The 62500-nt window shown below is 37.9% G+C and overlaps 3 protein-coding genes, 2 long non-coding RNA genes and 2 pseudogenes across 5 annotated transcripts; all 7 read left to right on the forward strand.

The window, feature by feature from the left end:
• The first annotated feature begins 778 nt into the window (after positions 1 to 778).
• LOC122332682 lies at positions 779 to 21979 on the forward strand (annotated as a pseudogene).
• Positions 21980 to 22933: 954 nt separating this feature from the next.
• On the forward strand, positions 22934 to 25907 carry LOC122332683 (sulfotransferase 2B1-like). Its single transcript, XM_043230061.1, has 6 exons — positions 22934 to 23069; positions 24304 to 24428; positions 24506 to 24632; positions 24977 to 25071; positions 25513 to 25552; positions 25798 to 25907. Exons 1-6 carry the CDS (start codon positions 22934 to 22936, stop codon positions 25905 to 25907), a joined length of 633 nt encoding a protein of 210 aa, XP_043085996.1.
• On the forward strand, positions 25651 to 32702 carry LOC122332687 (annotated as a pseudogene).
• Positions 32703 to 32871: 169 nt separating this feature from the next.
• Positions 32872 to 33671, forward strand: LOC122332681. Its single transcript, XR_006248512.1, has 3 exons — positions 32872 to 33186; positions 33267 to 33432; positions 33629 to 33671. It is a non-coding gene; the product is annotated as an uncharacterized LOC122332681 (long non-coding RNA).
• A 2339-nt stretch (positions 33672 to 36010) lies between these two features.
• On the forward strand, positions 36011 to 36891 carry LOC122332686. Its single transcript, XR_006248513.1, has 3 exons — positions 36011 to 36142; positions 36380 to 36618; positions 36710 to 36891. It is a non-coding gene; the product is annotated as an uncharacterized LOC122332686 (long non-coding RNA).
• A 297-nt stretch (positions 36892 to 37188) lies between these two features.
• Positions 37189 to 38235, forward strand: LOC122332684. Its single transcript, XM_043230062.1, has 4 exons — positions 37189 to 37268; positions 37372 to 37783; positions 37873 to 38001; positions 38095 to 38235. Exons 1-4 carry the CDS (start codon positions 37189 to 37191, stop codon positions 38233 to 38235), a joined length of 762 nt encoding a protein of 253 aa, XP_043085997.1.
• Positions 38236 to 41872: 3637 nt separating this feature from the next.
• LOC122332685 lies at positions 41873 to 45411 on the forward strand. Its single transcript, XM_043230063.1, has 5 exons — positions 41873 to 42076; positions 43030 to 43196; positions 43271 to 43399; positions 43944 to 44119; positions 45119 to 45411. The coding sequence occupies exons 1-5, from the start codon at positions 42061 to 42063 to the stop codon at positions 45303 to 45305; spliced, it is 675 nt and encodes a 224-aa protein (XP_043085998.1). The 5' UTR covers positions 41873 to 42060; the 3' UTR covers positions 45306 to 45411.
• Positions 45412 to 62500: the final 17089 nt, after the last annotated feature.

Here is a 62500-nt window from a genome sequence, read left to right on the forward strand (position 1 = left end):
CTTGGATAGATGCATGGATGAATAGACAGAAACATGGATACATAGATGGATATATTGATGAATCCATGGATGGATAGATATTGATGAATAGATGGATCCATGGATGCATGGATGGATGGATGAGTGGATGGATGGATGGATAAATGGATACTTGAATGCTTGGTTGGATGGATGGATAGGCAGAATGTATACATGAATAGATGAAAGATAGATGGACCAATGGATGACAGTGTTAAGGTATAAAATTTGATAATGCATTGTTTTCAATTTGAGTTACACTGGTATTAGTTTCAGTAGTAAACACCCTGGTCACCATGGTTTTTAGATGGTATTTTACAGTACATCACGGTATGTTGGGATGGTACTTTTTGTTTTACTGATTTATTGAGTCAAGCTTAAATAAAACTTTTAAAACACACACACACGAACACTTTTTCAGTATACTGAGGATCCTCCCTTCAGCGCACCAGCAGCTTTACGTATGTGGTTGTCTCAGTGTCAGTAACTGTCGTATCGACAACATTTGTAAGTATCTGATCACGCGCGGCATTTATAGAGCCGGCTCAGGAACGCGCCCGTGATGCCCACGAGCGCTGCCCACGTAGACAGTTCAAAGCGCGTTTCTTCGGCGACTTTTCTTCTGCATGTCATTCTGCGCGCAGCCTCGATGTCGGACGCTTCTTGGCGGGTGATATGCACGCGCTCATGTGAACGGACCCGTTACCCGTTACGACGCGAGCTCCGGTCAGCTTCGCGGGAACGATGATCGGTAACGAAGAGCGGAGCTCACAGACGATCCAAGCCGCCTCAAGCAGCCTCACCTGCGGCTTTCCGCTCAGCGCGTCCGCAGGAGATTTTCCCGGGTCAGGGAGGAAACACAGCAATGGATCCGTCCAGTGAGTTCACTTCTATACAAAATCAATCACGAGCGCTATCCTATTGATAATTCTATTATGAATTGAGTTGGCGTGAGTGAATTGACTTTTAAACTCTCTTTTATGCAACATTAAGTGAAATAAAAACATATAAACTTACCTATTATGGTTTTACGTTGGTCTAAAGACTTTTCAGAACAAAAAGTATAAGAACGTTTTGGTAATGACTGACCAGAAAAGAGGCGTGCATATCTACTTACAGACTTTATTGAAAAAACATGGTGCAAACACATACAAAGTTCAGACAATAGCAAAGAGAATGATCGAAACAAAGCGGAATCAAACAGAATCCAGAGGTTTGACAAAGGGGTGATCGAGAGATGAGCAATAATCCAAACCATGTACAAACATTTGCAAAGTGTTCCTCAAAAATCAGTGCAATCGGTCGCCAAGGGCTGATGGGAAATGCAGTCCAGGGTGAAGTGCAACATTCAGTGTGCTGTGAGAATAAAGGTGAGTAAATGAAAGTCAGTTGGTTGAAAATGCTTTGCTTCTGAATGTTCTCTTGGTGTTCAAAATGCCCTGTTTGTTGTCTGTTATTTTCTCAGTTATGTGAGCGTTGAGGAACATTCCTTTTTATCGTTGTGTAAAAATTTTGAATGTTCCCACTTGCGTTCAGAAACAAGCAGTCACGTCGAGAAGAAAAGCATGATAGTGTTTTTGAGCAAGCGTTTGAGAACATTTTAGGACCAATAACTCTGAATGCATGTCCAAAAGTTCTGAATATGTTACCTGACAACAGGGATATCCTCTAAACAAGGTGTGAAATAAACAGATTATTTAGATATGTGTTGCGTGAATGCTATTGATATCAATTGCATGAGCTTCAATAATTCTCGTTGTTTAATCAGAACTTGTTAACCAAAGGAGATAACAAAGTAATTAAAGAACATAAGTTATGCATAATAATATACATTATATAAAGGTTCTTTATTACGTTGATAGTTGCTTTACCTGCAGTACTTTTAACATGCATGAAAAGTTTCCATAGTTTTATTCTTTATATTTGAACCTGATCACTGCACTGCGCTGGTCTTTGGAAAAGCAAAAAAAATTCTGTGACACCTTTATTATTTACATAAAAAAAATGCATTCTTTTTTTTGCATGCTCGGATAGTAAGATTTTATTAGCTTAAAAAACACGCGCACAGTAATACTGGCGCAACCAGTGAGGCTAAAGGGAACTTTTGTGCCACTGCTCCTGAAATAAACTGATTACCGGATTGGCCAAAATCCTCCAAGTAATTAAGCAGAGCTTTTTTTAAATCTCTTTGTTCGTTTTGTGTTCGTTCACTGGGTGCAATTAGTTGAGCCGCGTAGAGTGGCGCCTGCCGTCGGTGGAGAGCGGGCAATCATTCGCTTCCTCTTCCAGGTCCAGCTCATCCAGCGGCACGGCCAGGTCGGCGGAGGCGTGGGAATCCGGCAGCGGCGAAGAGCAAGATCGGCGTCACCAGCACCGTCTGTCGGCGGTGTTGACGCTGGGCCAGAGGAGCTTCTGGAGAGATGACGCCGCGGGAGGGCGCTGGCGCGAGCGACCCCTCGAACTGTCCAATCACGTCCACGGCTCCAGGCGTTCTGAAGATTTTGTACGGAGATCTGTGAAGGAGCCAACTACAAGAGCGTGCTGCTGCCTGACGCTCAGCGCCAGAGAGCTGGTTAAAGAGGCTCTCGCCAGGTGAGGCGATCACATAAACCTGCTAACCTTTTTTGAGCTTAGACATGAAAATGCATGGTAACAATGCTTGATAGTCCCGCTTCAGACATAACAGTAAGTAACTTTGCATCTACATGCAGTCATTAAAGTATTAGATCACTGTCTGCTTAACATCTTCTAATACTTGATGGGTCCACAACATACCAACTAACCATGTATATATTCCACTAACCTTAAACCTAGTCTCACAGTCTGTTCTGAGGGTTAATAGACATGTAGTTGCAAACTGATGAGAATGAATTGGTGCGTTGTTATCTAAAGTGTAAACCAAAATTCAATTGTTGTATTTTGTGACTGCTTTGAAAAGCGCTGTCAATCAAATGCGCTGCACTTTACATTTCACGTTTAGATGCACAAAAAGTATATTTTACAAAATAGTATGGACTGTTACAAATCCGAAGAGCATATATCAAACCAAGCTGTATTCGAATTTCTCACAAAAATGAGGTTCCTGTACGTTTTGTGTAGCTGTCTAACCGCCGATTTGATGAAGTGTCACAACGTTTCCAGCTCATAGCTTTTTTAAAAAATGTTACGTAATTCTTGGTTACACTATATTTTGATAGTCAACTTTAGACTAATTACAACTACATGTCAACTACATTTCAGCTAATTCTCATTCATTTTGCAATTAAACGCCTACTCGTCTCAGAGTAGAGTGTTAGATTAGGTTTAGGGCTAGTAAAATAAGTTTTGGCTAGTCGGTATGTATTCTACTGACTGCTAGTTGACATGTAGTTACTTACGGTTTGTAGAATGTCTACTATCAGTGTTTCCGATTTTTTTGAGCATTCTTATTGCTTTACACACTAGAAAGCATTCAGAGATCAACATTCTGTTTTTCTTGTTGAACATCAAATAAAGTTCAGACAAAAGTTACTGTAATGATTTAAGAAACATTTCAGTAACTATAAAAACATTATGATCGCCACAAGAAAAGCGCCTGCTAAGAGGAAAAGTATGGTTTTCACGGTAATGCATTGTCTAAGTTCAAAAAGATCACAGTATTTAAACTTTCAAAAGATACCTAATTTATGATGATTACTAAAATATGTAACAAGGAAAAGGCACCAAGTGTCCTAACACCCGCTCTTAACAAGCGTCTGTAGATGTTAGTAAATGTGGTTCGAATATATTCAGGGTCATGATATTTAAATTGAAATAATATTACAAAAAATTCCTATAAAGATTCATAATGTGGTTGCAAATGATTTTCCAATGGGTTTGGATTGAAGTAACTGCACAAAACGGCCTTTGTGCACATTGGTTAAAGTCCATTGTAGCGGCATGAGAGGTTTTCATACCAAATGTCTCGGTTGGTTTGAAATTCAAGGCAAAATGGATTCCTTGGTGAAGCCACTTTGGATCGAGCGCTGTGTCAGCACTCAGATACTGAATCTCTCTGTTCTTTCACAGTTCTGCAGCTAGAGAGTGTGCCTGCTTTTTCTTAGTTTGTAATGTTTTAACAGTTTTGAGCACATCAGAAATGTTTCTCGGGCAGCAGATCAGCCTATTAAAATGATTTCTGAAGGATCATGTGACACTGATCTGGATTAGTGATGCTGAAAATCCACAGCAATAACATAGAATTTTTAAATTGTGAATATATTCAACATTTTTGATTAAATAAAGAGGTAGAGTGCTTTGAAAAACATTAAGGCGTCGATCTTTTGCACAGTGGTATGAATATATATCTTATTATTTCATGCATATCAGTGGTTCACGCTGTTTGTATTTGTCTCAGATACTCCTGAGCAAAGAAGGCGCTTGAAGACTATGTGTTATGTGGCGTGATCGGCTGTATTGGAAACCAGTGCTGGAGGACCGAATGCGTTCGTGTGGTGGGAGACAATGAGAAGCCGCTGCTGCTGCAGTCGCTCTGGAAACCCAAAGAAGGATTCGCGCGGCGCTTTGAGATCCAGCGCAAAGCCACCATAGAAGAAAACAACTCTAAAGACCAGGACACCGTGACCGCTGGTATCCCTCGACACGCATAGATCACATTTGCATTATTAAGTTGTATTTAACCCTCGATCATTTTGGTTCCCTGAACTTGAAAACCTCCTATTGACTATTGATTTAATGTTCAGCATTTAAAATTGAACCCAAATCAATTTAATTTTGGTGTTGTGTTTGCATACTGAATCGCTATTTGCGTATAAACTGTGTTTGGTGTTGTACATAGATAAGGATTAGTTGACTCAAATTCTATCAGATTTTGAGAAATGTAGCATTGCATCACTTGCATACCAATGAATGCTCTGTAGTGAATGGGTGCCGTCAGAATGACAATTATAGACTTGTTTCTTACAAACACACTGCTTTTTAATTCACAAGAGTGGTGTGGATTACTTGTGGATTGGATCAGCTGTTTGGACTCTCATTCTGCAGAGCATCCATTGGTGAGCAAGTGATGCAATGCTACATTTCTCAAAGCCGTTGAAGAAACAAACTCGTCTGCATCCTGAAAGGCCGAGGTGAGTAAATTCGTGGCTGACCTATTCCTTGAACACCTTCTTCAGGTATAAGCGCACAGCGCGTAAGCTGCAGAAGGCAGCGCTGCAGAGGGAAGTCCGTGCGCTGGACTTATGCGTGAGTGAATGACGGCAGACTCAATCTGTTGAAGAGTCTCAGTGACACGGATCTGACGGCTGAAGCTCATAGCACCTGTCTGCGAGCAAGCGCAGGAGGAGGACCCAGAGGCCGAGGGCCGACAAAGCAACACAGTGTCCTGCTAATGAGCGTGAGGAGGCGGAGCAGCGATGACAGCGCCACACAGTATTCCATTCACCCGCCTCTGGACTTCCCATACTTCCTGCTCCTGCAGGGCTTCAGTTACAGACAGGTAGGACAAACTCACACTATATCTCTGGCTCACCTCGCCTGTCTTTCCTCCAGCCCATCAAACACATGCCACAATGTTTCTGGAATTCATTGGCATTAAGTTGTTATCAGTGGTTTCAGTTGGTTAAGATGGTTTATGCTGCATGTGCTGGCAAAGGACCAGCATAAACCAGCAAAGGACCAGCATAAAATAGCAAAGGACCAGCTTAAACCAGCAAATAACCAGTATAAACCAGCAAAGGACCAGCATAAAATAGCAAAAGGACCAGCAAACCAGCAAAAGGACCAGCATAAACTAGCAAATAACCAGTATAAACCAGCAAAGGGACCAGCATAAACCAGCAAAGGACCAGCATAAAATAGCAAAAGGACCAGCATAAACCAGCAAGGGACCAGCGCAAAATAGCAAAAGACCAGCTTAAACCAGCAAATAACCAGTATAAACCAGCAAAAGGACCAGCTTAAACCAGCAAATGACTAGTTTAAACCAGCAAATGACCAGCATAAACCAGCAAAGCACCAGCTTAAACCTAAAGGACCAGCCTAAACCATCTTAAACCAGCATCCCAGCTTCAAAATATACCTAACCAGCACTTAAGTAAAGTGGTTAAACTGATAAATCATGCTAGCAACATATTAAAACATGCTGCTGTTAGCAATGTGCTAATCATGCGAAAACATTCTAGCGACATATTAGTTATGTTAAAACATTCCAGCATGCTAATACTTTTTAAGACATGCTAGCAACATGTTAATCATGTTTAAATCATTCTAGCAACGTTATAACTTTCTAATAAAATGCAGTATTCAGTAAAAACCTCATTGTTTGCTAGAAACATGCTAGCAACGTTAATCATGTTTCTAGCATGCTAATCATGCTAGAAACATGATAGCAACATGCTAACAACATGCTAATCATGCCACAATCATGTTCACAGCCTGCTCTAACATGCTATATCATTACTAGCATATTGGCTCTTAATTAGTCCTTAAAGGTAAATACCACCATACTGTGATAAGTTGCAAACTTAACGTGGAACTTAAGTGACTTAAAGAGAGACTTTTCTTTATGATTGCTTCTAAATACACTGAAGCAGAGTTTTAATAATGATTTGTTGTGCTTTGAAGAAGAACACTTTGTTGGATGTACTGATTAACATAATAAATCTCATGTAAAATAACTGATTACAATTAAAACTAGTCAATATGATTTTATATCTATTTAAATGTACTAGATTACAAGTTATCAAATACATCATAAATTACAAATAAATTGTAATTAAAAATATTTCAATTCACTACATGAAAGTTCCAATAGAAAGTACATTAAAGTATATTTTAGTTTATCGTTAATTCTTCGAAATACAGCAGTAAATTACATATAAATATGCATTATTTATTAAAGACACTTACGTTCAACTATAGCATTTAATATTAATTTAAACTATTATTTATTTTCGTTTAGTTATAAAACCTGTTCTTGTGAAGACTGGAGTCTGTGGAACAACTGGAGACTTTAGCATGATGCTTTATGTTTTTAGACATTAACCAGTAACGTTAAACTACAGAATAACAGGGGTTTTCACTAACTTTGTTTGTTTTTGGAAAAAATAATTCAGTGCGTGATCAGAACCGACAATCTTACAATCACAAAGATTCACTGCCTCTACACGGAATAATACAACACAGGTGACGTCAATGAACCATTGGAAAAAACCACCCCACATCCCTTCGATTCCACTGGAAAATAACAGAATGTGCCAAACAGAGGAAAAAATGGCATGAAAAATGAACACGTATGCAAAAACAGGCTTAGTGTTCACTCCGGACAGGAAGTGGAGTGTCCAAAGCGACGCGTCCCGAAGGGTGGACACACTTCCTGTCAGATTAGCTGTGTGCGATGACGACCGTGAATGATCAAACACACGCGTGAACACAGACAGTACATGTGCATTATTTGGTGATGGATTGTGCCGTGCTCTGCTTTTCAAGAAACAGGAACATTCAGACTGTAGATATTACTAGTAATCGTTTAAAAAGTTCAAATATTATCATATATAAATAAATCAGTAAAACCATTTTTTTATTACCGCATTAAATTGTACACTGTAAAAAAGTTTTAATTATTATTTATAATGCATTATTATTATTGATTATAGCGATTATTTTAAAATGGAAATACTAATATTCTAAATGTTTTTCTACTTCATACCAATATGTGTAATACTGAATACAATGATTCACTTATTTATTATTACCATTATTTTTATATATGTAACCATGGACCACAAAACCCATAAGTGTTTCAAAATTGAGATTTGTTAATCACATGAAAGCTGAATAAATAAGCTCTCCATTGACATATATATATATATATATATATATATATATATATATATATTTGTCAGTTTTTGAGATGCAACTATTTGAAAATCTGGAGTCGGAGGATGCAAAAATCCCAAAAGACTCATACAATGTATTCTGGCCATTTCCAAATCTGTCAATCGCTTAATTTAAGATCCAAAATAAAACATTTTGTTGACGTAATATATGCGTGAATACTGTGTATGTTTTTAATGTATATATATTTATGCATACAAACACACGCATGTATAAATTTGAGAAAAATATGTATATTTATATATAAATGTATATACATGGAAAATTCTCAAAACATATATAGTATGAGTGTGCATTTATATATACATAATAAATATACACAGCACACGTACATATATTATGACTTAAGACATAATAAGGGTCACATATTTGCATTTATCTAGCATTTAACTTCGATTTTCAATTACAAAGCGAATCAGCTCACAGTTTTACTGCATGCTATAACTTTATTATTTATTTGTTAGCAGATTATTTAGATCTCCGTTCCCTCCTCAGGACTTTGTCATCTATGCTCTGATCAATAGCTGCTCAGTATTCGGACGGCGCGTTGAAGAACCTCGCGCAGCGAGATTGAGAGCGATGCGAACCGCGTGAATCTCTGGGCCCCCGATCTCCTGCCCGATCACTGCAGCGTCCGGCGTCTGGAGACCGGGACCCGACTGAAGCCCCTCCACGCGGCTAAGGTCAAGCGCAACGGAGCCGTCATCCAGCACGAGGCGGAGCTGCAATCAGGAGACCTCGTCGCTCTGGGAGATCATTACCTCTTCATGTATAAAGACCCGGGCGTCCGAAGGCGGCGGTCAGTCAGGCGAACAGGCGGCCTGCTCTCTGTAGGTCGCGGCGCGTGAGCGAGGGCCTGCTTCAGAGGCGCGGACGGAGCGGAGCTGCTTCTGCCGTATGAGCTGGAGCACGAGTCAGGGTGCTGAAGAGATCTTCAGCGCGGTGGAGGCGGGATCGCCGCACACAAACTGACCGCCGCCTTCCTGCTGTGTCTGTGTCTCAGCAGTCCGCCAGCCGCTTCTCAATGCCGGATCTCCGGCGGCTGCTGCTCAAGACGGCCGACCAGCTGCAGACCGTCGTATGGGTGAGTCCGCCGAGTCAAACCAGTGTTTGTCTTTCGGTCGGTCACCAAGAGCGCAACCATGCGCTATAGCCAGTATATGATTAAAGGACGGCTCGCGCAAAAAGTTGAATGCAAAAAGATGACCGTAACCAATTCCACTTCCACAATACGGACAAAAACCTCTCTGCTGAATATATTTTTAGACAAACAGGTCTGTTAATGATTGCTCAAGGTAGTTGATTCGGTAGTTTTTCAATAGCTGAATATGTAGAAGCGTGAAAATTAGTAATGTTTTACTCACCCTCAAGGCATCCTAGGTGTGTATGACTTTCTGGTTACGCTTTATATCGTACTAACGTACATCAAAAAATAAGTACAGTGTGCTTATTGTGTTCATATAGTATTGCAAAACACTTTTGCTGCTATTGAGGTGGAAGCGGGTAAGGTTAGTATCAGGTTGGGAGGTATGGGTAGGTTTAAGGGTGTAAGGGATGGGTTAAGAGTGTAATTATAAATCTAGACACAAAAATATGTAACTACGTCGATATTTTAGAAAAGTACAATGTAAAAACATGTATGTACACAATAAGTGCATTGAGTCAAATGATTAATTTAAATGTAAGTACATAGTAGTTCAAGCCATTTAATATAAAGTGGGGCCGACTTTATATTTTTAGACGTATCCAACCCGAGTTATTAGTTTAACAGTGAAAAGAAGATCCATCTGTAATAAAACGTGCCTCCTGGAGTGATTTAATGCGTTTTTGTAAGAAAAATATCCATATTTAAAATGCTATATACACTTTTCTCTAACGTCTGTTGATTTTCTTTTGTGCCGTTTATGTACAAGAGCGAAAAAAAAAACAAGTTTCCTTACTTTAGCAAAGAAAAATCTCTTTGCTTTTGGCTGATATCGAAATCCTCCGTCGTTTTTCTTTACAAACTCTGGTTTTGTGCTTCTAATTCACGACTGTTTTAGTATGGATTATTTTTTGAATGCAGTCGTGATTGCGCGTCGGTGCGATGAAAAGCGAATCAGTTCAGTAAATGATTCAATGGCTCACTCATAAAGACAGCCATTGGTTCATTCCTGACTGAATCAGTGTTTTTGAACGAATCAGTTGAGTTGACTAATGATGCATACAGGAGTCCAGTCTATTAAAGTGATAGCGCTGCCAAAAATTATGAGAATGAAAATCATTGACTTTCTCTCTCGTTATTCCAAACCTGAGTTTTTCTTCTGTGAAATGAATCAGAGAGCGTTTCATTTCTCGTGGTATGGACATAAAATACAACAGAAGTCAATAGGAAATTAAGCTAATTCCTTACAGCCCCAAAAAACCCTTGTATATTCTTCTGGGTTCTGCAAAAGAAATAAAGTCGTATGATCTTTGAATGACTTGAGGGTGAGCAAATTATATATATATATATATATATATATATATATATATATATATATATATATATATATGAACTATTTTTGATGAACTATTACTCTAATAGTGTAACTTGTTATATATTGCATGAGTCAAGTGTAATAACAATTATGTTGCTTTTATATCCTTTTTAGAAACGTAAGTGCTTGTAACGCACAGAAAACAGGTTTCAGATGTTCTGCGTGAGATAGACAGTGAATCAGTGAATAGCTTTACTTTAGACGTGTTCAGTCATAACTGCACTGTATCTTTTATACTTTAATGCAGGAAAAGGCAAAGGAACTCGCGGCTCTGCAGCCTGAAATGTAAGATCAGGAACTCGTTTCTCATCATTTCACGAGCAGCGGAATTAAATTTCAGTTTCTTAGACACGGCGTGCATTAAAACCAGATTTTCCTCGCTCTCCTGGCGCAAGCAGAAGTGAGTCAGACTCGGCGGACCGGGCTTCTGGCGCTGACAGACTGATGCGGGGCCTGGAGCCGCTGGTCCTGTGGATGTCCAACTCCGTCCAGATCCTTCACTTCATCCATCAGGAGGTTCCTCGTCTGCTGCACGGAGTCTCTCAGGAGGAGGAGGAGGAGGAGAGGAAGACTGCATTGGTAAATCAGTCAGTGCCGATGTGGGTGACGTGATGTATGTGTTCGCTTTGAGTATTTGTGGTTATATTGCAGCGGTGCTGGAGCTGCGGCTCTCCTCGGTGCGCTCGGCCAGTGAGGAGGCCATGACGGTGCTGGAGGAGGTCCTGATGTTCACCTTCCAGCAGTGTGTCTACTATCTCACCAAGGTCAGGCCTTCTGCATGCTTCTTGACAGAAATGATCGCTCTGTCATCGCTCTTTTATTTCTTCCGTGGAAGAAAGATTTCTTTCAGTTTTAGCCATTTTAGTCCAAACATTTCAACTTAATTTGTTAATTTGTTAACTTATTAACTAGTTTTAACTAGTATTTTAGTACATCAGTTTAAAAATTTTAACTTTTTAAACGACATAATTTAAGTTAAAGTTTTGGAAATGTTTGTGTGTGTGTGTGTGTGTGTTTGACATTTTTACTAGTCTCTATTATTTGTATAATTTTTAATAAATTTAATAACTGATATATTTCTACATAAGCAGTATCAGTAGTATTTGAGTATTTTACTTCCACTTTTTATATTTTAAATTCATTTTGTTTCTTCTTAATTAATATTAGTTAAAGTTTTAATGTTTTTGTCGTATGTATTTTGGATTTTAAAAAATGTCTATAGAATTTATTGATTTATTTATTATTTTTATTTGAGTTGTTTTAGTCCATCAATTGAACTCAAATAACCTGTTTTATTTTAGATACTATTGAACTGTTTTTTTTTATTTTAATCTTTTTATATGGAATTTTTTTAGTTAAAGTTTTAGTCATTTTGTTGTGTTTTTTGTAATTTTTTAATATGTATATAATAGTATAATATAATATAATATGTATATAATAGTATAATATATTAATATGTATATAATATAATATAGTTATTTTGTTACATCATTTTAACACACAAAGAGCACAGACCAGTTTTATTTTAGTATAATTGAGATAATATTTTTCATTAATATTTAATTAGAATAAAAAATTTTGGTGGCTTTTGAGATTTTTCTGCGTACTTTATATATAACATAATAGTATTTTTATTCATTGTCATTTCAGTTCTAATGATCAGTTATCTGTTTAGCACAAAAACTATTTGAAGAAATAGCAGCGTATCAGCATTTAATTGCTGATTGGACGTTAAGATGTGGGCGTGGCTTTCAAGAGATGAGGAGTGAGAGATGAGGGCGGGGCTTAAGAGCGCTGCATTTATTCTGCATGTGCTGAAATGTGTCCAGCGTCAACGCAGTGAAATGGGCTCAGATTCTCTTCACACCGCAAAACCAACTCGATGGAAATACAGACTGCTCTTAAGAGAAGCCGGTCTGGATGATGAATGACGCAGGCTTCGTGAACTCAAGTGCTTCCAGATGTCTTTCCTGCATCTGACCTTGATGGACCTCACGAACCAATCAATCCAGCGTAGCATACAATACTTTCGCTTTCCACGCGATCGTGATTTTTTTTTTTGTTACTATTTCGGCGTTTTATTTTTAGATTCGCTCTCGTTTTAATATCCGTCGCATTTTTATTCTCGTTCTTTAATTTTTATCTCTTTTTTTAGGCGCCCGTATGGTTTTTTTTTTTTATTCGAGCGTCTTTTGGTATAAACGTTATAAGAAACGCTAAATACAACATTTACAAGTAATTAGACCCATACTTAATTAAAACAAAAGTTCGGTTTTGTTTAGTTCCATTTTTAATTTACATTCTTTTCATTTTAGCACTTTTTTTATTGTTTTAAACACAGAAACGAAAAATATCGTAAACATGGAAACACAGGGCGGACCACTATTTATCTCAATTCATTGATTAATTAATTAATAAACAAGTGCATAAATAAAATAGTTAAAATTTAGTTCCTTCAATTAGTCAATTCAATTAAATAGTTCATTAAATTCTTCAATTAGCTTTGTAAAGAAATTCGTGTAAAGACTTACTGTGTTTAAATATTTATATTTTTTTAAATGGTGAAATATTATTAAATGAACACTTTTGCTCATCAAGGCTGCATAAATAAATAAATAAATGTTTCTTTAGCAGCAAATCAGATTTCTGAAGGATCACGTGAAAACTGGAGTGATGATGAATTGCTTTACTTGTAATATTTCACAATATTTGCTGTATTTATGATTAAATGAATGCATCCTCGGTTGCGCCCATGGCTTCGAGCCTCGAAACGATCAAAAGCTTCCCTGTCATATTTCATAAGCTGCAGCGCTTCTTGGTTTCTCACAGACTTTTAATTCAGCGTTCGGTCGCTTGGCGAAGCCGGGATTTGGGATTGATTTGTATTCTGCACGGGAAAAAAATCCTCCGACGTCTCGCCCCTTTGGGAAATTATAATTCATCTTTGTTCTTGAGATTGGGAGGCCGTTTGGATGGGTGTGATTTGATTCAGTGCAACGTTTTGATGAGGTTCGAATATAAGGAAGGCGATCGTTCATTGAGTCGTTCGACCAGTTATCATTCACCGATTTCCAGCTAGAAATGTCCTTTTAGATCCCGAGAAGCGTTTTTATTGAGAGTGTAAATGATGAAGGCGGTGACACAAACCCTCCGTTCTTCAGCAAATGACCTTTTAGGCTTCGAAAGCTTGGCACGCGTCTCGTTCTGTTCTCACCAGCTCAATGCTTTCAGCAGGAAAATCGAATCAAAAACAAACACGGCCATGTTTTACGGCTACAATAACAGGCTGTGTTCTCTCTGAGAAGGAAACAGCTGCCGGACTTAAACTAATAAAACACGCTGGACACAGCTGATTGAGACGCGTTTTTACGTTCGATTCAGGTTCGTTTGAATGGCGTTCCCGTGCATGTAATGTTTCAGCTTGGCTGGGAGCAAGTGATTGATTAAAACTAAAACTGAAACTACGAAAAAAAAACTATTTGTGTTACTTGAAATAAAAACATGCGCTGAAAGGAAATATTTATTCAAAAAAATATTAGTTATTTACCAAGGGAGGGTTTATATTATTATTATTTTCTCAGTGGTGTACTAAAATAATTAAAAGTAAAACTAAGATAAAAATTAATTAAATATTAACAACATATATGGATGTATTTTTTTTGTATATATATATATATATATATATATATATATATATATATATATATATATATATATATATTTTTTTGTTAATATTTAATTCATTTTTATCTCAGTTTAGTTTTAGTATTTAATTATTATACATATATATATAATATATATATATATATATATATATAATTTATTTATTTTTTGTTAATATTTAATTCATTTTTTTAGCTTCAGTTTTTTAGTAATTTAATTATTTTGTTAATATTTAATTCATTTTTATCTATAATTATATATATATATATATATATATATATATATATATATATATATATATATTATATATATATATATATACTAAAATTAAAAACTTGAAATAAAATATAAAATATCTGTAACTTTACTGACTGGATGGAAGATATATTACAAATAAAAACACTTAACTACACTCAAATAAAATAAAACTGCAAAAAAGCTGTAATAAAAATAACTGTAAAATACCACACAAATGAAACGTCTATAAACAATTTTCATAAAACCTTTCACGTGCGTTTCTTAAAAAATTAGCTTTAGGAAATAAACCAGTTTACCATGACAGAAACACAGCAAAAATACTAAATCTTGAACTAAAATGTAAAATATAAAAATAAAACATTATACAAACTATAGTAAAATGCTAAACTAAACTTAAATTAAATTAAGCCCTGAACAGAAGATACAATACAGATAAAAATCATACTTAAAATAAAATTAGGGTTGTCAAAGGAAAAGACGGAGGTTGCAATGCAATGCAAAAAAAACAAACAAACAAAAATAAGCATAAAAAAAAAATGTAATTAATTTAAATGAAAAATGTCTGTTTTGTAGCTCTAAAATGAGATGGAAAGGAATCAGACTCATTGCTAATAAGTTACTAAGCGGACTGATAGAGAGATTTGACTGAAAGTGTTTGCGCTCGGAGGAATCTCTGTTCTTTGGTTTTGTGTGTCAGTTTTTCCTTCACGGTGAAGCGCCAGAGCGGCCGGCGGCTGCCAAGCGGGTGTCTCCCTGAGAATCCATGCATACGCCGGGACCCAGCCGTCTGCACACAATTACACAGAACAAAGCCAGCTCTGTGCTCTTGTGATGTGTGGCGCATTGAGCCAACGTCTTCAACACAGACTCTCTTTCAGGGATTCCCCACTGTAGTCCTCTCGCTTCGGGTCTGTTTTACGCTGCTAACGCTTGACAGGTTGCAGGAAGGATGTGAGATGAACGGAGGACGCTCATTCGGTCAGGAGTGACCTAATCTTATCGAAGACAACAGTTCATCCTGCTGTGTTGATGATAAGATGCAGAAAAAAAGTACAGGCGCTGCTAAAAGAGATGTGTCAGTTGCATTTATACAATTAATAAGCAATTATTACTTTAAAATATATAAAGATCTAATATAAAATATATAAATATATAAATAAATAAATAAATAAAAAATATATAAATAAATAAATATAAATAAAAATCTAAAAAATCAGTAAATAATAAAAAGAAAAAAAACTACAAAAAAGTGGCAATAATATTCAAAGTTCATTATGAGTTTATATTTACATTCATACATTGCATTTGAATGAATTCATATATATATATATATATATATATATATATATATATATATATATAAAGAAGAGATTAAATAAATTATCTGGCCTTTATTTGGCATTGTATATTAATGCAAATGCAAATTATTAAAATATTATCTGAAAACATTGACTTTAAATACAACCCAAAGAGAATCTTTAATATAAATAAGATAATTTTTTTTTCCACTATAAAAATCAGCAAAAAAAAGAAGACAGATGGGGACAAAATGTTTCAAATAAAATAAAATAAAATAAAAATAATTAAATTAAAAAAAACTTTTTATGCAATTTCTTTAGCTATTAGATTATTTAGATTATTAGAAATAGCATTAAAATCCTTTTGATCACCTTGACATGTCATCACTGTTAAGGTTCATTGCTCTTTTAGTACCATTTCACTGTTATATTTTCTATATCATTTTCAACAATAGAAATGATTAATATCTAATTTAAAGATTCAATTGCTGTTCGTTTATCGGCACCTTAAGAATGAGAAATGTCGCTTTGGGTGATTTATTTATTTCAGCTTTCGTTTTTCGTGAGCAGTCGTTCTGTATGAATGCTGTGGTGTGTGACGGAGAGCGTGTGTGTGTGTGTGTGTGTGTTCAGATGCTGTACCCTCTTCTCCCGGGCGTTCTGGACAGTCATGCGTTCTCCGACAGCGGTCAGCTGCAGGTGTCGCCTGCGGTCCGAGGCGTGCTGGACGTCTGCGCTCAGAGTCTGCGTCTGCTCCGAGCGTTCCAGGTTCATCCGGACGTGAGCGCTCAGCTCTTCTCCTACCTCTTCTTCTTCATCAACGCCCTGCTCTTCAACCTGCTGATGGAGAGAGGTGAGTGAGCTCAGGCGCTCGGGGGTTCGATCCCCTGACCTCGTGTGACCTCCGTTCTCGCGTCAAGGGTCCGGAGGCGTTTTACTGCTGGTCCCGTGGAGTCCAGGTCAGGGCCAACCTGGATCTGCTGATGGACTGGGCGGACGGGCCGGACTCGCTGACCTGGCTCACACTTACCTGCTCAAGCTCTCCTCGGCCGTCAATCTGCTGGCCACACCGAAGGAAAACCTCCTGCAGGTCCTGCTTCTGTCTCAACTAGATTCTTCTGCTCTGTTCGTGCAGAAAAAAAAAAAAAAAAAAAAAAAAAACTAAAAATGTAGAATTTAATTGAAATTTAAATTGTATGCACTTTATAATATACACTATTTATTATTATTTTTATTATATAAATATTTTCTTTCTGCATATATATATATATATATTTATTTATATTACAGTAATAAAAATCAAACATAATTATTCATTTATAAATATGTATTTATTTATTTATTTAAATATATGCTTTATTAACAGTATATATATGCACACAATATAGACATGCACTTAATATATTATAGTGCAACATTAATACAAGCACTATTTACTTCCCAAAAAAATTATTATATATGTGATTTTTTACAAATATTTGTATATATTTAATATGTTTATTTTGCGTGTTTTCAGTATTATATATTATATAAAATTATATATATATATATATATATATATATATATATATATATATATATATATATATATATATATTTAAATAAATATATTTTGAAAAACATAACATTTATTTATATTGTTTATATTTGTATTTCAATATATTTTGTTATAAATGTGACCCTGGACAGCAAAACCAGTCATAAGTGTCAATTTTTCAAAATGTATGCATCATCATTGAAAATATTAATTGAAAATCTGCAATGCAAAGTTTTTAGCAATTAAAAATATTTTTACAGTAGGAAATTTACAAAATTGTACAAAAAAAATGTACAATATCCTGACGATTGTTGGCATAAAAATACTTTTGACCCCTACAATGTATTGTGGCTATTGCTACAAGGTCCAGGATCACAGATTTTCTTTTTGTACACGTTCTTATAGGCAGGATTGAGCTCGATGAAATGGAGAGGACGTTTATTTCAATGAATTATTAAAGCGGAGCACCATTCTGATCGGTCCTCTTTTATTACACATGCATTCCTCTCTCATCACAATCTCTTCAGACATCAGGGTTCAGAAATAATTAACAGGAAGTATTAGTCATTAAAGGATAAAGCTTCATGAACACAGAGACTCTTTCATGCTCATAGATAGAGCGCTGAATAAGCCATGTCTGTAAATAATGTGTGACGTCCCGCTGAAAGAGATGCTTTAGATAAAATAAAATAAATACAATAAAATAAATTCAGAAAATCCATTTTATTATTTGATATTTAACTTTGATATAGCAAGTCTATATATATATATATATATATATATGCTCTTAAATGATTAATTATGATTAATCACATCCAAAATCATCATCCAAAAATAAAAGTTTACTTTAAAGTTTACTGTGTATATTTATTATGTATATATAAATACGCACATTTATTGTAAAAGTCTTTACATGTCTGTATATATTCATGAAATTTGTATTATATATAAATATATTTATTATATAAATGTTACATATTTATTTTCTTTTTTTCTGGAAAGAAGCAAAAGAAACATATAATATATATATATATATATATATATATATATATATATATATATATATATATAAATGATTATATACACATAATAATACATACAAAATAAAAAATTAGAATAATTAGAATAAATCAGAATAAACTTATTTTTGACCCACAATAACACAATAACATATAATATCTTTTATATCCTTTAGTATTATTATATATTTGTATCTATTTAACTAAGACATGTCTTATTTGTGATAAAGTGGGGCATTATATGCATAAAAACGTGCTTTTCTGTAAATTCATATCTTAATCATCACAAAGAATAAGAGATGCTATTGTAAAGTGTATTTGTGTTTTCTATCAGTTCCTGTGATGTGTGACAGTGTGTGTGTGTGTGTGTGTGTGTGTAGATGTCGTGGAAGGCTCTGCGGATGGAGTTCCGTCTCTGAGCGCGGCTCAGCTCCATCACATACTGAGAAATCTGAGCCGCGGCTCCTGTCCCGGCAGCGTGGACTCCGTCCGGAGACGAGAGCCGGCCCAGCGCTTCATAACGGTACACACTTCTACACACTTCTACACACTTTAACAACACAGAAAAGACACAATCCAACAGAGACATCATCCGAGTATCGGGCAGCGGTCAAAACAGGGCTAAGCGGACTCCAAAGCGTGTGTAATTCAAAGCAATCTTGTGCAAAGGAGTCACAGGAAATGAAGTTCAGGGTGGTGTGAAAGTCAATATTATAGAGAGGCGACCTCTAGTGTTGTTGCGGGCGGAAGAGCATGGAGCTGATTCGTGACAGTAAGTGATGTTTGTGGTCTCTACAGCTGATCTCTTGGAGAGCTTCGATCAGCATCCTCCTCTCGTCCTCCCGACCGACGGCTTCGTGATCCAGCTGAGAAGAGCCATCGGTGACACGCAGCTCCTCGAACAGCTGGAGCGCTTCCAGAGATTCATCACAGAGACACCATCTCCCGTACGCACCTCGCAATTCAGCTTCATTACATTTCAGATATTCTGTTTAACAATGCTGTTTTATTCTGTTACATGACAAGCGTATTCAGGAACACTTTATTGTACGGTTACACCTTTTAGTTGCTTATTAGCATGCGTATTATTAGAATATTAGGATATCTATTAGTGATGATTAAGCACATGTTAATATCTTATTCTACATGACCTTATTCTACATCTTTAATTCTACACAATACCTAAACTTAACTATTATTAAGCAGCAAATTAAAGATTTACTGAGGGAAAAGTCGTAGTTAATTTGTGTTACCTATTCTAAAGTGTTACCTAGATTGTATTATAAATTAAGTTTAATTTTGTATTTTCCCTGTTTATTTACATTTTGGTTTAATAAGTGCAAACGTTGTGTGATTTTGGAACGTTTTGTATTTTTAGTACTTTTATAAATAAAGATTTAGTATCTTTATTTATATACAGAAGTACTTCTAAACAAAACTCAAATTTAAATAAACCTAATCCAATTTACTAAAACCTTATATATATATATATAATTTTTTTTTTTAATTTTAATTAATAAAATAAAAAAAATTTCAATTTAGTTTTCATTATTTCAGTAGCAGAGTTATTTTGGTATATTTAACATAATATTTTTCTTAATCATTTTTTCAATTTTATATATATATATATATATATATATATATATATATATATATATATATATATATATATATATATATATATATTTTTTTTTTTTTATAAATATTTTTAATGAAATTTATATTTTAATGAAATTATTTTATTTTTAATTTTAACCATGTTTTTACTTTTTGTAATACATTTTTTTAAATCTAGCGTTAATTTAATATAATTACATTTAACGAATCACTACAATAATGCAATGTTTTCTTATCGTTCGATATCTTTTTAGCTGGTCTCAGCGGTGCCGATGGAGAGCCAAGCTCACTAAGATGGAGCTTCATCCCAAAGCTCATCTGGAGGTGGGTCACACAGAAATGGTGCTTCCTCGGTCAGGAAGCGACCGACCTGGGCTCATGTGAAGCTCTTTTAACCAAAAAGCTTCAGCATCTTGAGCTTCAGAGTAAAGATGGGGCCCGTCCGGCGCTGGACCCGTCGTGTTTGCTGACCCGCCCGAATCGCCGCGCAGAACCTGGAGCTGGCGGCTCCGACACGGACTCGGTCAGAGGCGGAGCAGGCTGACGGGCGCTCTGCGCTCCCGTCTCCACGGGCCGTGCGTGTCAGCGTCACGAAGCGGAGATGGCTTGAGTGCGTGTGTGCGGCGAGGCGAGAGAGAGCGAGACCGGAGAAGAAGATGTGTTCGTGCTGGAGCTGCAGAGAGCAGCGTGCGGTTTGGGTCTGATGCTGGTGGACGGAGGTGGCGAGATATTAGCAGCTGTCAGAAACTTTAAAGGGTCATATGATTCTCAAAAAAAAAAAAAAATTGTATTTGGTGTAATGCAATGTGTTTTGCCCGCCTCCTGAAGCGGTTCACCTATGCAAAGCTCATCGTTCTAAAAGAGCGAGGTGTGCTCTGATTGGCCAGCCATCCAGTGCGTGCCGATTGGCTAAATACCTCAAGTGTGCTGGAAATGTTAAACAATAAAACCCATTACAAATTAAGCACTTCATTTGCATCCAGTGGGGACATAATTACTGATTATAATGAGTTAGTGCTGTTTTCTTACAGCATCTCCAGAACATGGCGCCCTCAGCGACGCTACAGCTTCGCCTTTTTCCTTTTGCATATACATTTGGCCGGTGTTACGAAAATAAACCCACTTTGTGAAGTGTTCAAACGTGTCGTTTTAGGGGGTCGTGGCCAAGTAAAGATAAATAAAGAATATCTCTATGCTTTTGAGACTTCAGTCTTTGCAACTTTAGGGATCTTATCTATGCGCCAGCAGCTTGTAACACAATTCATGGCAGAATTCCTTTCACAAATAATTTAAAAAGATCATTCTAATAATTATGGAAGTATATATCATTCACGGCAGAAATAGAAAGGTTACGCGACATTATGTACCATAAGCTGTTGAGTTTGATTAATAAAAATGAATCTTCATTTTTTCATTTGAACCGTGTTTAACCAAACACAATATTTTAAAAGTGCAATAAAAATTCAATAACAATATACCGACTTAATAGGCCATTTCTGACTGCATTCAACTCCTTTTTCTTTAAATAATCATTTGGGGGCGTTCGAGCAAATATATGCAATTAATTGTGATAAATAATGTGAATAAGTTGCCATTTAGGTGCAATTAGAGCCCTGCTCCTGCACATTATTGGCGTAAAGAATATGGTAACACCATTAATAGTCGCCTTGCAGCTCAACAGCATCTCCTTTTGGTTGCAAATGCAATATTTTTTAGATTGCATGAAAACGAAGCGTCTTGAAGCGTTTACTGTAACACAGAGTTTCCCCACAGGAAAGCCCGTCTGATGCGAGTGGGGTTTACATCAAATCAGTGCTTCCAGACTCTCCTGCGCTTTATCCGGAGGCTGAGAGCGGCGACGCATCCTGGCCGTGAGCGGACTGAGCCTGGCAGGAGTCGACCATCACGCGTGAGGAGAATTACGGTAGGCGTGAAACACGAGCAGTAAGCCGTACTGTCTGTCGGTGCGTGCATCACGCCCGTATCAACGAAGCTAACTATGCTATCCGATTGCACTGTGCGTCGAGCGAACTACATCCCTTGTTCTTCTTTCACCTCGCATAGCGGCGCGATCTCATTCGGGCGTCTGGAGAAAGGCCTCGGCTGCTGGTCGCCAGATCTCACAGGACAAAACCGTCTGCATGAACCTTTCTGTTTCAAAACTCTGCTTTTGATCTTTATATAGAGAGACCTTGCGCGAGGGCGTGATGGACAATAATTGCAAAATCTGCTTTTTAACATCTGTTTTTATATGTACAGGTCGCCTTTTGCAATTTTTTTACATGTTTGTGAGCGTTGCTGCATTTTAAGAATAAAATATGTAAATGATTATAATAATGCACGCTATGGACTGCTTTTTAATTGATTGCGTGTCGTCAAATAAATGGTTGGCTGCATAGCTTTAGTTTGACAAAGTAAAACATTTTAAATGCCGTTCATTTCTCATCCAGAGACTGTATTTATTTGGTTGAAAAAGAAAAGTAAAAATGATGAAATTCAGATGCACGATGTCCCATAGCGCCCCTACGCTTATTAGGTTAAAATATAAGAATAATATAGAATAAATATATTTATTATTGACGATAGAAAGCAACAGCTTCATAAATTTATGACCTACAAAAGACTGAACTGATTTTGAAGCACACTTCTAAAAATATACTAATAAAACTAATGCAAATTATTTTTATATTATTATACATTTTATTATTTTATATTTTTATATATATATATATATATATATATATATATATATATATATATATAATTTATTTGCTATACTTGTTCAAATATACTTTTTAAAGTGCATTTATAGTGTAATAAAGCAGACTTTTTTTTTCTACCTGGGTTGAATGGTATGGTAGTGTTTGTTGGAAACATCTCATGATCACAATATTCTCCTTCATACAGGATTTAAAGCACAGCGTGATACGTTTCTCTGTCATCACCAATCCGTTTGAAGATACGTCCATAATGCCTGTTGCCTTATCAGGACCGTGAACTTATTGCACAAGGGGACACAAGCGATTATGACATCCGTTTGGCTCCTCTACATCTTGACAAACACTTGCGAAACGCTTCAGGTGGCGGCGCTTGAGGCAGAGCTTTTCATTCGTGGTGCGCTTCAGAAAAATGGCGGAGGCCGAGCTGTACTCGGTGTATAAAGGTGTGTGCGTGCGAAGGACCTGCATCCTCAGAAAGCCTGAAATACTGCGAGGACTTCGCTTTCCGTCAGGCAGCGTCCTGATCGTCACTTACCCCAAATCCGGTGAGTCCCGGCGGCTCGGGGATGCGGACAGCGCCAAAAATGTCACTATTGCAATTAAGACTGCTCTTTTGAAAGCCTGGTTAATTGTATTGAAAGTGCACTTGTAGATAGGAAGCGCATTTGGGTGGCTTACTTCTCAACACACCTGTGCATTTTAATATCAGATTAAAAGTTTTATTTAAAAAAAGGACAGACTGGGGATGGTTGCAACACTTTTTATGGATGGAAAAATTTTAATACATTAAACCCACATGTGCACGTATGATAATAAATGCACAATTTAAGCTTGAACAGACAAAGGTTAAAGGGATTGTCGCAACATTGATTAAAATGTAATAAAAGTGTTATATAACACCGTATTTCAATTTCTTTATTTTAAGATGTAAATTATTAAATTAGGTGAAATGGCTGAATACTGACTAAGACTAGTAAAAAGAACAAGTAACAACCACATTTTAGTTAATTATTAGCCTTGGTCTACCATAAACATGTAACATAACACATTGCGGCCTTTGAGATTATGTAGCTCACTTAAAAGGGAGGATGCCGGATGTTGAAAGGTTGACTTATTAGTCTTGAAATTACAACTGTATTATGTTAATGTGTTAATGAAGGTTTATTTGTGATAAGATAACATGCTGCTCTCTCACCCATGATGAAACTTGCTAGCTATGGCTTTAACGCTTAACAAGTATGCCAAAAAAATCACTGATTTAAATTATATTAACAAGCGATGCTTATAATTTAGGCGGTGTGAGAAATATTCTCGACATTAAAAATATAAACTTTTTTTACCGTAAAATATTTTTTTAACCAAAGGAATTGTTAAAAATGGCCGGATTTCTTTCAGATCGGGGAGGGGCCAATTGAACACGTTCAGTATTCCTGATTGGAGGAATGTTGCAATCGTCGTGTTTTAATCATCATTTGTTGCATTTTAAAAAGTGCACTTACTTTGATGTGCTGGCTAGCTAAAGCCCACGAAGTAAAAGTACGATTATAATTGTAGCTGCACTGTTACAGTAAAAGTTAATATGTAGGCTACTAAATGGCAGCGCCATCATTACAAATCTAGCCTTTAATGCATCGCCATGTTGGTTTAGCCACGTTTCTGTGTCTGTGGCGACACCGAGCTGCTCTTTGCTCTTCAGGAACAACATGGATGCAGGAGGTGGTTCCTCTGATCGTGGCGAGGTGATCTGACCCGGTGCTGACCGTGCGAACTGGGACCGAGTGCCATGGCTGGAGGAGCACCGGGCCATCCTGCTCGGTCTGGAGCAGAGACCTTCTCCGCGCGTCTTTGCGACTCACTTCCATCGCCACATGATGAGCGAGTCCTACTTCAAAACCAAGCCCAGGGTAAAAACAAAAACACACACGCGGCGAGTCTCACGCCGTTTCTGCTCCGTTAACGCGCGCTTGTCTCCGTGCTTCAGGTTCTCTATGTCATGCGTAACCCGAAAGACGTGTTCACTTCCTCGTTTCACTACTACGGAATGGCCTCGTACCTCGTGAACCCAGGGAGCCAAGACGAGTTCATGGAGAAGTTCCTCGACGGGACAAGTATGCATCTAAATATCTTCTCTGTGTGAACGTCTTCAAGACTATCCTCTATAAAACAGCTTTCCTTCAGAGTAGTTTGACCGGATGTGACACCAAAACTAAATAAAATGTGGCTAAAATATATTTTTTAAAAGCGTCTAAAAATGCGGTTTGCCCTCCATATATTTGCATTCAACGAATATCTGTCCCATTTGCTGAAAAAACTTAATTTGTTGCGTAATGAAAAATTCCATATTTGCATATGCAGATGTGATTCATGGACACAATCTTTTCCTTTTTGCTTTGCAATGCAGTTATCACAGGCTTTGTAAAACCGACTCAAGCGCGATGTCTTTTATCCGCAGTCATATTCGGCTCCTGGTTTGATCACGTCAAAGGCTGGATCGGTGCTGAAGAACAGGAATCCATACTGCACATATTCTACGAGGAGATGATCGCTGTAGCGTCGCTTTATCGATTCATTTTTTACTAGCTTAAGTTCTGCAGGAACAGCTCTTTTAAAATGACACTGGGCGAAGGACTTCTCTGTGAAATGTCCTTAAAACACCTCGGTTGATGCAAACTGGTTTTATTTTATATTAACCTACAAGTGTGATTAAACGTGAGCATTCAAGGTGTCTGGTTATCTCATGATAACAGCATGTTGTAACTTTGCCAAATAGTCCAAGGCCTTTTTCAAGGTCTCTCGGGTGTAACGTCCTTGTCCTCGAGTCCTTGTATACTTAATTGAACTTAGAGGCGTCGAAGTCCAGCAGAGCGTCCCTTTTACCGTTCCTCAAAGAGCATTTCAAACTAACAAAGGAGGCAGCATGATGCGCCTGTAGCGATAAATGTGTGTTCTTCGTTGGTTTTACGCCGCGATCATGCGACTCTTCTCCAGGACCTGAAAGGCTCCGTGGAGAAAATCGCCAAGTTTCTCGGTAAACCTCTGAGTCGGACGTGACGGAGAAGATCGCGCCGAGCACTGCGTCTTCAAGAACATGAAACAAAACAAAATGTCCAACTTTTCTCTGGTTTCGGGCAATACATGGACCAGAAAAAATCGGAGTTCATGAGGAAAGGTAAAAGACTGCTCTGTTTGATCATGCTAGAAGAAAAATACCATTTGTATCCAGTCGCGCCGTGCTCAAAGTCACCGTTTTCTTGTCTGGTTGTGTTCTCTCAGGAATCGCCGGTGACTGGAAGAACCATTTCACCGAAGCCCAACAGCAGCGATTTAATTCGGTATACAAAGACAAGATGAGAGACGTGAAATTCAAATTCACGTGGGACTGAAAAAACGCATGCATTTAATCAGATTTGCTTCTTATAAATCTTTGATGCACATTCACAACAAGACTTAAAAAAAAAAAATATTACAAGACAATTTTGCAAAGCATTTTGAGTAAAAACTATTAAATAAACAATAGTTGCATCTATACTATTAATTATTCTTGTTATGTGTATCATCCTTACGTTGCACTTGAGTTTTACGATTAAAGATATCACTGAAAATTAATAACAGTTGTACTGTTTATGTTGCTTTTATTTATTCAGGTAGTACGGAAAGAACAGTTGTCTGGAATAAATGCTTAACGTTAGTTAAAGTAACTAAATGGTCTAATAGGTAATGTTAATACGACTAAATATGACCGTTCTTGATTTTGGTGTCCAGTAAAGATCACGATCTTGTTGTCTATTCTACCGAAACCCGATCGAACTTATTGAAAGAGGGCTCCGTGAACCACGTGACCTCGCGGCGGCGAGATCAAAGAGCGGCTCCGTTTAATACACGAGCTTCACAATAAGAGTCGAATCACTTACTTTATAATTCACACAGAAGGCGGTGGCGCTCTTTTACACGAGAAGAGACCCGTTCAGGATCTCGCTGCTTTCGGTTCGCCGCTCGTTTAACCGCAAGCCGCTTCAGAAAAATGACGGAGGCTGAGCTGTACTCAGTGTATAAAGGTGTGTACGTGCCGAAGGACCTGCATCCTCAGAAAGCCTGAAATACTGCGAGGACTTCGCTTTCCGTCCAGACGACGTCCTGATCGTCACTTACCCCAAATCCGGTGAGTCCCGACGGCTCCGGGGATGCGGACGAGCGCAAAAGTAACCCTGGCTTTTTTCTCTGTTGTTTATATTTTATTCATCTTTGTTTTGTCCTTATACACTCTTCCGTCTTCGTAACTTTCCGTAATATAACTTTACATTCGACTAGCTGCTTTAGGGACCGTCTGCAAAGTTACCTCTTAGTACAAAAAGGAAGTCAATCAGTTATTGTTTACAAAACTATAGCAAACGCCTAGTGTGCAAACTGACTAAATATATTTAGCCTTTTTAGCTTTCTACATATCCTTACTGTCTGTACAGTACACGGATATTTCAGGAAGTTATTTTTGATGTTACAAAGAGTTATTAATGTTGAAAGTTTGCGATACCCGCTTTACTGGACGTACGATGCACAAACATGTTTATCAAAAACTATTGTAATTTACCAAAAAGGCTTTTTCGTGTGTTTTAAAGGTTTTAAAATTAAACTTAATATATCTAAGAATCTGTCAGTTTCTCCCGTTACTGCATGTACAGTGCGCAAATATATGCCATGTCACGTTCCCGGACTTTGTTATTGTTTTCGTCTCGTGCCATGTGTTCCCTGTGCCTGCCTTTCCTCCATGTTAATTGTATGATTGTCTGCAGCCGTGTCTCGTCAGTGTTGTCAATTACCTCGTGTATTTAAGTCCTGTGTTTTGAGTTCTGTTTGTCCCAGCGTCGAGGTCCTTACCTGATGTCTACCTGTGATTATCCTGCCTGCCTGTTCTGCCTGCCTGCCTGCCTGCCTTTATATCTTTATTTTGTCATTTTTGAGATTAAATCCATTTAAGTTTATTTTATCTCGTTGTGTGCTCTCGTGCTTACCACACAAGCGTGATGAACGCTCGGACCTACAAAGTGTAAATAGCGGCGTATTTTCCCCCTTATTTTTATTTTTTTTTTTGCCATGTTTGCCCAGTTTAAAGACCCAAACTTCCTCATCCGCCTGCTGGAGCAGAGGATTGCTCTCTCGAGGACTACACAGAACTATTCCTCGAACTGGCCAGCGACTCTCGCTACCCGGACTGCTCTCTGCTCGAAATCTATTTCCTTGGACTTAACACCTCCAGCCAAGCGCAGCTGATCCGGAAGCGGTCCTCGAGAAGCCTCGCCGCGTCACGTCAGTGGGTGCTGGTGTCCTGCAAATCTACAATGAGGTTGTGCCCGAGGACAACGACACCAGCCCCACTCCAGATCCAGAGCCCAACTCATCCCTTCACCGCATGGTGAGCCCCAGCCTGAGCCCACTGCTGACACGGGCGGGTCGGCGTGACCACGGACCCATCGTCACAGAGAGGCGACAGAGCCGTGGGGCGTAACAGGACCGAGCCGTATCGTCAGACCAGGTGCGCGAGCCAGCTGGCGGAGCTCCCGCGGTGGAGACAGCCGACTGCGAGGAGGCGCGGAGTGGAGCTCCGCCCACTACACATCGGCTGAGGATGAGCTGATCATCCACCTGGGGCTGCTGGATCTGCAAAGGAGCTGGATGATGTGAGACTTGGACTTGGACTTAGACTGGGCACCTCCCCTGTATCCTGAGTTCCTGTTCCCGTTCAGCTACCCAGTAAGCCGCTGGTTCCGCCCAGCCGTCCCGTTAGCCCGCTGGTTCCGCCCAGCCGTCCCGTTAGCTCGCTGGTTCCGCCCAGCCGTCCGTTAGCTCGCTGGTTCCGCCCAACCGTCCCGTTAGCTTCGCTGGTTCCGCCCAGCCGTCCCGTTAGCTCGCTGGTTCCGCCCAGCCGTCCCGTTAAGCTCGCTGGTTCCGCCCAGCCGTCCCGTTAGCTCGCTGGTTCCGCCCAGCCGTCCCGTTAGCTCGCTGGTTCCGCCCAGCCGTCCGTTAGCCCGCTGGTTCCGCCCAGCCGTCCCGTTAACCCGCTGGTTCCGCCCAGCCGTCCCGTTAGCCGCTGGTTCCGCCCAGCCGTCCGTTAGCCCGCTGGTTCGCGCCAGCCGTCCCGTTAACCGCTGGTTCCGCCCAGCCGTCCCGTTAACCCGCTGGTTCCGCCCAGCCGTCCCGTTAGCCCGCTGGTTCCGCCCAGCCGTCCCGTTCCTGTGCCCGCGCCACGTCGCGCTCCCTCCAGTGCCCGGCGCCGCGTGCGCTCCTCCAGTGCCCGCGCCGCGTGCGCTCCTCCAGTGCCCGCGCCCGCGCTCCCTCCAGTGCCCGCGCCCGTCGCGCTCCCTCCTGTGCCCGCGCCCGTGCGCTCCGTCCGTTCCTGTGCCCGCGCCCGTGCGCTCCGTCCCGTTCCTGTGCCCGCGCCCGTGCGCTCCGTCCCGTTCCTGTGCCCGCGCCCTGTGCGCTTCCTCCAGTGCCGCCTCAAGTTTTCCCACCCTCCCACCCTTGCCACACCACGTCGATGGATCCCAGCAGCCCCTGCGCTCATCCTCAGCTCACCATCCGGGCTCGCCGCAGGTCTGCCGGTCTCCATCGCCGTCGAGGTGAAGGATCCTCGCCTCGCCGTCCTGCCTCCGAGACCCAGACTCCTCCTCGGCTCGTGACCCGTCGGCTCCCCTGGGCTCCTAGCTCCCTCCTCTACACCGTGGTCCGTCAGTCCACCAGCTCCACCAGGCTCCATCGTCCCTCCGGCTCCGCCTTGGTCTGTCGTCGACCATCCGTCGCCTCGGGATTCCTCTCCTCGGCCGCCTCGTCCCTCCATCCCACCGGCTCTGTCAGGCTCCTCCTTCCCCTCGGCTTCACCTCAGTCCTCAGTCGCTCTGGCTCCGCGCGTCCTTCCCGTCCCCGTCTCGTGTCAGTCGCCGAAGCCTGCGGCGTCGCCCAGACCTCAGCGCCTCGGCGTCACCCTGGCTCTTCGGCTCTCCGTCTCTGCCTCAGTCTCCTCCACCACCTGCTCCGCCGCCGTCGGTCGGCCCCATGGCGTCGATGGCTGCTCCTCCTCCATGGCTCCTCCCTCCGTCGGCTCCACCTTGGACCACCATAGCTGGGCTCTGGATCTCCTCCTGCTCCGGACTCCTCCTGTCTCCTTCCTGGCTCCTCCCTCCGTCGGCCCCACCGTGGACCACCATAGCTGGGCTCTGGATCTCCTCCTGCTCCGGACTCCTCCTGTCTCCTCCCTGGCTCCTCCCTCCATCTACACCTCCTTGGACCCTTCTGCCTTCTGCCTGCCCCATCCTGGCTATCCGTCCTCCACCAGAACCTCCTCCCAAGACCCGGTATCCCCAAATCCTAGTCATCTTGGTTTTTGTTTGTGTTTGTTTGTTACCCTTTAGGTGCGAGGGCGCACCTTCCGGGAGGGGGGGGTAATGTCACGTTCCCCGGACTTTGTTATTGTTTTCGTCTCGTGCCATGTGTTCCCTGTGCCCTGCCTTTCCTCCATGTTAATTGTATGATTGTCTGCAGCCGTGTCTCGTCAGTGTTGTCAATTACCTCGTGTATTTAAGTCCTGTGTTTTGAGTTCTGTTTGTCCAGCGTCGAGGTCCTTACCTGATGTCTACCCTGTGATTATCCTGCCTGCCTGTTCTGCCTGCCTGCCTGCCTGCCTTTATATCTTTATTTTGTCATTTTTGAGATTAAATCCATTTAAGTTTATTTTATCTCGTTGTGTGCTCTCGTGCTTACCACACAAACGTGACACCATGGAAAAAAGTGCAGTAATTTACCAATATGTTTTTTTCATGTTTCAAAGCTGTGTTGAGAGATGGAGCTAAACTCTGCAGGACACCGACCCTCCAGGAACAAGCTATATAATACCTATAATACCTTACTTTCTAGTTTTGAAAGTCGGCATGACTGTAATCACTGTGAAAGCTGACTCAATGAACGAGACGTCACTCTAACAAAACTATTGCTTTTAGAAAATGCAGTTGCAGAAAAATTGTTTTCGTGACAAAACCAGTTTTGGAGAGGAATGTGTGTAATGTAGAAACATGGCTGTGCATGTTATTACGTTTAACAGATTATTGTTAACCGGGCAGGAGATAACATCATTTTGGGAATACAAGTTCCCAAAATGCACTTGTGAAACCACGTTTCTGTGTCTGTGGCGACACCGAGCTGCTCTTTGCTCTTCAGGAACAACATGGATGCAGGAGGTGGTTCCTCTGATCGTGAGCGAGGGTGATCTGACCCCGGTGCTGACCGTGCCGAACTGGGACCGAGTGCCATGGCTGGAGGAGCACCGGGCCATCCTGCTTCGGTCTGGAGCAGAGACCTTCTCAGCAGCGTCTTTGCGACTCACTTCCATCGCCACATGATGAGCGAGTCCTACTTCAAAACCAAGCCCAGGGTAAAAAACAAAAACACACACGCGGCGAGTCTCACGCCGTTTCTGCTCCGTTAAACCGCGCTTCTCTCCGTGCTTCAGGTTCTCTATGTCATGCGTAACCCGAAGGCGTGTTCACTTCCTCGTTTCACTACTACGGAATGGCCTGCGTACCTCGTGAACCCAGGGAGCCAAGACGAGTTCATGGAGAAGTTCCTCGACGGGACAAGTATGCATCTAAATATCTTCTCTGTGTGAACGTCTTCGATACTATCCTCTATAAAACAGCTTTCCTTCAGAGTAGTTTGACCGGATGTGACACCAAATCTAAATAAAATGCGTCTACAAATGCATTTTGCCCTCCATATATTTGCATTCAACGAATATCTGTCCCATTTGCTGAAAAAGCGTAATTGTTTCAGTAATGAAAAATTCCATATTTGCATTCGCAGATGTGATTCATGGACACAATCTTTTCCTTTTTGCTTTGCAATGCAGTTATCAAGCGTGATGTCTTTTATCCGCAGTCATGTTCGGCTCCTGGTTTGATCATGTGAAGAGCTGGATTAATGCTGAAGAAAAGGAGTCCATACTGTACGTTTTCTACGAGGAGATGATCGCCGTAAGCGGGACTAAACACGCAGCTTTATTTTAACTACGCCTGCAACGGAGCTCATAGGTTTTATTACATTGCAGTAACAGATAAACTTGTGTTTTTAACCCTTTCAATCCTATAGTTTTCACTTTACTTAAAGCATTTATGTATAATGCATTATAAAGGGCTATAAAAGGAGAAAATGCTTTATAATTGCATTACATTATATGTTGCATTAGATAATTATACCTGAATTTGAAATGCATAGGTAATAACCAAGTGTTATAACGCATTAACTATGGTTACAGTTATTTATGAGATTGTACAATGCATTATAAGACATAATTAATGCAACTACTTTTATAATGCATTATATATACGTGACCAAAGCTTGGGTAGTTGTGGGAGATGAAACAAAGTGCTTCTTCACTTCAAACATGTGATCATGGGAATCTTCGCCAGGACCTGAAAGGCTCCGTGGAGAAAATCGCCAAGATTTCTCGGTAAACCTCTGAGTCGGACGTGTGGAGAAGATCGCCGAGCACTGCGTCTTCAAGAACATGAAACAAAACAAAATGTCCAACTTTTCTCTGGTTCCGGAGCAATACATGGACCAGAAAAAATCGGAGTTCCTGAGGAAAGGTAAAACCGCGTAATATAAATGCACAGTAAACTTTACAATAATTGACACCATCGTTACGACTGAATGTAAGTCGATGGCATCCAGATTCACTCGGGGTCACTTGTCTTGCTCTGTCAGGAATCGCCGGGGACTGGAAGAATCTGTTCACCCAGGCCCAAGAGCAGCGATTTAATGCCGTGTACGAAGACAAGATGAAAGATGTGACATTCAAGTTTATGTGGGACTGAAAAAATAATCATACTCGCTTTTAATAAGCATTTTATATTCATTTTTAACCTTTTGTTGCATGCTTTTTTAATTGTAAGTATCAAATGCGCAGTTTATACACTGTTGATAATTTGCTCTACGAAAGTAATTATTACTAGCTACTAATTATGTCTAACAGTAGCTAATTACTCTCTTTAGGTATTGCATAATTACATTCTACACACTGTGGCATATATATGAAACCTCTTTTCATTTGTTAAAATCATATAAAATGACATTATTGAAAATGTATTACTATTGAACTGACTAAAATATTAAAAAACACAGATTTTACAAATCCACCATTGTTTGATTTCTTGTTGTTTTAATGCATTCTAAGATGCAATGCGCTGCGCTCAATGCACTTTTGACAGATTTAAATGTAAATAGGAGCGATACCTGTCCGCGGCGCTAGAGGGCGCTAAAGCGAAACTACAACGGAGCGGAACCGAAGAAGAAGAGGCTTAGAAACGTCTCGCGCTGTGGTTGCGTCTCTGAGGGAATAAATCACGTCATCCTTATTTACGCGTTTGGCGTTCAAGGAGCTAAAATATATTACAACAGAACTTACTTATAGCAACCACTATTTTGTGTTATTAAATATTGTATATATAATATAAAACGGACGCGATGTTTCTTAAGGTACCTATTTAAACAGCAAAAAATCTAGTTTCCCCTCTTGACAGATATATAAAAGCCACAATTCAATTTAAAATATCGCTTTACATTGTGTCACGAAGCCCTGCACTGATTCAGGTCACCTGGAGTCGTTTGAAGAAGTGGCTGGTCAGTTTCATGAATCAAATGATAAATCTTTTTTTTTTTCTGAGGCAGATCAACTGAAATGTTTTTGTTTAAACTCCCAGCGAATGTATAGCTGGAGAACATCTCGTTTTAAATGAGAAGACAAAGGTTGGAAGGTGATGGCGAATAAACAGGGAACGGACAGCGGCCCTCAGAGACATCAGGGGCCCCCGGTAAGGTCAGGGGCCCCGGATGAAGCGCTATCTTCAACATCCGGAACAGACCGAAGTATTGTGCCTTTACAAGTTATATGCAGTTTTTGACAGCACTTTAGTTTGCGGCAGGGGAATATTAATTTGACGTAAAATTCATGCATGCCAGAATAAAAAAACCCTGGCTATATCAGGACGTTAAAATGATTTGTTGGCGAAATGCAATCAGATTTTCCAGTTTTGCCGTTTCTGATCGAATCTTGCTTCCTCAGGCCTCTCGCTGTAAACATTGAAGGAGGAGGTCGTCGACTTAATCGGAGCTTTCCAGAAGGAATCGAAGTGTCCAGGTTGACCTGTACGTACAGGAGAGTCACGGCAAGAGGTTTGGACCGTTAAGCGCTACGGCTTGGAAGGCCTTCAGGAACTTTTCGAAGAGCTTCGGTGATCAAGTGCTCGTGGAAAGGATTTGCAATAAAAACATGATCAAGACCGCAAACCCTGTTCGCAGGACTCAAAAGTTTCCGTCTTTCAAGGTATGAAGTGAAAGCATTTCCTTGGTTTGTTAGAGTCTAGAGATCTGGACTGGTTAACAAGAAGTTTATCCCTGTCGGACAGTTCATCTATCAATATGTTTATGGTATCGATCATTATTATTTTCAGTGAATATGTAAAGAAATAGTTAAATGTATTTAAAATATACCTAACATAATAGGTGTAGCATTACATCATTTGCTCACCAGTAGATCAACTGCAGTGAATGGGTGCCGTCACAGAAAGAGATGATAAAATCATCTCCATAATCACAGCACTCAATTAATATCTCGAGAAGACAAAAGCAGTGTGTTTGCTAGAAACAAACCCATCATTAAGATGTTAATGATAAAACTAAAACAAGTCCGTAATCCACGCCATAAATGCGATATAATCCACCGAAAAGGCCGTCTCGTCTGAATCGGGAGAGAAATATGCTCTATGAAATTATTAAGAAAGTGTTAAAACATCATAATGATATTTTTGTTTCTTACAAACATGCAGCTTTTTACGCCATGAGTCGTTAACTGATGAACGGAGTGGTGTTTATTACCATTCTGACGGCACCCATTTACTGCAGAGCAAGAGATGCAACGCTAAACTGCTCCAAATCTGATGAAGAAACAAACTCATAGACGTTTTTAACGGCCCTATCCTATGATGTCCTTGTATCTAATTTCCTATCAGTAAATCACGTTTATATAATCGTATAACTCAATATATTGTATCGGCATCTCAAAAAAAACATCTGTTAAACAACAAAAATAATATGGAAAATCCATTTTGGAAGCTTTTTTATTTTCTCGGCGCTGCAAGCTGTGTCAGAATGCACACAGTTAACGTTCGTACCAAGATTTTGTAGTTACTCTGATTTCGTTGTCTTCCTTGTCCCTTTAACTGGCAAGCCTGTTAAGTATCGTGTCTCAGGAAATGTAACAGCGTTACGTTATCTCCGGCTCCAGCTGGTAACTGAGCTCAGCCCCGAGTCACATGACTTCATGAACACAAAGACTATTAGATCAGCTGAGAGAGAGCGCTCGTGCGGGAAAACGAAACCTAAGCCTGTGGCTCATGCTATCCTCAATCGTTCCAAACAAGCACACTGCATGCTCACTGTGTTGATATGAAGCCTTGCGGCATTTTAAGCTTTTCTAGCGGCCTCTGTTCAAACAGGTAGGATCTTCTTTAGACCGATAATGGCTGCTTTGTTTACTAGAAATGAGAGTAATGCTGAAGGCATTTGCGTGACTTTCAGTTTTGTTTCTCATGATGCAGTGCATATTTAGGATGAAGGAGAGACTAGTATAAAACAGCACACAATAAATTAGTCATTCAGTTTGGACAGGCATTCAATGAGTGCGTACACAGGGTAAGACCTATGCTATTATTTCAATTGTTTGTCGTTTTATATTATTCCTATTCTGTTTTCCTAATTTATTTCTAAAGGTTTATATTGTAGCGCTTGGCATTGTTTGTTAAAGTAGTAACAAACGGCATTTATTAATCTTAATTTAAGCATTTAAAGCCAAACATTGGGTGTTAACATTATTAATGGATTGTAAGTTAAAAGAAAAATGTATTTCGTTTAACTGACGTCAATAAAGATTAATAAATGCTTGTTATTCAATGTCAACATCTATATAATTAATTACTGTAACGTTGTACTGTTTATTTAGTTATATATTCTAAGCTGTGTTATTGTGAGGTGCATTAAGTATTTAGTATATTATTTAGTAGTTTATTTATTAAGTATTTAGTAGTTATTTTGTAGTCTGTTGTGATCTGCTTTTGAAAACTAATTTTTCCTGATTTTAATTTATTATATTTGTAGCTTTGACTATAATGTACCGTATATTAGGCATTAGTTATCATCCCAAGCCATTCTGTGTTTTGAGGATTGATTTTCATCACTTGTTTGATGATTTCTCTTTTGCATTGATATTCAGCAAAGTTATATTTAAGATAAATGCCAAATTATTATCTATGTAGGTCTAAAGTAATGTTTGTGCTGTTTTTACAGATGCAAATATGGATGACGCAATTCGTAAGAAAGTGATCAAAATAATAAAAAAGCATCCACATGGGATTGCTTTTAATGAATTAGCAAGAGGAGGTCTTTGCTCAGAAACATAAACAGGCCCTTTTGCCGGCTGAACTGGGCTTCCCTTCAGTGGAAGCCTTTGTGGACTCTCTTGGCGGGGATCTGTTGGTGGAAGATGGTGTAATCTTTCACAAAACCAACATAGTTCTTTCAGGTACATCTAGATTCATTAATTTAGTTAATATAAGTATAACTGTTTTGCAAAGGATTTCTCAAAAAGTGCACTGTAATAAAAGAGAAGTATTGGATTCCTCTTTTTTATACAAAAAAAAAAGTTTAATATAAATATATATATATATATATATATATATATATATATATATATATATATATATATATATATTTAATATAATAATTTATTATTATAATTTTTCTTATAATTTTTATACAGATGAAGACTTTCAAAAGACGTGCAGAAATGTTGTGGATTTGGTAAAAAGCCACCAGGAAGGCATTCCTCTTTCAAAACTAGCAGCATTTATAAAAGTGAATATGGGAGGCCTCTGATAAAGAAAGAACTTGGCATCTCATCGATAGCAGATTTCGTTGACTCTCTGAACCCAGAGCTATATGTAATAAATGGCCAAATTTTCTACAGGATTGCCAAGGCTAAAGCTTCAAGCCATACAGGTAATGATTTGTTTCTGATGTTGCAATATAATAGTTCTGTTCACTCTCACATGTGTCCTCATATGCTTTTCTTTTTATTTTATCTTATCAGCACCACCCGTGCATGTTAATGGGGTTTTTAAAGAAGTTGTGGAGCTGGTTAAGAACCATCCCACAGGCATTCCTCTTAGGAAGTTGTCCATGTTTTACAGTCAAGAGTATCGGCGTAACCTCACCGTGTCAGAGTTTGGTTTCAGAACAATCACCTCCTTCGTTGTTTCTCTGAGCGATGAGCTAGTGTGTGGAGAGAAAGTCTTCCACAAGAATCACAGAGCAGCACCTGCAGCCCAACACCTGCAAACCTACCAAGAGTGAACAATAACTTTCGACATCTCTGCGAAGCCAACAAGCCCTGTAGTTACTTTTGGAGCTGACTTTGCTGAAAGAGGTAGTGAAATGACGCAAAGAGAAACTGATGGAGAAAGTTAAAGAGGTTATTAAAGCGTATCCAGCATAAGTCATTCCATTATTGAATTGCAGAATGGCTACTACCTACCTCCTATTGGGTCGACCCTTCCATTAGATCTCTACATGTCACTTTATGACAACCATACAGCTAAACAGCCTACTTCCTCTTGTCTTGTTGGAAATAATAAGCGAGCAGGAGCAAAGTGCCTTGAAAGTCTGAGAATATACTTTTTTAAAGTTATGCATTATTGCATGTTCTTAAATCTTAAACTTAATCCGCTTTTTATGCTTGTATGGCGCGCAAAGAAAGATTATCGAGGAAGTAAAGAAGGTTCAGCCCGTGCGTGTTGTGGTAAATGAACAAGTGGGTCGGTCCAAGGCAGGATCTCCTTTTAGCCGGTTTCCAAATTTAACCGTCTCACCCACAGCAATCCCTTGTAATCTGTCCACAAGTGACTTCCCAGTTCTTGGTACTACGGTGTCCAGAACTGAGGAGAAGAAAGCTGAAGGAGGAAAGGGGCCTGTCTTCAATGAATCCTACTACAGCCAAGTGAGAGAGGTCCATGGTGCTAACATGAGAGCAGCAGAAGCCTTGCTGGAAGATGAAGACAATTTTGGGAGACGGAGAAAGACCATGAGCTCAAAGGATGTGAACTGTTTGGTAGAGGATGTCATGAGAGCCCTTGCAGGCGAAGGAGAGCATGTCACCCTCGACAGGGTCTGTGTCTTGTGAAATAACAAACCAGAACAACTTTTTGCTCATCACAATGTAAAAGTGTATCAATTTTATTTTGTGTTGTTGTGAAGGTGATCAGCAGAGTTTGTTCACTTCTGCAAGTGTCCAGCTTGAAAGATATGAATATCGACACTCGTCGGCATCTGCCTGCAGTGCAGGAACTTCAGCGCACCATCAAGGAGATCAATATGTATATCGAGGTACAAGGTCTTGAAAAACCTCCTGGTGCATGTTTATGATTTGAAATTGTGCCTTGACATCACATCATAGATTTGTTTTTCTTTCTAAATCAGTCAGTGGAAGTGGTTTCCTCTATATGCACGCTTTACGAATTGGGACAGGCTTTGGCCAACCTGAAGAACAAGAAGCGCTTTGAAGAACTCCATCTGGGCCCTCTCTGCAAGATCCTCTTATTCACAGAATGTTCAAAATAGACGCAAATACTAAAGATGATGATGTACATCAGATTGCTACAGTGGATATTCTTAGGGTGAGTCGGGTTGGGACTGGTTGTGTATTTGACCATCCTGCAACATAAGGAGTACATCCACTTTGAAATGACTCTCTCACCTATTGAGCGTTCACGAATCTCTGCTTGTTTTAGAGTCTCAGAATGTTCAGGAGGAAAAGCAAGACACCTAGAGTTGACCTTGCTGACTTTCTGAAGCACCTTGCAGACCAGTACAGCTGTGACTCACCGTATGAACTTGGCATCAGAATCCAGAGTCTTGGGTTGCCTATATCAGTAAGATTTGTTGTTTCCCCTCTTTCAGAAGCGTATGATTCAGTATTTGGTCCTCCGTTAGGTTTGGTCCTCAAAGTACCCTTTTCTTAAACAGTATCCCAATGGTCAATGGTAGTCGACCCTGCTCCTGAAGGACTTCCATGTTACAGAGTTTAGCTCCAAATTGAATTAAATAGGTGGATTACTTGAGCATTACAGATAGCTGAGTTGAAGCAGGGTTATATCTGACTCTGCTCCACACTTTTACCTTTTTTCACCTATGTAGTTCACACACTTGTGCCAATCCTGGCTCTCAGCCAGTTCTCAGCTGGGGAACTGGAGCCTACTGAGAACCATCCATTTGTTTCCACACTTACAAAATAGACAGTGGCGTAACAGGTTTTCGGTTGCTACATGTTTTTACATCAGTTTGTTGCAGGTCAGTGTCCAAGTACACAGTCCAAAATCTAGTAGTGCACTATCTTATTGTTTTGTCCATTTCAACATTTGTTGGGATTTTTTTTGGTGCTTGTAGTCCTAAATAGAAGACAAGAAAGTGGGAGGAGGATTGGGATTGGGAGAGGTCCTTAAGGCAGGACTTGAACTTGGGGCGTCCAAAGCACAGCAGCAATATATGTTGGTGCATTGCCCAAGAGACTGTAGGCGACAGTTTCCTAGGTTGTTTGATTGAAACCAGCATTAAGCATGGCTTGCCATATTACTTTTTTCCAAAGTTGAACCGATCTTTCCCGCCCAGAACTCTGGCCAGGAACCTGAATCAGAACTATGTAGGTGGAAAAGAGGTGTATGTGCCTCTGGACTGAATTGATGCAGACAGGATGAGCAAAGTGAAACAAACCACAAAAAGTTTAAGTGCTGTTGAATTAAATGGCATAGAATGAGCAACCAATCAGCTTTGAGGACCAGAACTAACTGCTTTATAATTGCGTGCATGCTAAATCCAACAAGCATATTAAACTGACTTTACTGCATTATTCTGGTGTTATTCACATATCGTGTTCTTAGACATTAAATAAGGCATCTGCTGCTGAGTTTTGCCACATGGACACAGCCAGAGAAGCCATTCAGAAGGAGATTCAGGAGGAGGTGGATGCCAAAATGTTTAAGATCAAGAAGAGCCTGATGGATCCAGCCCAAGGGCCTGTGATGATCTCCCAGATTGGCAACTCTGAGCTCAGGAAAAAATATGCAAATATGACCGCTGCGGATGCAGTAATGGAAGTCTTCATCAATTCTGAAAGTGTCTTTAATAAAAAGTATGACAAAGGTAAGCAACTTTGAGAAATGTCGGATAGGATCATTATCTAGTTTGTTTTGTAAACAAGCCCATCAATTTTAAGAGTTCGCAGACTGGTTTTCTTGTGGTTGGGTGTATCCTAATCACAATAGAAATGCCTACGTGACTGCTTTATCATGGGTGGTGGTTAGTATGTTAGTATCAGCATGATCAATAGTAATAGAATATTGTGTGTGTGTGTGTGTGTGTGTTGCAAAACCCCCTAATAGTGTTGCAGTACTTTAGACTAGACAAACAAAACCTAAGTCTGAGTTTCAGAGAATCTTAAAGGAAAATAACCCAATAATTTATTCACCCCCAAACCATCCAGATATACACGACTTTCTTCTTTTAGACGAGTTTTTAAAAATATATATTCCAGCTCTTCCAAGCTTGGAAATGCTGGTGGATGGTAGCCATTATTTTGAAGCTCCATAAATCGTATATGTCCACTGTAAAACTTACAGGGTTAACATGTCTTCTGAAGCACATTGTTGGGTTTATGTAACAAAATATTTTAAAATTATTACTCAAATCACTGATTTGTGATCACCAGCGACTGTATCTTGCGAGAAAGTCCGTTTCTGGCTTCTTACCTGATCTTTGACTACGAAGCCGCAATCGTAGCGTAAGCTCAGAAGAGTATAGAGGCGAATGAGGATAGAGCAATACTAAATGCCAGTAACAAATTAAAAGGATTTTACTATAAGCGAATGAAGCTTATGTCATGCATCCAGTCAGAAATATTTACAATAGTTACAAAAACCCATCGATCTGCTTCAGAGGACCCTCCGAGAGTGTTTAGGTTAGTTTTATGATAAATGTATATAACGGCCACCATTCACCAGCATTACCAAGCTTGAAAGAGCCAGGATATATGTTATACACATAGGAGGGCTTGGAGGTGAGTAATAAAACTATTCCTTTAAGGTCTGACCGATTTGCATGCTTACAATGCTTTTGTGAAATGTAGCCCTGTGTAGTAAAAATGCAGGTGAAAAGGGACAAAAGTGCAACCACCCTAAGATATAGATTTGCATAAGCAAAGTCAAAGCAGTTTTGCTGCAGTTTGTTTGGAAGGGCTTTCATGTCTGTAGTGTGCTGATGATGCTAAATAACTTTCCCTTGCTGGACATGAGCATTTCTCTTTCTAAAACAAGGTTGGGTGCCCATTTGCAATTATCCGTAATGAGATTCTTAAAGAGATCGTTCACCCCAAAAGTAAAGCTCTTTCATCATTTAGGCAGCGTGTCCACCAAAGTGCGTTGTCCTCTTTTATCCAGTTGTCAATCGCAGTGCAAGAAAATGGGGCGAATATCACGCCAGCCAGCCGTCGCTTGTAATACTAATGAAGTTAATATTGTTTGTTTCAGGCAACAACCAATATTGATATAAAAAATTACTTTTCCTGTGCATCTTTCACATCGCGACCAATATTCCCTTTCTTAGAAACCTTATCTTTCATCTGGCTAAAAATTCCTTGGTGTACACACAACCTTATGTTGATTTAAACATATTACATGCATTTTAATTGACAAAACAATAGGAGAATTTGTAATTACTGAACCTGGGATTAAAGCTTTCTGAGGCTTTCGAGTTTCAAAAGTGTGTGGATGTGGGTGAACTGTTCTTTGAAATAGCGCCTCCCTTATTTCATGCTACGTTCTTAGTAATTGCATTGGTAAATCCTTCTAGCTGTTCAAGGATGTAAACTGGTAGCAGATGAGAGTAGAGAGGGATCATCCGCTCTCTTTATTAATGAGATGTCATGCTCATCATCTGCTAATCCCACCCAGAAATGTGTCTCCCAATACTTGCATCATTAGTCCTCACGGTCCTCCTGCACTCGCTGTTTTCACTGACCTTTCCTTCTTTATCCACTTTGAGGGATTAGCATTGGAGTCGTTTCTGGTGGTGCGCGTCCGTGAATATAATCACGCGCGCTTCTGCTCTGGTTTGATGAATTGAATCCGGCTGAGAGCATTGAATGAGCGTTCGCAATTTGTCCGATTTCAACGGCTCTTTCATAACTGTTCTGGAAGCAAGTGATTGTGCTTTTTGTGTGTCCTCAGACTATTCAGACGTTCCTGCTATGTATAAACAGAGACAGGCTCGCTAGAGCTTTATTCCAGCTCGCTATATGCTGTGGCTCCTTGGACGCCCCTCAGGACCTGGTAGCTAAAGAAAAACCACAGAAAAAGGCAGAAGCAAAGAAAAGTATAGAAGAAAGCCACAGAGATGCTTCCTACTGAAGGTGTCGACTTTTTAACTTCATTAGTTTTAGAACCATCCACAGTATGATGGATTTTCCACTTTCTGGAAAGTCTATTAAATTATATAGATACACTATTATTTATTTATTTATTTATGAATATAATTTATATATGGACTTTTGTTCTAAAAGAATTTAAGCGTGTTATTTTATTTTTTTAATTGTTTTTATTTAACGTTGTTATTATTATTATTTAAAATAATTTTCTGGTGAACTTTTTCTGAATTAAAACTATTACTATTACTATTACTCCATATAAAAATTATTAAGCAATGTTTAGTATAAATTGAAATAGGATTATAAAATAATTAGATTAAACAAATATCCTTATAGAGATAGTTTTAACTAAAAATGATGTTTAATATGAAAATAAATTCAAACCATAAATTACTTTTATTTGAAATAATTTTTCATTAAAATATTGATAGTTTATTTGAACAAGTATGTTTAAGTTAAAATAAAAATTTTATAATTTATGAATTAATAAAATAAATATTAAATGCTTTTTTAAAGAGATATTGTTTAAACTAGGGCTTTCAATGCAACATTCTTTTTTTAAACAAATGATTACATTTTAATGTATTTAATTTGTACATTTTAGTGCATCGATTTAACACATTTTACTGTTACATGAACCTTTTGCACTAATACGGAAAAATACTACTCAAATAGAATTTTTATATTAATTTTTGTAATATAAATGTTGTTTATATATATGATTTAATTGCAGTTAATGTAATTAATTAATCAGCATATTAAAAAAAATGCAATACATTTTTGGTCAATTGATAATCAATATTTTTAGATTGAATTTTATTGCGATTAGTTGCTTGCAGCTGAATTGTTCTTGGTGTAAGTCTTTTTTGCCTGTTGTGTAAAACTGAATCTATGAGTTATTCTCACTTTTTTTTTTTTTTTTTTTTTTTTTTGCGTAGCTGAAGTGAAGAGCTATTTTCAAGAGTGCGTCACTAATTTCAAGATCACACCTACTCTGGCCCACCTTCGCACGCTGGAAAAGAGGATCGCAGAGAAGTTCAGGTTCAAAGACTTCAGCCAGCTGCAGCAAGGAACCTTCCTCGATTTCATTGTCAGCAACAAAAAGGTGTGCGTTTCTGCCTGTGCGAGGTTTCTCGCGGCGTGTTCGTCGAAGCGTAACCGCTCTGGGTCTCGGTGCAGGTCCTGCAGGAGGCAGCAGGGAGCGCCGTCTCCATCGACAGCCAGGATCCTGGAGTGAACGGCTTCAGACCGTGCAGACAGGACGTGTTTGAGTTCATCAAGCAGTGCGGGGAGGGAGATGACGGCAGAGTGAGTTTTGCAGCTTGTCTGCGCTTGTAACGTGTCAAAAAGATGTCTGCGCGGTTCGGCAGATCACAACTCTGATTAATGTTTCAAAGACGGCCTCCTACTTACAGAAACATCCCACACAGATGAGCAAACACATCTCTAACCCTATAAAGCCTGCCTCTAAATGAGCACGCTATCTGCTACCTGTCCTCTGATTGATAGCTTAAACTATTTTTATGAAGCTCTTTTTAGTTTAATTGTATAAGCGTCCAATTTCATCAAGCTAACGTAAGAATAAGTGCAGTAATATTTTGAGATCATCGTATTTCTTTGCATTATATGTTTGGTTTAAAAACATTTTAAAAGCATGTTACTGGAGGTATAGAATACCGACTGATTTTTGTATATTACGAAGATCTCGTTGATTCACAAGCATCGTTTAAATAATAGCTTCTTCACCGAATTGCACATTTTTGAATAAACTTGAACCCGACTATCAAGGTGTAACAAACCGTTCCATCAGTTACGTGAAGCATGTCTTGTCTGTGTTTTTGTTCTGGATCAGCTGGCGTTCATTGAAGCCTCTCTGAGGAATCATTACCGGATCAGGGACAGTCGAGAGCTCGGGCACGGACCCCTCGGTTTTCTTGTCAATTGCACCCGGAAGCAAAAGGAGCTGAGCGGAGATGCTGTCACTAGTGTAGTACGCTACGAGTGTCCTCTGCTGCCCGTGGGTTCAGGGTAAGACGCTTAAAATGTCTGCTTTTGAGTGAGAGAGCAGCAACAACAAACTTTAAAATGGTTTTATTTGTTAGTTTACGTTAGTCTCGGGAAACGGACAGACTGATTATAACTAACGCCATAGAAACAAACTAATAATTAACCCAAATGTTGAACAATTGGGTAATGTTAGAGTAAAACATAAATACGACCCTTGATCGCTGTCTGATGTCGTCAGACGCTGAGATGAACCAGGACGCTTTATCTCCGTGGTATTTAGTGCTTTTAATACCTTGTCAGCATCCATAAACCATTCCTTTGCTCATTGTAAATCCTCTTTTACTACCGGCGGACACTGTACGACAACACCGTAATTTAATTATTCAATTGATTGATTTCGGTTTTTCCTTCTAGTCGAAATATTAAATATAAAAAATGTATTAACTTAAAATATAAAAAAATAAAAATACTATAATTAATTTTTAACTAATATAACTAGGGCTATTAATATAGCATTTAGTGTGTTTTAATGAAGAAAAAAATTGGACATTTAATCTGCTACCTGAATTGAAAAATTTTGCAATTATTTAGTTATATAAGCTTTTTCTTCTTTTTTGATGTTATATAATTTGCAGTTAATGCTATTAATTAATCGGCATATTATGAGAAATATTACAAGAAATCTCTTTCAAAAATGTTTTTAAGCGTGTGTTCCTGAGTCCAACCATTGAACAGTACTGTATAGGTGTACAGTATATAGTGTAAAAAATGCTAAATTATGAAGATAAATTCAAATCTATGTTTTTAAAAATAAACAGAAAAAATCTAGAATAATATTAATAAAAAAAAAAAAAAAAATATATATATATATATATATATATTATATTATGTATTATGTATTTTATTGTTTTTCCCACAAAAAATTCAGTCAAGTATCTAAACCTTTGTTTGGTAACGTAGCCAGAAGAATGATCATCACACATTGTTTGTCTGGGTGTGTGTGTGTGTGTGTGATCTCAGGGAGTGTGTGCTTGGTTCTGTGGGTTTGCTGGGTGAGGTGAGCTGTGATCAGGCGCGGGCGAGTTTGCTGTCGGCTCCTCTGCTGCAGGATCTGGAGGACTGGAGTCAGTGGGAGCTGGTGTTTCAGCCCAACCACGGCCCTCTCAAGGACTTCATCGACAAGTACTGTGGTGCGTCACTTCACTAGAAGCATGTTTCGTAAAGAAATTCTAATACAAACGGTGCTCTGGGGGTGTTCGTTGCTCTTATAACACACCGTGATGGGGTTCATTTTCACTGGGTGATGTTGCCTAGTAGAATGGCCTCACAATTTAGTATACAGGAAATTCAGTGCTGTCAAACTATTAATCACAAAGAATTGCATTCAAAATAAAAGTTTTGTTTACATAATATATGTTATTATTTATATATAAAATTCAGCATATATTTTAAAAATGTTTACATGTAGATATTTATAATCATATATAAATATATTTTATATGTATTAACGTAACATTTCTTAAATATATACATGTATGTGTGTTCATATATACACAGTATACAAACATATTATGTGACTAATCGTTTGACAGAACTAATTTCCATGTGATATAGTTAAGCAATTTTTGGTTTTATACAACCGTTCAGCAAAAAGAAGCTCAATGTGTGTTAGATTTTAGGCACAAAAATGTCTTTACTTGAGGAAAAATGTTGCGAAATAAGTTAACATTATTACATTTTATTTAATTCTTTAAATTCTTTCACTTTTTAGTATTATTTTTTTCCTTAAAGTGAAATGTAAATAAAACTGAGTAAAATCTACATAGCTATATATTATTAATGCAATTAATTAATTAAATTTAAATAAAAAACATGACAAATTTAAAATTGAAAGCAAAATCTAATAAAAAATAATAATAATTCATAATACTACTAATAATAAAAACAGCCCGTAGCAGTATGTAAGTGCTACTAAAATAACACTGATTCTTATTGAATTTGATTAGATTAAAAGAATTTGAGACTCAATTTGATTCATAAATCTTTGCCATTGTAAACATAAAAATTCCCATGGAAATTATTTAACGGTAAAGTAAAAAAAAAACCTTCCTTTAATCATTGCACAAAATATAAAAAAGCGTAACAAGGCATAAACACGTTCAGCTAATTATCCTCTAATTATGGACAACATGGCAAAATGAGTTCTCTCTGTGTGTCCAGGTAAGGCGGAGCTGCTGGCTCTGGAGGTTCTCTCGGCGTCCTGCTGCGGGTCACCGCCCGACACGGCGACAAACACTTCTCAGAGGCGGCGCAGGCCCCTGGACCCGTCGGCACCGCCGGACACCTGGTCTCCATCGCGGTGGCGGCGGGATCCCAAACACGCCCACAGCGCTCCTGGCCAATCACATGGAGAGTGCGCTGAGCGTAGCGATCGTCGCGGGAAGGTAGGGCGTCTGCGCTTCATCGTGCTTTACTCGCTGTTCCATCGTGAGCACAGATGATACTTCTTCTTCCTACGGGGTTGAAAAAGTTCAAATCTGTGGATTTATGGCATCGGAGCAGGAAATCTTGAATTCATACAGCATTAAATGCGCATGCATTGCGATGGATTTATATATCTGTCAGAGTTTTGTCTTACTTTCCTTACTTTGCTTGAGATGCAAAATGAATATATGAGTCTTGTTTTTGGCGAATTGAACATAATTGAGCACGTTTATCTTAAAAAAAAGAAAGAACAAAAATATGAAAATCACAAAACCAGTCATAAAGGTAAATTTTTTTAATTTCATTAACGTATGGTTTGTTAATATCAGACAAAATTTGCCTGAGATGCAACTGTTTGAAAATCTGGAATCTGAGGGTGCAAAAAATCTAAATATTGAGAAAACTAAAAAAAGCTGTCTTAATTAAGTCCTTGGCAATGCATATTAGTAATCAAAAATTCAAAATGTAAATAAAAAGTTTTTAGAAATGAATGAAAAAGTAATGGAAACTCATTTTGTGCTCTCCAGACATTTGTATTTTGAGAACTTCAATTTTGCCTTTAGAAAACTTGCAGAAAAACTGGTTTGAATTGATCTTAATAATCTTTAGTATAAGATTATAAGTTATACTTTTTTAAGAGTCGATATTTGGGAAAAACAAGGTCGCTGTGTGATTGTTATATTTTAAAAGGCTGTGATTCAGTGAAACACAGTTTAAAGTCATGTTACAAATATAGATTTCAAAATAAGAGTCCTGGCATATTTTGGACTCGTTGCGATTGAAAGTCCCTCATTATGCATGAAATCTTTTTCGTCTACTACTGAAATAATTTGAATAATTGCATGTTTTTGTTTTTGCTAATCATAAATGTAATATAATGCATATAATCACGAAATATCTAATTGTTATTACTATTATTGTTTTAAGCGTATATTTATATTTGTATGTACACTGGTACTACTACTACTTTTAGAGTAGGTCAAAACCTTTCTTCAAAGTTGTCCTGAAACCTAAAACCAAAATGTGTTTAAATGTCATCTACTGTATTTTATGTTAATTAGTTTGTTTTAAGACATAATTGCGTGACTTGCATGCTTCTGATATTGCAACAAATAAATAAAAAAATAGATATCTGGATAAATAAATGAGGTGTTTTTATTTAGAGATTGTATGGGTATGTTTTCTAACCGCGTGATTTATTAGTTTTATCTTTAAGAGCTCTTAAAGTCTTAATTTCGAGTTCTCTGCAGAAAGCCTGTCCTGATGAATGAAAGTAATCTCAGGTTTGTGTTCTGTGAAACAGAAATAAGGCCCGGGGAGGACGGATACTCGTACGGCGGCGTGGCTCGGTTTGTGCTCGAATGCATTGCGCTGATGCCTACGAGAATCTGCAAGGAGCTCCTTCAGCAGGTAGAGTACCACTGATGAACGCGTCTTATTAAACAGTGAAGACCGCCGCTCTCAAAGTGCTAGTCAAACATTAATAGGGGAGGATCATTTTCCTGTCATTACCGTGACACCAGGAAAGTGGAGTCTGAGATGTGGGTGGGTACCAGAGGCTCTCGGTTGGAAATAAAAGCCTGTATCTAGGTTGTTGTCATGACGACGGTTGCCAAGTGTCATTCTTGTGGGTTAGAGGTTCGCTCTCCTGTCACATCGTTAGCGTCGAACGCCTCTGGTGCTGCCGCTTCAGTCCTATTATGACACAAACACGTTCACGAAGTGCAGAGAGAGGTCGCCGCTTTGCTTTCCCTGCTGGATGTTTGCTTTATGATTAAAGACCCGATTAGCGCACTGACCAGATAATCCCGTTTTTAAGATCACTGGATATCTCGACTGGATGAGTCTTGCTTCAAGCCAAATCAGATCAAATGAGATGCACTTGCAATTTCGGATTAATAATTACTTTAAACAGTATATCCAGTTCACTCATAAAAAATAGCAAATGTTTTTAGCAATGCATTTTAGTAATCAAAAAAAATTTGTATATATTTACTGTCAAAAATTTGCAACGTCTTCATGGAACATGATCTTTACTTAATACTATAATGAGTTTTGGCATAAAGAAAAATGTTTGAAATTCTGATTGTTGATATTAAGAGATTTAATTATTTGTGAAAGCTTAAAATATGCAAATACTTACAATGAAACTTAAGTTTCTGTTTTAAAAAAATTAAAGATGAATGAAAAAAGGCAGTAAATCACACAGTTGCAATTGTATTTATTTATATATATATATATATATATATATATATATATATATATATATATATAACAGTTTAAAATGTTTTAAAATATGCATAAAATAAAATATATATTATCAATTATTACAAATTTTATATATGAAAAATTTTTAGGCGTTATATATAGACGTTATATTATACTTACTGTTATTAAATTGTATGTATTTCCATTATCTCAGGCGATTGTAAACAGCCATATTGGCATGAAGGATGATCTGATTCAGTAGCCTGAGCGTCACCTCAGCGGCGCTGGGAGGTGTGTTTACATTTTGCCAACCCTGCTGACTCTGTGCAGGTGTTTTGGAGCCGCTGTCTAAAGTGCTCGGTCAGGCCAGATCGAAAACACTGCTGCTGGGCCTTGGCGCGCTCACACACTGCGCTACCTGAACAAGCTGCATCAGATGGGGCTCCTGCTGGGCATCACGGAGTGGAGGAGCCACTTCAACAAAAAACTGCTTCTGCTTGCTGCTCACAGCTGCCTTCAGAGATCAAGAAGGTTTGGATTCCCTTCTAGTCTGTTTCAGTGGTAAAGTGCCTCTATTATGGGTTATGAAAGGTTTCGTATCTTGCTTCTAGGAGTCCTCTTTTCCAAAAACGACTCTTTCTTTCGAGAGACAACTTTATACGCTGTGTACGTTCAGATTTAAACATTTTTGCAGGATGTTTTCATTCACTTAGAGCCGTGTTAAACACCGTGGAAAATCCATAATAGAGCGCTTTAACAGTAACTGTTCAGATGCATTCGTTTGAGCGTTTACAAAAATATACTAAAAAAAGTCTTCTCAAGTACAAATAATCACAATAAAATGTATGACGAGAAGTGAAAAAGCAGGTTTTCTTTCAAAACATTAATTTAGATTGTTTATAATGTTAAAAGGCATTCAAATAATTAAGCCATAAATATCAGTATTGTATTTTTACAGTTACAGCAATAATAAATATAATAATAAATACTATTAATAAAATAATTGTTACAGTGAGACAATGCTTCTCCTCAAAGCCATGTTGATATTTAATATCTCAAAATCTCATTTTGACAAATTGTGCAACTTTTAAAAGTGATTTTTTTCCTTACACCATGCAGGCCATAGCAAGTTATAAGTGGTATTTTTCAGACAATGCTGAAGCTAGAAAGCGCACATCCGTTCATGTTTATAGTTTATTGATCTGTGCAGGTTGCGGTGGAGGACTCCATGAGTGACATGTCTTCAGTGTTGAGTCTGAGCGAGATTGATAATGAAGAGGAAGCAGAGCTCAGCACTTCCTCCAGCAGAGCCCATCAGCAGGGTGAGGGCGCAATCAGGGTTTATGTCTCTTCTTCTGCGTGACTGCAATATTACTTTGGCACTGAGTTAATTATAATATCTGTGATATTTCAAAAATTGTGAGAATGAGCCTCGATAAACCTGGAGATGTTTAATCAAAAGCTAAATTGAGTCTTGAATGTCTGTTGTTTAATTCTAGTTCAGTAACGGAATGGAAAGCTGTCGTGATTTTGGTGCAGGAAAACTTTAAAATATAATAAAATAACAATAAAAAATGTTTAAAATGTTAAGAAAAATATGTCTGAAAAAAACACTAAAGGTAGGGAGTAATACGTAAAAAAATGGTATGAATTCAAATAAATAAAAATTATAAATAGGTGTAGAATATGGGTAAAAAAAAAAATTATGCTAAAGGGATAAAAATGTGTAGCCAAGTATGGCTTGAAATAAAACAATAAAAATAGTGCTGTCAAATGAATATTTGTGAATAATCGCATTCAAAATAAAAAGTTTTTTGTAATATTTGTGTGTGTTTATCATATATATAGAAACACACATGCATGTGGGTATATTTAAGAAATATATATATATATATATATATATATATATATATATATATATATATATATATATATATATATAAATTAAATTAATCTAAATAAATATATGTAAATATTTTCAAAATGTATAATGTATTTATATACACATAATAAATGCACAGATGGATGCAATTAATTATAATTAATCATTTGATAGCGCTAAAAATATTGATGAAAATATGGCTTAAAAATCAAAGCAGTAAAAAATTAAATGATAAAAATGTGTTGACAATTGTGTCTTGAATAAAAGAATAGTGACTAAAAAAGCGTAGACAAGTTTGTATGACATGAAAGATTAACATTTACAGCAAGCTTTGTTTCTTACAGATGATGATGATAGTGATGATGATGATGATGATGATGATGAAGAGGAGCAGAAGTATGAGCTGGTGTCTGAACACACACCGAAGAGGCGGAGGCAGCGAGGAAGAGGATGGAGAAAAGTCGAGGTCTGCTGATGAGCAGGATGAAGGCGTGAGCGTCGAGCTGGATCAGCGCCAAAGCCGTCATTGAGGACATCAGGTTCATTCAGCTCTTAGTTTGCAGCTCTTCGTGATGTGGCTTCGGTGCTTATGCTGTCGCTGCTGATGCTGTAGGAAAACCGAGTTCGGCATCGGCGTGGAGCTGAGCGAGGAGGTCAGAACCTGATGGGGAAGCAGCAGGCGAGACTGGGCGCGCAGTCTGGGCGGCTCTCCACTGAACTCTACAGCAAAGACACACACTTCGTGCTGGAGCTCATTCAGGTCAGCATCTGTCTTAAAGTCATCCTATTATCATTTAAACCATGTTTGTGTCGATTACAGTTTTCAAAGAGAAACACTGTAATCAGCACAAACATAAAAAGAAAGTTTATTTGCTAAAACTAATATTTTATTTTCAACAACCATGTTTTTATTTTGTGTTTTACATTTTATATATATACAGTATATACACATATTTATTTATATATATCTCCATTATTAATTTTAAAATTTTGAAAAAGTGGTTTATTTTTGAAAACTAATATTTTATTTTCTAAAATCATGTTTTTATTATGTTATCATGCTTTTGTGTTTTGCATTTTATATATATATATATATATATATATATATATATATATATATATATATATATATATATATATATATCTATTAATTTTAAATTTTTAAAAAAGTGGTTTATATGCAAAAACAAATATTTTATTTTCAAAAATCATCTTTTTTATTATGTTGACATGCTTTTGTGTTTTGCATTTATATATATATATATATATATATATATATATATATATATATATATATATATATATAAATCACTGATTCATCACTATATTATATGGATATGGATGCATTCATCAAACAACAAAGTTTGATAAAAAAATGTTAAATGTTGACTAGAGACACACACACACACACACACATATACACACACACACACATATATATATATATATATATATATTTATACATATATATATATATATTTCAGAATAGTTCAGAAAATCGTGATCTCTATTTGAGACACAAATAAGATGTCAATTCCAGTGTGGTGCAGCTGTTCTCCGCAGCACTTGCTGAAGCTGATGTCTGTGTTTGCAAACGCTGATGATAACTGCTATCTGATGATCGAGAGCAGCCGGCGCTGGCCTTTGTGGTGGAGAAGGACTGCATCACCATCCTGAACAACGAGTGTGGGTTTGAGGACAACAGCGTCCGTGCCATCTGTGGCGTGGGCGGAGCACCAAGGAAAACACAAATATGGCTACATTGGTAATTGAATTATGTGCTGTTGTTTTGTTATCCGCGTGCGATTGGTGTGCTAAGATGTCTTGGCAACCAATTTGTCAGTACAGGTGTCCAAAACCTGTTCCGTCTTTCAGAGAAGCGTTTGCAGGGGGCCTCTTGCGAAATACGAAATTAAATCACAGATATACAGATTATGATCCCATATCATGATTTTAATATTTTAGGAAGTTACAAAATAAAAAAGTATTATTACCTCAGGCGGCGCTTATCAGTATTTTAGTATTAGTTATAGTTTTAATTATTTTGAATTAGTTTTTAGATTTCTATTTTCATTATAAAGTATTTCATTTAGCATTTTAGTATTTTTTTTTGGTTTGCAGTATTTTATTTTTACTGTTTGACTTTTTACATTTAGTTCAACTACATGCAAATGAGATGTCAGTAAAAGTTTTTTTGGCTAAAGATCTTTATCGTTTTCAGTTCTTAAAGGCGTTTAAATAATAATGAAATTACTGCGTGTTTAATATCATGCGGCCCCAATTTGTAAACACGGTCCCAAAATCAGTAAAGACTGTTATTATTGTTATCTTAAGCGTAAAAAATAAAAAAAGTGAAATAAAGGTGAATAAAATCAATATAGGAAAAAATATCAAAACACTTTCATAATCAAAATTATAGTGGAAATATAAAATGTAATTCAAAATATTAATTTAAACTATAATAGTATTTTGTTTTGTTATCAGCACACTAACAGTCTGTATTAGTGTTTGATGCATGCATTAACAAATTATTAATTTGTTAATGCATGCATCATATAAAAACGATTTTATTGTGTTTTACACAAAACTCTGACCTATTTTTGTTTTGCAGGTCAAAAAGGGCATTGGCTTTAAATCAGTTTTAAAGTCACAGACTGTCCTGAGATCCCTCAATGGCTTCCACATCCGATTTGACAAGAACAGCGGCCCCATGGGATACATCCTCCTCACTGGGTCGAGCAGGGCGCTCAGTGGCGCAGGCGCCAGAAGATCATCGCAGAGCAGAGGTTAAACAACAATTGATTCATAATTCCTAGCACACTAACCTAAACCAAACTCCAGCTAGTAAATCATATACCTCTGGTTTCACAAACAAGGCTTAAGCCTAGTGCTGGTTTCACTAAAATGCATGTCGGGCTGTTTTAACTGAAAAGCTTGCACAAATTGATTGAAAAAATGTCGCGCTTTGTTGTTTTGTTTCCAGAGGCATGCGTCAGTAGTGTTTTTATCAAGGCACATTTATAAAAGTTAACCTGATTGCTCTATGGCATGACAGTGGTTTAATCTAAGCCCTTTCTGTGAAACCGGACACGTAGTTAATTCATAATCCTCATTACTTAAATGTGTAACAAGGACACCATAAAAAAATCTATTAAAATATATTAAACTATTTCATTTAGAAGCGTTTTTATTCATTGTTTTTATTTGTATTTATATATTTAATTCATTTTATTATTTATTTATTATTTTGACCATAATTATTAAAAATAATTTAATTTAATTTAATTTAATTTAATTTAATTTAATTTAATTTAATTTAATTTAATTTAATTTAAGAAACCTAATGGTCAGAGAGTCTTGAATGTTGCATTATTTGTGGTTTGCATCCTGCAGTTTAAAAATATAGTTCAGACTTCACAGTTGCCTTTTTGCCTGCGCTGTTGTTTCTGGCGGCACTTTAATGTCTATTTTTATTGTAGATGGGCTACAAGATCCACCTGCCCCTGCGCTCAGAGAGATACCAGACTAAAAACCTCTTCCATGAGCGTTCATCCCTCTCTGCTGCTCTTCCTCCATCGCCTTCGGCTCCATCACCATCTTCAATGAGGTGAAGACCTGTAATGCATCACCACCCAAAAAAAACTATTAACCCTCTAAAGCCTGCTGTATGGGAGTCTCGCTGATATTTTAAAGCTTTTATGAAGTCAAAGGCTATTAAGTATAATTATCACGAACATCCACCTTCAGCTGATGCTACATGTGTCTCTTTGCGGTCAAATTTTGATCAAGTAAACATCGAATAACATAAAAGAATAAGCGTAAGTAATATTTCCAGAATCGCTGAAGCAGCTCTACTTTACTCGATTCTCCATTAGTCATTATTCAGAAAACATTTATTTCTTCATCTCTCAATCATCATTGGATTGCATTGCATTATATGTTTTGAATAACTTCTTAAGACACGCTATCGGAGATGTAGAGTGATGACTGATATTTATATCACGTTTATGTAAGTGTCTGCTGTACTGACATAAAGAGAGAGCATCGAATTTAATCATGTAAAGGCATCTGCACCTAAATAGCAAAATGCATTTTTTTGCTAAAAAAGCATCTAAATAGCAAATTGAATATTAGCGCTCAATTTGAATAAAGCCGAGCTCAATATATCAGTCTGCAGGAGCCAAAAGCGCCGAATGCATCAAATGTGATACAAAACAAAACCTATTTTATGGTATTTGTGTTGTTTGTATTTTGCGAGTGCTTTTAAAGACGTTGCGTTCGTTGAATCTTCAGGCGAGAAGCGTTTGGTGTCGATGGCCGGCGCGACCTGAGCCATAACATCCTGGAAGTGGCGCACGGAGAGAAGAGCGTTGGCTGGTGGTCAAAACAATGCTTTATCCTAAAAAGGCAAGTGTTGCGCGTCTACCCTGCTGAAATGCCGGGTAGAATTGTTTACCTCGTCCTTGTCCCAGTTTTTGCCATCTTTTAATTGGCCTCCGTTCGGTTCTCGTGACATGACGTCTTGCAAGGCGCTGCTTTACTTAGCGTTGGGGGCGTTATGCAAGCGTCCTGCGCTTTATACCTCTGAGAGCCAGTGTTTTCACTCTCGTCTCATTCAAACTTCATGCAAGGGCGCTGATTAGTAAAGTGCAGTGAATGTGTTTCTTGTGTCTGCAGAGGCGGTTTGTTCCCTTTGTTCTCAGGAGCGGCAGAGATCCACTCCGCTTTCTGTCTGTCTCCTTAGTTTTAGTGCTAGACATATGCTTTAAAAGCAGCGTTTCTGTGTGTTACAATGACCTGTACTTGCGCTAAAACAACAGCCTGTGACTGTTGAGATATTTTTAAGTTGGCTTCTGCATTTAAAATGTTAATCAAAAGCGGCCCGGTAAAGATAATAATCATTTCTATTTCATCTAAATGGTGTTCATTTGAACTTACTTTTCATCTGTGAATCCTGAAAAACTAAATGCATCACGGTTTTCACAAAAATATTCTGCAGCATAACTGTTTGTTTTTGAGCAGAAAAGTAGCATGTTAGAATCAGTTATATTTTACTATATATTCACATCGAAGCTATTTTTTTGTTTAATAATTCAACATTTTTACTGTATTTCGATCATATACATGCAGCCTTGCAAAGCAAAACATTTAAAAAATAAATCTATTTTTATAGACCTGAAAAACTGTACAAAATTTTATTTATTTAGAGAAACTAATTACATTTTCCCGTTTTATACATGAACATTTTCTTTGTTGTCCTATAATGATTGCATAATAACCTTAATAACAAGCTTGATAAATATAATTTAGCAAATCTCTAAATTAAATAATAAAGGAATAATAATAAATCTATTTTTGTACTGTACATCATAATGATTATATATATATATATATATATATATATATATATATATATATATATATATATATATATATTTTTTAATTTTGACAAAATAGCATTGTATATATTGCATTCCTATCTTACATATAATTATATTAAAAGTTATATAACATGTTTAGTAGCGTCTAAATCATGATGTCTGTACCCTGACACTGACACATGATTCACCGCATGTCTTCAGTGTGTCTTGTGTCTGTGTTTCTGTGCAGATTAAAGAAGGCGTGGAGTCGACAGAATTGGCTCTGGCGTTCCAGCTCAGTGACTTCGTCTTCCTGTGATGCGAAGCCTCAGAAACAAGCCGTCTTTGCCTTTCTTCGCCTTCAACCGGTTTCCGTTTCATCATCAAGGTTTGACTTGCGTGCATATGTGCATCACGGTTTGTCCGTCTACCCGATGTTGTCGTTTATTAAATGTCATATTAGGGTTATTAGCACCCATGAAACTAAAACCATAAGAATAGAAAACTAAATAAATGTTAAATGAAATAAGATTATTACAAAACATGCAAATCTTATTTTGTGTAATTGCTATAAGTTAGTATAGTTTATCTTAAGTAATAGAATAACTAAAATATAAATAAATAAAACTAATAACCAGAGTTATGTATATATATATATATATATATATAGAGAGAGAGAGAGAGAGAGAGAATTTGGTATTATTATATATAAAAAAAAAAATATATATATATATATATATATATATATATATATATATATATATATATATATATATATTTTTTTTTTTTTTTTTATAGGTTTAATGTTGAAATCAAGCTAAAAATGAAATACATTTATAGTCTGGCCTTTAGTTAGATTTAGTTAGTGATAATAAACCTGACCATGAATAAAAACTGTACTTATAGACATATGAAAAACCTACTAAAAACAAAACAAACAAAAATAGGCAAATTCACACCAAAAGCGTCAAATCAAAATAAAAGTGCGGTCAGACAATATCAAAATATCTGGAATTGAAAATATGAACACATGCTATGATAGCACTGGTGATGTTGTGCTCCCTGTTGTAGGTGATTTTGACATCCCTTCCTCCAGAGAGGCGTGGACAGAGACAGTTCCTGGAACCAGTGGCCGGTCAGAGATCCGCAGCTGTTTGTGCACGCCATGGGCGTCTTCAGTGTAGGTACGCAGCAGAAAGCGATGCTCCTCCATTAATTTGCATACATTTGCATTTCAGCTCCAGCTTCAGAGAGGCGAAGGTCAAGGCTCGCTGTTTAAGGAGCTGCTTTTAGCATGAAAAAAAGACAAAAAATGGCATTGGCTTTCTTTATCGTCATCAAAATGAACATTTCTAGCCCTAATGAGCACATGCACTTAAATCCCACAGCAACACCCAGAGTTCAGCGGGCTCGGTGGCCTCTGTTACTTCATGCAGTTCATCCCTCAACCAAGTGAGATCCTGGACTTCTTCAGCCCAGTGGCCAATCAGATCATTCAGCTGCTGAAGGCCAAGCATGCCTTCCTGCCAAAGAGGACAGCGGTAGGCTTCAGGGGTTCGATATTTGCTTTCTGGAATAGATTTTAACTGGCTTTTTTTCTTTTGTTTGTAATTACCTTATTAAATGTATGTATTTTTGTTTTGTCAGATGCTTAAGTTTAACCATTTATTTCAGTCAATGTTTGTGGCATTCATGCATTTACCCAACAGTTGCATAATGCAGTCACCCCTCATAAAGCATATACATTATATCATTTTAAAAAAAGGAACTCATCGTGAGGTAGGGTTGCAATATTATGACAAAAATAATATTGCAACCCTATTTCTGATGATGTGTTTGTTAATGAGACACATTCTCACATTCCTGCAGAAACAAAACAAGTTTATCAATTAGATTATTGACTTTTATGCATTGGAAAGTTATTTTAATAGCCGGCAAACAAAATATTTATTCAAACTGGGAATAAATTATGTTCAGAGTTTCTTTAGAAGGTTGTTTCTGCCACAGAATAAAAAAAAATCTGACAATTTAGACTTATTTTTGCATTGTAAAAACTTTTTAGAATTACGATTTTTACTTTTTACAACATTTTATCTCAGAAAATCAAGTTCATTTTTAGTAATAGATTGCTTTGATTCATTTTTTTTCCCCTTTGTATTTGTGGGGCATTTTTGTTCATTTTAGCCTGATATATACAGCCTTGGAAGCTTAAGCTGACTCCTCTGTCTTTAGAGGGCCGAGTGGACTTCAAGCAGCCTTCAGCAGCTCGCGTGTGTCAGGGCGTCTGATCCAGGGCGTGATTGGAGGAGAGGATCTGCTCAGAAGCCTGAGTCTGTCTTACCTGCATCCTGCGCTGCAGTCGTGTCTCTCCCGGCTCGCTGCTCTCCCGCGCTGGCGTCCATCGCCTCAGAGCCGCCCGAGATAAATCCACGGTCACCTGCGCCATGGCCAGAGAGAGCTTGTGCAACCACGGCCGGCTCAAGACAGGTGACTCCTGCTGCGATCGCGTGTAGAGATCTGCAGGTTCTGACCGGTCCGCTTGTTTTATGAGCGGATGTGTGTCTCTTCTGCTCAGAGTGTGATCTGAAGAAGCTGGCCAGGCTGCTGGTGTGTAACTTTACCGCGCGCTGGAGTCGAGTGTGAAGTGGGCGGCCTGCTCCAGTCCCTCAAAGGCGTTCCCATGATCCCTCTGGCCAGCGGCAGCGTGGTTTCTCTGAGCTCGGAGGAGTTTTCTTTCCTCTCAGTGGCGTGGGCGCAAGCTCAAACAGGTAATCTCAATCTTATAGTCCTCCAGTGGACCCTTTCATACAGTTTCAGACACAGGCTGTATATATTTGGTGTGACTAATTAAAGGAAAAAATGGCGTATTTCCAGATCACGCCTGTCATTGTACATTGATGCAGGTGCTGGTGAACATGATGCACTATGACTTTTAGAATGCAGTTAAATGAGACTAAAACCCAATATATAAGGGAAAAAATCACCCTCTTATATTTGTCAGTTTAAAAATATCAGTATTTATCAGTATTGTTTTTATTTTTATTAAATGTTCTATTATTTATTTTTACTTTTGTTGAACATATTTATTACAGTGATGTGAATATTGTCTGGTTTTGCTCAATTTCAACAATTTTCATTAATAATGTATTAAATAAATAAATTTAAAAAAAAAAAAAAAAAAAATATATATATATATATATATATATATATATATATATATATATATATATATAAGACAATGAAACTTTTTAATTATATACTGTATGTATATATACTATATGTATATATATATATATATATATATATATATATATATATATATATATATATATTGATATATATAAAATAAAAGAAATGATAATAGTTTTTTTATAAAGTATAGATAAATATTTTTGAAAATAAATTATGTGCATTATAGGCACAATTCTGACTTTTCTTCTCAGAATTGCTGAGAAATATAAACTGTGTGAAACAAACAAGCGAATTTGCAAAATATACAAATTCGGAGAACATATCAGTAATCTTTTCAGCTCAAAATTTGATTTTATAACTCGCTATTGCAAGTTTATAAGAAAAAAAAGTCTGAAATGTGAGATTATATCACGCCAATTCTGACTTTTTTTCACTTAATAACAAAATCTGAGTTCGATCATTGAAAGTCTATGAATGAATAAAGCATTTATACAGCTTAGGAAAGTTGGGGAAGACTGTAAAAGTAATCCATGCAAATGCGGTGGTTTAATAATCTTCTCAAGAGATATAAACACTGTTATATGATATTCAAATTTAATTTAGACATGTATTCATATATGAGCAGTGATCAACACACATGCATAGAGCATATCGTATATGGTCAATGGAAGCTGAAACATGCACGCTTGGCATTCACTTATTCGCTTCTGTTTCATCTAAAAGCGATTCCTTGTTGCTTAAATGTTTATCAAGTCTTGAATTCATTCAGCGGTTGTTCTTCGTGTCTGGTCTCCAGCTGCACTCGTATGCAGACAGATTCTCTGGAGCTGTCTGAAAAATGAATGATCATCTTCATCTCCTGCTTATTTCCTGAATCAATGCAGTGAGTCACAGGAGAGAGTCACTCGTGCGTCACTGCAGTCAAAAAGAGGCTCGTTTATGAATGAAATGCCAACTTGTGATAAATTTGTCCTCTGAAATCTTTACCTCCAGTCTCAGTTCTGAAGCAGACTCCCACCTGGCGCTTTCTCTTGAAAGTTAATAAGCGACCCGTTTTCTTCTATGGCTGCTGTCAGCTAAGTTGAGTTGAGTTGAATGAAAGCGAGCCGAGCTGGCGCTGCGTGTCAGGTAGAGTCACGTACATCTGCTAAAAGCGGGAAGCATGAATTAAACATCGTTTTTGGGGCCCAGAGGGTCTGGGAAGTGGAGTCACGCAGCCGCCCATGTGCGCTCATGCTTCTACTGCTGCCGCTGTAGATCTGCAGGCTCTGTACCAGGACCTGAACATCGTGGAGCACGCGGCTGCTGGCGTGTCTGGATGAACTGGGGAACTCTCAAGTGCGGGAGCTGCTCCGGAAACTGAGCGTCCACGAGCTGGAGCCACAGCAGGTCCTGCAGCAGCACATCTACCCGCTGCTCAGGACCAAAGCCTGGGGGGAGGTCAGAGGCGCTCATCACACCTTCATCTAAAGCTAGCGTAAAAAGGAACCTCGTTTTCCAGCTCCCCAGAGTTAAAAGTTGAGTTTTACAGTTTTTGAATCCATTCAGCTGATCAAAGTGCTATCGCCAGGCCGGAGATGGGCTGAATGGATTTAAAAACAGTAAGCAGCTGCTGTTTAACTCTTGAGAATCCATTTTTTTAATGAGATCTGAACCACAGCCAGATCACCTCCATTTAAATTAAACCATTTGCATTTGCTTCCCAGAGAAGACAATTAGGTTTTTGAACCTGGCGCATTTTCCCGAATAATTGTCGAATAATTGTGGACTCCTGATGGTGTGACTGCTAGTGGAAACCCAGTAAAGAAAAAATGATACTTTGACCAAGAGAGAAAGAGTTGGTGAAACTCACCTAGCTGTGAGCACAAGCGAACCCGCTCCAAGAATAAAAAGCAGCATCGTGATCATTTTTATCCTGTTTGAAACAAAGCAATCGATCTTCAGGTGTAAAAACACCCATCATTTGTTTGAACCCTTACATTATGGATGCATGATATTAAAATTATGGACTGATAAGCCAACAATTATTTTCTTAGTATTATACAGTTTAAAGCATTTAAATATATTACTTAAAAAGCAATGCATGTAAATGCAGTTTTAAAATGTAAATAAATTTTAAATTAATATTTTGTAATTCGTGCACAATTTATGTGTTAAATGTAAATTTAAAATCACTAGTGTATTTGGGTTTCAAAGCTTACAATACACAGTATGAAATTTGAAAGTGGATATTTGTTATAAACTTTATTAAAGATTATATCTAACAGAATGAATGATTTAGTATTTATTAAAATATTAACTGAGCATTTAGACCTAAATTTATGTATTTTAATTGCATATTCAGTTTGTGTATCCAATTTCTCATACGTTTTAGCGAACTGAGTATTGCTTGTTTATGAGGCTTATTTTAACCATGTTCATGTTATTTAACCAAAATGTTTAAATGTAATGTTAAATATTATAGTTTTATTTGCTGTCACATCAAGTTTATTAGTTCATCTGTTAAATATTTGTCACAAATGCAAACCTCATACATAAACCTCAAATATTTTTCACGTAGATAACTGCATAAAATAGAGGGTAAAAATAAATAAAAAAGTATAATAGTGGCTACCTAGTAACCAGTAAGCTACAGATATGCATCATGCACGTGTAGTTCACACAATCATTTCTTCCAGCTTGCTTGTGTCCTTCAAACTGAGTTACAACCGGGTTGCACATACTTGGGTGATTCATAGCCGCTCAGGATGTTTAAAACCCGAATCAAGCGTGTGAAATGCATTACGTGCTGTCATCTATTATGAATGTTCCTCATATTCTTATTTAATTGACTCTCCATCTAGAAAAAGCCTCAGGACATCGTCATCAGCTACCTGGTGTTCATCAAACTGCACTCTCAGGATCAGGATTACAGGAGCCTCTTCACAGACATCCTGTGCTGACTAACAAGGGCTTCCTGTGCCCTCCTGAGCACAAAATACACTTCTCCAAAGAATGCGGCAACATCGGCCTTCCCAGTGTGCTCCCGGTAGAAACAACTCAAAATACTCAAAAATTTGTGCTATTATTATTATTATTATTTGCAACACTTTCTTTAAAAGGTGTCCTTGTTTCACGTTACCTGTACTTACTATTACAATAATATTAATAAATGATGCATAATTACATGCAAGTGTAACCTAATAATCACCTAACCTATTAAAAAAATTATAAATATTACTTTGTTACAGTGTATCATCCAATTAAGTGCTAAGTAAAAAGTACCTTTTTATTTTA

Source organism: Puntigrus tetrazona, unplaced genomic scaffold (assembly GCF_018831695.1).
Source record: "Puntigrus tetrazona isolate hp1 unplaced genomic scaffold, ASM1883169v1 S000000142, whole genome shotgun sequence".
Classification (NCBI taxonomy): domain Eukaryota; kingdom Metazoa; phylum Chordata; class Actinopteri; order Cypriniformes; family Cyprinidae; genus Puntigrus; species Puntigrus tetrazona.

Bases quoted from the DNA above. Each gene is read 5' to 3' on its own strand.
- LOC122332685 (XM_043230063.1), top strand. The intron at 43,197-43,270 runs GTGTGCGTTTCT...GTCTCGGTGCAG, and splicing joins TCATTGTCAGCAACAAAAAG to GTCCTGCAGGAGGCAGCAGG. The intron at 43,400-43,943 runs GTGAGTTTTGCA...GTTCTGGATCAG, and splicing joins GGGAGGGAGATGACGGCAGA to CTGGCGTTCATTGAAGCCTC.
- LOC122332684 (XM_043230062.1), top strand. From the start codon at position 37,189: ATGTCACTTTATGACAACCATACAGCTAAACAGCCTACTTCCTCTTGT. The intron at 37,269-37,371 runs GTGCCTTGAAAG...TGGCGCGCAAAG, and splicing joins AATAAGCGAGCAGGAGCAAA to AAAGATTATCGAGGAAGTAA. The intron at 38,002-38,094 runs GTACAAGGTCTT...TTTCTAAATCAG, and splicing joins AGATCAATATGTATATCGAG to TCAGTGGAAGTGGTTTCCTC.
- LOC122332683 (XM_043230061.1), top strand. From the start codon at position 22,934: ATGGCGGAGGCCGAGCTGTACTCGGTGTATAAAGGTGTGTGCGTGCGA. The intron at 24,633-24,976 runs GTATGCATCTAA...TTTTATCCGCAG, and splicing joins GAAGTTCCTCGACGGGACAA to TCATATTCGGCTCCTGGTTT. The intron at 25,553-25,797 runs GTAAACCTCTGA...GTGTTCTCTCAG, and splicing joins GAAAATCGCCAAGTTTCTCG to GAATCGCCGGTGACTGGAAG.